We start from the raw sequence: 72,089 nt of genomic DNA on the forward strand, positions 1-72,089 counted from the left end.
GGGTGGATGGATAGGTAGATAGATTGATACATGATAGACAGACAGATAGATAGAGAGACGGATGGATGGAGGGAGGGATGGATGAATGCATGATAGATAGGTAGGTAGGTAGGTGTGTAGATAGATAGATAAATGGAAGGATAGGTAGGTCGATTGATAGATGATAGACAGACAGATAGATAGATAGATAGATAGATGGATAGATGATAGATTGGTAGATAGATAGATAGATAGATAGATAGATAGATAGATAGATAGATAGATAGATAGATAGATAGATAGATAGATAGATAGATAGATAGATAGATAGATAGATAGATAGATGGGTGGATGGATGGATGGATGGATGGATGGATGGATGGATGGATGGATAGATGGATGATGGATGGATTGATGGAAGGATAGGTAGGTAGATAGATGATAGACAGACAGATAGATGGATGGATGGATATATGATAGATAGGTAGGTATGTAGATCGATAGTTAGATAGATGGATGGATAGGGAGATAGATGAATTCATAGGTGGGTGGATGGATGGTTGGATGGATGGATGGCTAGGTAGATAGATGGATAGATAGATAGATAGATAGATAGATAGATAGATAGATAGATAGATAGATAGATAGATAGATAGATAGATAGATAGATAGATAGATAGATAGATAGATAGATAGATTGGTGGATAGGTAGATAGATGGATTGATAGATAGGTAGATGGATGGATGGATGGATAGGTTGATAGATGGATGGAGAGGTAGATGGATGGATGGATGGAGGTAGATTGATAGATTGATAGATGATAGACAGACAGATAGATGGATAGCTCCATAGATGGATGAATAGATGGATGGATGGATGGATGGATAGGTTGATAGATGGATGGAGAGGTAGATGGATGGATGGATGGAGGTAGATTGATAGATTGATAGATGATAGACAGACAGATGGATGGATAGCTGCATAGATGGATGAATAGATGGATGGATGGATGGATGGATAGGTAGATAGATGGATAGATAGATAGATGGATGGATGGATAGATGGATGGATGGATGGATGGATGGATGGGTGGATGGATGGATGGATAGATGGATGGATGGATGGATGGATGGATGGATAGATGGATAGGAAGGTAGGTACTGTAGGTCGGTCGGTGGATGGTTAGATATCTTTTTCAACCGTGGAGGGAATTTAAAGTTCCAGTTAAAATGCATTTTAAATCAGAGACTGTACACACACACACACACACACACACACACACACACACACACCTATGTGCTTACACACACACACACACACACACACACACACACACACACACACAGACTCACACACACACTGTGTGTGTGTGTGTGTGTGTGTGTGTGTGTGTGTGTGTTCGGTGATGGTAGATAACCTTTGACTCCACTTGGACCCAAACAAGATAATAACAATGTTTTCGGGACAGAGTCATGACGCTTCTGGCTCTTTTCAAGCTCGGGGTTTGGTTTTGCAGTAAATCAGTTTAAATTCCATCGGTGGAGTTTGAAAACCGAATAAATGCTTTTGGTTAAATCGGGAAACCATGTGGTCCTGCGAAGCCCTGGACAAATAAGACAAAGTACACGGCGCGGCGGTAAACAGGAGGGCGGGCCGGATGGAGGAGTGTCCCTGCCCCTGATTGGACCAGAGCCACCTTTAAATACCCCCAAAAATGGCAAAAGTTGAGAAAGTTTGAGTTTGCAGCGAAACAACCACCCACCGAGAAGATGAGCGGATGCCCGTTCTTTGAGAAGAGGCACTTGTAGGTTCCCCCAGATCCTCCGCCTCACGGGGCCACGTCCTGCCCCGCGGGGGCTGCCTCCTGCTGTTTATTGTTGTTTGTGGCGGTTCATTGTTGTTTTGATGCTTTCCGTCTCCTCAGGTTGTTCAAAAACAAGCCTCCGCAGCCGGACGACGGGGAGGAGGACGCGCAGAGCGGCGTCAACAATGCCGCCAAGGGAGGAATCCTCTACGGAGAATACCTGCAGGTACGGAACCTGCAGCGCTCTCCACTCTGGACCCTTCTCCACACTTTTTTCCATTTCATTTACACAAACCGCCGACACCAGCTGCCACACTGACGCTTAGGCCCAGATATCTGCTTCAACATAATGAGAAGCACATTGATTATATTAATTTGGCTATTTCTTTAAAAAAAAAAATAATAATTGATTGCCTTTTGGGTTCTTTTGTTTTTACAAAATCAGGCAAATCGGCTCCATTTTTTTCTCAGGCCTCTTCTTTTAGTACCATTTTTTTTTTGCTTATTATCAGTCCAGTACAATATAACTATTTAGCACTTTTTCTCCAAAGAAAAAATAAATACATTTCCGTTTTTAGGGCTTGTTCTGTTTTTTCTAATGATGTGTATTATTTGCAGCTGGACAAAGTGGTGTCGGCACAGGTTCTGCAGAGCCAAGTGAAAGGAAACAAGATCCACGATGAGCACCTCTTCATCGTCACCCACCAAGGTAAAAATTGTTTTTTAATATTCAAATTTTCAATTTGTCTTTCTCCTTTTTTTATTTGGTCTTGACATTTTGTTACAAGAATTAAATCAAATCAAATCAAATCAATGTTATAATAGAGGAAAACAGGGCAGGAACAAACGACAAAAGAATAGAAAGAAACCAGATGAGCAGATTGTAAATACAAAACAGAAATATAAGAAACACATTTGAAAACAGATTAGTAAAATAATAAAAATAATAATAATAACAATAAATACATGACTGTGCTGAGTGAGACCGATTTTGTTATTACTTGATTTAATAGGAAAAACAATTGGATACAACAGGTGTCTTATTACTTATTCATTTATTAACCTGAACCCTTATACTGACCAAGGAAAACATTAACTTTTTTTTTACGATAACCAGTGAAGCACGTCTCCGTCTTTTTCAGCGTACGAGCTGTGGTTCAAGCAGATCCTCTGGGAGCTGGATTCTGTGCGACAGATCTTCATCAGTGGACACGTAAGTTGTGTTTCAAAAAGCCATGGTGTGTAAAATTACATTTTTTCATAAACCACCATCCAGAAAACATGGATTCACTTTTAGGGATGGAGGGAACAATGTATTGGGGTCATGATATATATAACATCAGGGTGGTGTATTTAAAACTCAATTCGCTTTCATGGAAATGAAAATTATTAATAATAATAATAATAATAATAATAATAATAATAAGAAGAAGAAGAAGAAGAAGAAGAAGAATAAGAAAAAAATACATATATATATATATATATATATATATATATATATATATATATATATATATATATATATATATATATATATATGTACGTGTGTGTGTGTGTGTGTGTGTGTGTGCATATATATATATATATATATATATATATATATATATGTATATGTGTATTTTTTTCTATATATATACACATTATTATAGTCATTTTAGTCACATATTATAGTAATATACTAATGATATTATTCATCCCAATCACATCTGGACCAAGGTGACCATGAGCTGACTACGTGTCACTGCTTTTAATGTTACATTAAACCCTTTTCAAACCATTTGTTCGATAAAACCTGGGCATAATCAGAGTTTCAGTTGATATGTTAGGCGGCTCCTGATTGGCTGCTGCGGCCCCTCCGCCTCCTCCGCCTCCAGGGAGGATGTCATCATTGTTTACCAACTGAAACGTTGTTTTTGTTCATCAAAACATAAAAAACAGCCGAAGCCAAGCAAGGCCAAGGTTTTTGACCCCGGGTTCGGGTCTTCACCAACACTGACTGGATATCTAATGTTATTTTACACATTTAAACTCATAAAAAAAGTGATGTAAGTGAAAGGCTTATCTTAGTTCATACACAACAACACAATCTCCTCAAATGTATCATATAAGACGTCAGAAAAATAGCAGCAGATGATATCAGTTATTAGTGTCATCCCTTATATAAAAATCACCAAAGTGACGTTCCCCAATTTTCTTTTCTTTCTTCTTGAGGACTCTTAATTTAGTCATAGTTTGTTTACTTGCTTGTTATCAAGCTGATGAACATAACTCTTTGAAATAAAACATTCAAACAAATAACGATTAAAAAAACAAGATCTTAAGGAGAAGTTTAAGAAAATATCAACGAGTCAGTGGATTTATTATAGAATTTATGGATTTTCTTTGAACTATTTCATATTTTTTCTATTGGCCTCCCTGCTTCAATGCGTTGATTCCACAGTCATCACTGTACCTGACATATCCACTGTATACATAACGAATAGTTATATATAATGAGTTCAATAATATTTATATAATTATTAACACAAATATGATTGTAATTATTATAATTTTATCTATTCTATGATTTATTATATTATTATTATTTTATAAATAATTAATTAAACTAAATTATTTTATATATTTTTTAACAATTATATTATTATTATTTTTTATGTCACAAATAATTTTTCAATTTTTTCATCTTCTCCAGGTCCGTGATGAACGCAACATGCTCAAAGTCAACACTCGCATCCACAGAATCGTCATGATCTTCAGGCTGTTGGTCGACCAGTTTGCCGTCCTGGAGACCATGACGGCCTTGGACTTCTTCGACTTCAGGTCAGATGCTCCGAGAGACCTTTAGATTTGGGCGTTGGAACCGTCAGATATACTTTCGCCGCCGCTGGTGAGTGAGCGGCCCCCCATCGTGATCGGGCCCTGACCGGTTGTTTTCTGGCTGTAATTGGACCATGCAGAGAGTACCTGGCCCCGGCCTCTGGGTTCCAGAGCCTCCAGTTCCGCCTCCTGGAGAACAAGATCGGCGTTCCGGACAACATGCGGGTTCCCTACAACAGACACCACTACAGGGACCACTTCAGAGGTCACGAGAGCGAGAGTCTGCTGGCCACCGAGCAGGAGCCCACCCTGCTCAAGCTGGTGGAGGTATGTCAGATTTCATGGGAAAATACAGGTTTTGAAGCGGTGGCCACTGGGGGTGGGGGGGGGGGGGATAGTGGATCGGTCCGAACACGACGTAAGTTTGTGGTGTACGTAGATAATGATTTTTTCCACTTTTTTCACTTTTCAATCAGAAAACAGAGGAAAATAATTGAGATGTGTGGAAGAAATTCTACCGCAATGATCGCTGCAAGAAAACAACACTGAGAATATTCAAGATTATTTATTCTGCAGAATAAAGAGAAAGGTTCAGTACTGCTCCAAAGCAGTGTTCAGACCAGTCTGATCAAGAGGCTTTATACAACAACAGAGGGTGTGGCTTGGGTCGGAGGTCCCTTACAAGTCTGCGTCCCCCCCAACTGTTTCCTTGGGTGCCACCCTCAGACACTGAAATTCACAGGTACTTGCAAACTTGACCTGGCAGACGCGGATTGCACGACAATGCACCTCTAGGCCCCCCTGTTGAGTTTCTTCATCTCCATAGAAGGTCAACAGAGCCCAATGTGCTCCGATCCTTTCAAGTTAGAATTGACGTTGTCGGGAACAAAAACATTTCTCTTTACATAAACTCTGGGGGGTTCCTGGGGAAACAGAGACAAATGTTTTAACCCCCCCCCCCCTCTGGAGGTAGAGGCCTTTGTCCTCATAACTAAGTCGTTGATCGTATGCAATTTTCAACATGCAACATAACAGTTTATTGTGGAGTGGACAGATGGAACAAGCCGGGAGCAGATGTCTTATGTCATGTGTGTGTGTGTGTGTGTGTGTGTGTGTGTGTGGGGATGGGTGATTTACCTGTTGCTCGTCGATTGCTTTGACGAGCAACAGGCGTGCAGCCACCCTGATCCCCGCCCAATTACCTAGACCCAAGACAGGTGTGGCTGCTGAAACCACACTCTTTTTACCTCTTTTGAGGGGGTCCAAGTCTTAATTAAGAGGTTCAGACTCCAGTAATTCGAACCAGGATTTTTGACTGTTAGACACCGTTGATTAGATCCTTGTGCTTTAGAATTCAGTTTGCTGAAGCAGCGAAATCAGAACAAAATACCGGTTGCACCGTTCTTTTGCTATAAGTTTAGGTGGGAAAATATGCTAAAGGGTTTTAGAAAATGGGACTTAAGTGCTAACAGTGCTAACAGGTTAGCGTGTTCTCCTCAGGAATGGCTGGAGAGGACACCCGGCTTGGAGGAGAAGGGCTTCAACTTCTGGGAGAAGCTGGAATTCAGCATATTCGACGGTTTGACAGTCGAGAAGGAAAAAATAGAGGTATCTGATGTGATCCGGCATCCAATATTTACTGATCAATTGATCGACCTCTTTTAATGATTTGTTGGTGTGTTTATTTGTTTGCTGAAGGAAATGGCAGATTCTGAGGAGAAGGAGGAGATGATGACGGAGCTGGTCAAACAAAAGGAGCATTTCACTTCCCTGTTCGATGAAAAACGCCATGACCATCTCCTCAGCAAAGGTGAGTTCTATCCTCTGTCTTCTACCCGGTGATCCAGCTCATCCGTCGTGTTCACCAGGACATCGAGCTTCTGCGTCTGCCCCCCCGACCCCTTACCACAGGATGACACCAAATTGAAATCAACCCGGAAATAAGTCAATGAATTTACTTCCTTTTTCCTCTCCTGCCCAGGTGAAAGAAGACTGTCCTACAGGGCTCTTCAGGGAGCTCTGATGATCAACTTCTACAGGTACCTCGGCCTTTTTCCGTCCTTCCTGTCCTTGTTACCTCTCGGAACCTGTTTCGTGTTACTTCACCCTAGAGGCTGGAACTGTCCAGGCACTGTCCAGTGTTGTGCTGCTCTTCAGCAGCTGTATTGGAACCTGAACCGGAGGTTAAAATGCCTTGCCCAATGGCAATTTTGTTAAGGAAGTCGAGTGAAATTACTCCCTCACACTCGCCGTGCCCAGATTTTCAGAGTGCGTTGCGCTTTACCCACATACAACCTCTGAGCAGTGATTGAAGTGGGCCGGTACGCAGCACCGGCACTTCTACCTTTTACCCTGTGGCGTACCGGGACTTTTTCTTGAGCACCAGCACATCTCACAAGCTGCTGATACTTTGTTCTGCCTTTTAATGGACAAATATAGTGGACATATGGTAAAATATTTCATATTTTCATGAGTTGAAGCGCTTTTTTTGATTATAATTACTCATGGCAACCCCAAGCTCGGCACAGGGTTGCCCTGACGTCTTTGACCATAAATCGACATGGACGGGGAATAAGATCATTGGCATCCATTTTCCCGCGTTCTTATTCCCACCTTTTTGGTGGATACAGCTGGTTTCACTCATTATCTGTTCGACCGGGTTTGTTCCATCGTTGGTAACGGCTGCTGCCCACACTCTGGTTCAGGAGCATTAGCAACTCCAACTTTGTATCAGGTCGAGAGGCAGCAGGAAGTGATGTTGTGATGTTGTGACGTTCAATGGGAGCTCGGAAATCCGTCATTTGAGTCGGTGGTCCCCGTGTTAACATAACATCAAATCTGCAGAGTAGTTCAAAACGACGTTATACGTGTTCAAATAAATAATCTATACAGAGGGAACGCTGTTCACCGTTACAGGTGTGTGCCACCACCTTGCAGTGGCGTCAGGTCTGTTATCTCGGTAAACATCGATGAGCCCTGAAATTCCAACTTAAATGCCCCCGTAACATGTGAATAAAAGTGCATAATTACAGTTAGTAAGTAAGTAATAAGAGTACTGGCAAAAAAAAATTTCCACTTCAAGCACTGCCTATGAGTCACAAGCAGACTTGTTGAACCTTCACATTTGCGAACTTTGATAAATGTCCCTGTCACTCATCTAAAATAAACACGACATTTGGTCGACAAGCAACTCCAGCGGGGCGTGGTTGAGTTTAGCAGGCTTTAAAGTGCTTTTCAGCCAATCCCAAGCTTCCTCTCATCCTGGAACCTCTTTGTTGTTCCACAGGGAGGAGCCCAGGTTCCAGGTCCCCTTCCAGCTGCTCACCTCCCTCATGGACATCGACACCCTCATGACCAAGTGGAGATGTAAGTTTCTGCCGTGGCCGTCGAACGTCTCAAAGCTGTTCGTTATTTCTAATGCTGTTCCTCAGTAAACAGTTCGTAGCACGTTTAGATTTGTGAACGTGCACTTACCTGCTCAAATGTCACCACATTGTCCAAATTGACGTCCCACTTCCTGTAAAGACTCTAGTGTATCCATCATCAAAGCTGATTTGACAGCTGGTTTAATCCTAATCAATTGGCACAGCAGCATCAACGGCATCCACACCAGAACATCTGCAGGTTTTAGGCATAGCAGACAGCTTTGAGGGTTTTGAGCTTTACAATATTACCACCACAGAAGAGGAAAAGATAGAACGGGTCTTGGGGGTTTCCATTGAACTAAAGTTTCTGCACAGCCAAAGGAGTTCTTCTCAGCTCTGCTCCGTCTGTCAGTAGATCCGGCAGCTCAATTCCCACAAAATCGTTTTTTTTTTTTTCCGATAGCCCTCAGTTCTATCTTTTATTCATGGAAGCCTGAATGGCAGGGCACAAAAATTGGGCTCAAAAGTTGGTTTTATGTTTCATGTGTTACAATCCTTATATCTCCTTGTTTTTTTTTTATCTTCTATGTAGACAACCATGTGTGCATGGTGCACCGTATGATCGGCAGCAAAGCCGGGACCGGCGGGTCGTCTGGATACCATTACCTGCGCTCCACCGTCAGGTAGCCTGGCTCAGGGATCACTCACACACAGCGTCTTTCCACCACGGAAAACACTTCCATTGTAGGGGCTGAGTAGGTTTGATGAAAAGCAACGGGCAACATTTCTTCATGGTTCCCTTGGCTTCTGTATTCGTCCGCCTAATCCGTGCATAGCAAAAAAACATGATTTAAGGCAAGAAAATCGCACTGATGTAATAAGTCTGGGGAAAAATGTACATTTGTGTAAACTGACTCCTAATAATATGCACATTCACCTATTTACATCGATAAAATCTGAGATAGATTTCAAATTTATTTCAACGTTTTACACAACCCTTTTTACACATTTTCAAATATGTTTGCACCTTTAAAAATCTATGGACAGATGAAATACATAGAAAGCTGTCTGCTAGGCATATCTGCAACAGCACAGCACATGTTCAGGGTCATCACGCTGTCAGTTGTAAACCTAATAGAGCTTTATCCTGCAGAGCCTGCCTAAGCAAAGAAGGTGACAGAGCAGGAAACTAAAAACAAATACAAATCCAGAGGCAATGGCATGAAAGAAGATTTTTTTTAATTGGAAAATCTAGGTCTTAAAGTCAGATTTTCATTGCCTTGACATCCTCCAATCCTCCACATTTCTAAGCGATCAATGCATTTATTTATCCGTCTCCCTCCCCCGCAGCGATCGCTACAAGGTGTTTGTGGATCTGTTCAACCTGGCAAACTTCCTGATCCCCCGCCACTGGATTCCCAAGCTCAACCCCACCATGCACACCTTCCTGTACACGGCCGAGTGCTGCGACAGCTCCTACTGCAGCAGCGAGGACTCAGATGCATGAAAAATAATTAGAACGATGGTGAACAGGGTAACAGAAGCTGCTAGAGTATAAACTAAATATATACACAAAGAAAATAGTAGATGCATGAATAACTTTAACAAACAGATTGAATGAAGGATAAACAAAGATGATAACTGACTTCAGAACAGATGATCCTACTGTTTCACGTAATAGTCTTATTGTACACACCTTGTTGTTGAAAATGTAAACTGCTGGAACTACAGGTGGAGGTAGATGATGATAGAGGATCAGTGTTGATTGCTTTCAAACACCCATGTGCTACACCATTATGTTGCATATACTGATAAAGGGTATATATTGTATAAACACACAAGTGAAAGTGAGCCTCCCTGGATCTCGACAATATCGAAATGGGATGACCTGCCAAGCAACCACCATGTAAATACTGTTAATATAATGTACTATCTTCTATTATTTGTATAGTATTCTATATAGTGTTAAGTGTGAAATAGGCTAATTAATTATATTCTGTATTTATGGAGTGATTAACGTGATCTTGTACAGGAAGATTAATTAGGTATAGTTTGTTGTGATCTTATCTTGTGTATTTACTGAGAAGTACTGTGTAATGGACGTTTTTATTCTCAATGGTTATGGGATTTACAGTGTGTGTGTTTGTGTGTGTGAGTGTGTATATATGTGTGTGTGCGCGTGCGCGTGTGTGTGTGTGTGTGCACACGAGAAAGAGGATAGCTGTTCAACACATTCAAGTTTTGACATTTACATGGAAGCTGAATTATATTATCACCACAATAAAAAAAAAAATGTCTAAATGAAGTATGTTCATTAAAATATACTTTGAGTGTAATTTCATACATTAATAATCACAAACATTTTGGAATCTGGAATGATGAAGGGGAGATAAAGGGAGCGAGGGAGGGAGAGAGAAAGAAACCAATTTAGTTAGAAAGAGAGACAAGTAGAGAGAGACAGGTAGCTGGTGTCTGGTCATCCTGTGGGGGCCGCTGCCGAGTGCTTTCCATTTTCTCTGGGTGGGGGGTAGGTGGGTGTGGGTCATGCTGCAGGGTGCGACCATAGGCCATACTCACATTTTTTTTGTGCTGAGGGCTCCAGTAGCTAGGGGTGGTTCAAAGTTCAAAGTTCAAAGTGTACTTTATTGTCAATCGTACCATGCAACACGTAATTACACAGAGGATCAAAATTGCGTTTCCCCATACTCCAAATGTGCAAGTAATATTTGTAACACACAACATATGACATGAAAGTGCAAAAAGACAACAACAATAGACACAACAACACAACAAGACTAAGGTTAGTCTTAATATACTCAAGAAGTCAAATGAGGTATGTTATTAAGGTAATAAGGTGCAGTACAAAGCTAGCAGCAAGAGGATACATATGTATACCAAGGGGATACATATGTATTGTCAAAATGTAAATATTGTGCAGTCAGTTGGTCTTTGTGGGTGTCGTGTTCATGTCGTGTTTGGTGAGTTTAGCAGTCTGATGGCCTTTGGAAAAAAAGCTGGTATTGCACCGCATGCTGCGGTAGCGCTTGCCAGAAGGTAGGAGGGTGAACAGTTTGTGTGCTGGGTGGGTGTGGTCCTTGATGATATTAGTGGCTCCCTTGCGGCAGCGAGACGGGTACAGGTCCTGGATGGATGGTTGTGCTGTTTTGGTGAGTTTCTCTGTTGTCCTCACCACTCTTTGTAGGGCTTTCTGGTCAGCTGCAGAGCAGCTGCCATACCAGACTGAGAGGCTGCTGGTGAGAATGCTCTCAATAGCTCCCCTGTAGAAGGTGGGGAGGGCAGAAGGGGGGAGGTCAGCTCTCCTCATCCAGCGAAGGAAGGAGAGGCGTTGCTGTGCCTTCTTTACTAGGAAGGTGGTGTTGATTGACCATGTCGGGTCGTCTGTGATGTGCACCCCCAGAAACTTGGTGCTCTTCACAGACTCCACTGCACTGCTATTGATGGTGAGTGGGACGTGTGGTGTGTGTTTCTTTCTGAAGTCCACAGTTATTTATTTTGTCTTGTTTGCATTGAGATGTAGATTATTGTTGTCACACCAGTTGATGAGTTGATGTACCTCCTCTTTGTAGGCTGAGTCGTTGTCATCACTGATGAGGCCCACAACTGTTGTGTCATCTGCAAACTTAATGAAGTGGTTCGAGTTGTATCTGGCACAACAGTCATGTGTCGCCAGTGTGAACAGCAGAGGGGACAACACACATCCTTGGGGGACTACAGTGTTCACAGTGATGGTCTCTGAGGAGTTTTTGCCAACTCTTACTGTCTGTGGTCTATCAGTAAGGAAGTCCAGTAGCCAGTTGCAGAGTGGGGTGCTGATGCCTATTTCGCTGAGTTTATTTACCAGGTGTCGGGGGATGACTGTGTTGAAGGCGGAATTGAAGTCAATGAACAGTATCCGCACGTAACTGTTTTTGTTTTCCAGATGAGCCAGGCATAGGTGGAGTGCTGTTGCTACGGCATCATCAGTGGAGCGATTGGGACGGTATGCAAACTGGAATGGATCAAGTGTAGTGGGGAGACTGGATGTTATGTGGGCCTTGACCAAGGCACTTCATCATGATGGGCGTGAGTGCTATGGGTGGGTAGTCGTTCAGTGTTGAGGCTGGGGATTTCTTGGGTAGCGGTATGATGGTGGTGGGTTTGAAGCATGCTGGTAAAATGGCTTGGCTCAGAGAGGTGTTGTAGATATCCGTGAGAACATCAAAGACAAGGTGGGTCATGGTGGTGTTGCCTGTCTGTCCACCCAGGGGCAGTGGTTGGGGCTCTGTCGTGGGGTGCCGGGGGGGTTTTCTGTCAGAATCACCTATGAGGGGTGCATTTGGTTTGTGTAGGTCCATGCTCGGTGCTTAGTGCTTGTGGCTGGGCCTTGCTGGCTGCAGCATGTCAGGCCTCGTCTTTGCATGGGCCTTGGGGTTGTGGGGCCCGGCTCCAGAGGCCCTGTGGTCTATGGTCTCTGTGCTTTGCTCCGGGGTTGGGGACTCATATTTGGGCATTGGGGGACTGCTTTGCACATCTTGGGGATACTTGGCTTCTTGCGTGTTCGTGGCTGTTCTGCAGCTGCGGTGCTTTGGGCTCTGAATGTTCTTGCAACTGTTGGGTATCATGGGTGGCTGTGGCTTGTTCTGCTGCTGGTCAGACACTATGATAAGTGTCTGACCTCATACTGCAGAATCAACAATCCCATGCACATGTTGGACACACACACACACACACACACACACACACTGCTAGTATCTGCTACACACACGCCCTTGAACACCCTCCCAATTACATCTTTCTCTGTTCTACGCCTTTCTTGCTATAACTGTCAAAGGAAGAGACCGCATGCCATAACTATTTTTCCCATTGTCACTTTAAAAGTGTTCTGTCAAATACTTTGTTTGTTTCTATTTTTCACTTCCTCTTGGAGAAGTAATGAATAGTGGTTTAATTCATCAAAAACAGATTGGCTTTGCAGGTTGAGAATATCCACGCCACTTGCAGATCAACTCTGTCTCGGATCAAATGGCATCAAATACCATATGTTGCATTCTCTGCCTACTGACAGCACAGGTTTGTGAGAGGGAAAGGGAGAGAGAGAATCAGTTCTGGGTAGAAAGAGAGAGAGAGAGACAGACAGACACAGACAGATAGACCCATGTCCTGTTGCCTCGTGGGACTGTGAAGGTAAACAGATTATGTAACGTGACGTTCCTCGTGGAGTTAACTCCGTCCAGGGGGAATATCACCTACAACACACTTCAATTATTTACACCCAAAAGCACTTGTGGGCAAAGATTTGTTACATAACAGTACAAACAGCCACAATATTACAACCACCAACAGGTGAAGCAAATAACATTAATCATCTGGTTCCAATGGCACCTGTCAAGGGGTGGGATATATTAGAGAGAAAAGTAGCAGAAAGTGAACAGTCAGTTGTTCAAGTTCAAGTTCAAGTTCAAGTTCAAGAGATTATTTGTCACATACATACACATACGGTCCTACATATGCAGTGAAATGTCAAGACGCCCGGTGATTACGCACAAGCTCTATAAGCTCGAAAAATTCTCAAATGTGTGTAATCGAAGTTGTTGAAGTGTTGTGTAGCAGGAAAAATGGGCAAGCGTAAGGATCCGAGTGACTTTAACAAGGGCCAAATAGTGATGGCTAGACGACTGGGTCAGAGCATCTCCAAACGTCAGGTCTTGTGGGGGTGTTCCCGGTATGCAGTGGTTAGTACCTACCAAAAGTGGACACAAGGAAGGACAACCGAAGGACCGGCGACAGGGTCATGGGGCTCAAGGCTCATTGATGCACGTGGGGAGTGAAGTCCAGCCTGTCTGGTTCAATCCCACAGAAGAACTACTGCAGCACAAAGTGTTGAAACAGTGAATGTTGCTATGATAGAAAGGTGTAGAACACACAGTGCAGGGCAGCTTGCTGCGTATGGGAGCGCTCACAGTGTCCATGTTGACCCCTGTCCACCCCTGAAAGCACCTACAATGGACACGTGAGCGTCACAACTGGACCATGGAGCAATGGAAGAAGGTGGCCTGGTCTGATGAATCACATGTTCTTCTACATGGTGTGGATGGGTGGGGTTAGGGTCTGATCCGATGGAGCATCTGTGGGATGTGCTGGAACAACAAACCCGATCCATGGGGGCCCCACCTCCAACTTCCAGGACTTAAAGGATCTGCTGCTAAAGTCTTGGTGCCAGATACCACAGGACACCTTCAGAGTCTGGTGGAGTCCATGCCTCCACGGGTCACAGCTGTTTTGGTGGCAAGAGGGGGAGCAACACAATATTAGTGGTTATTGGTGTTGGATTTAATGTTGTGGCTGATCAGTGTATATTAGGGATGGAGTGATACCACTTTTTATTTTCCGAACTGGTACAACAAATATAATATCTGCTCATTGTGATTTAATACTTGTTTTGTCTTAAACAACTACTAAGCTGTTAATATGTCAATAAATAAATAAATATATATATATATATATATTCATTCAAGATGCAAGATGTTTATTTGTCACATATTCCTACAATCATACATACAGTATGCAGTGAAATGTCATTGCAATGCATTACCCGCATTATGCACAGTAAGTACTAAACTGAACACAATAGCTGATTCCTAAAATGTAATGCAGTTAGTAAATAGAATAAAATAAAATAAAATTGAATTAGGTAGGGAATAGATTATTATGTATATGGAATCGGCTATAGATATGTGCAGTAAAGTGGCAAGTGAATAAAGTGAGGTAGTGTGTGTTGAGATTTACAGTACAGTATACCACAATTACGACACAACAATACAGTTACACTGAACAGAACAGCAATAAAGTACAGTATGCAGTAACCCAGTGCAATGATCCCTTATGCAGTACAGTATGCAACATGCGTTACAGTAAGGCAGTGGGACCTATGTGTGTGTCTCAGTGAGGGCCCCTGGTGAGGTCAGCGTTGACAGTTCTTATGGCTTCAGGAAGAAACTCCGTCTCAGTCTCTGTTCTCGCTGTGTGTATGTGGAGGCTCTTGCAGCTGAAACAGTCCGTTGTTGGGGTGGTGAGGATCCTTCATGATCCTGCAGCTCTGCTACTACACCTCCTGGTGTATAAGTCCTCTAGGGAGGGGAGGGTAGTTTCAGTGGTCGTTGGGCTGAACGCACCACCCTCTGCAGGGCCTGTCCTGAGTAGTACAGTTCCCAAACCAGGCAATGATGTTGCCTCTCAGGATGCTCTCCACTGCTCCAGAGTAGAACGACTTGAAGCTCCTCACGAGACCCTGAATTTCTTCAGCTGCCTGAGGTGGTAAAGACGCTGCCTCACCTTTCCCACCAGAGTGTTTGTTTGTATAGTCCAGGTTAAGTCCTCTGTGATGTGGACTCCCAGGTACTTGACGCTGCTCACCCTGTCGACAGAAGTCCCATTACTCATCAACGGCGCGTGCGTCCTCAGTTGTAATCCTCTCCTAAAGTCCACAATCAGCTCCTTAGTTTTGCTGATGTTCAGGAGGAGGTTGTTGTCCTGTAACCAGAGTGACAGCTCAGTCACCTCCTCGTGGTAGGCCTTCTCATCGTCTTCGGTGATCAGGCCAACCACGACGGTGTCGTCAGCAAGCTTGATGATGGTGTTGGAGCTGGACCTGGCCACACAGTCATGTGTGTAAAGGGAGTACAGTAGGGGGCTGAGGACGCAGCCCTGGGGGGATCCTGTGTTAGGGTGGCGGAGCTGGACATCCCTAACCTCCCCACCCTAACCACCTGGGGCCTGGCTGTGAGGAAGTCCAGGATCCAGGCACACAGCAGGTTGTTCAGTCCTAGCTCCAGCAGCTTGACAGCCAGTCTGGTGGGGACTATGGTATTGAAAGCTGAACTGTAGTCAATGAACATAGGCCCCCTTCCGGCCATCCAGGTGCGTGAGTGTGGTGTGCATTACTGGGAGACCGCGTCGTCTATGGACCTTTTCGGCCGGTATGCAAAATGCAGCGGATCCAAGTTGTGGGGGAGGGAGGCGCAGATGTAATCCTTAATCAGCCTCTCGAAGCACTCCATGACCACCGGGGTGAGGGCCACCAGATCACGGTTGTCATTCAAGCAGGCAGAAGAGGCGTTCTTCAGAACAAGGATGACGGTGGACCTCTTGAAGCAAGAGGGGACCACAGACTTAGCCAGGGAGGCGTTGAATATCCTAGTGAGCATCGGGGCTAGCTGGTTAGTACAGGTCTTCAGTACTTGTCTGGATATGTTATCTGGGCCCCCGGCTTTCCTGGTGTTCACACGCATCAGAGCCCTCCTGACGTCATTCTCAGACACAGAGTGCGCGCTCATCCCCAGCGGTGTAACTCCAATTAGCCGGCAAGCTAGCGGTGTTGTTGCCAGACTAAAACCTTGCATAAAAGAAAGTCAGTTCGTTGGCGAGGAAGGCGTCCACACTTGTGGCTGGGGAGGGGCTGCTCTTGGAGTTAGTAATAGTCTGTTGCCCCTGCCACAAGCGTCTGGTGTCCCGTTGCTCCATCTGTAGCTCCTCTGTGTCTGTCTCTGTATGTCAGTTTAAAATCATTCACCACTATATTTACATATATATATATATGAGAGAGTGTTAATATGAAACGCACACATATATTGTCTACTGTTACACACACACACACACACACACACACACACACACACACACACATATATACTGTATGTGTGTGTATATATGAAATGAGATGATTATATTGTTAGGGAAAAATAATGATATTACTGTATGCAAGATAATACTGTATGTTTGGTATAAGCTGCATATTAGTCACTTTAACTATTTCTCTTGCACTCTTTACTTACTTTAATAGGTGAAATGTGTCTCAGCCGTTAAGGCAGATAAACAAAGCAGCTGCTGAGTAATGAGCAGTTAGTGAAACTAAACACTCCCAGCCGCTGGGACGCTCTGCTTCATCATTTTGTAAACTAATGCTTTTCTACTTACTTGTTAGGATGTTTATCTTTGATAATCTCACCACAGCTTGTGTTATTTTAATATTTAGGCAATTGCACTGCATTCAATATTTATGATATATTCACAATAAGAAAAAAGAAGGAAAATTAATATTTAAATACACATGAAAACATAAAATATTAAAAGTCATTGGCCCGACATTGGATTCAACATTTTATTTTTACGTATGATCTGCAAAGAAAACAGAGTGCATAATGAATATAACCTGAAATGATAAAGATGTGTCATGTTATATTAGTAGAAATATGTAGCAATTAATCATAATATATATATATATATTTTTTTTTTTTAAGTTTACATTTAACTACGGTGGCCCAGAATTAACATAAAAAAGGTTTAATTTGCAGAAATATCGCTTAACAGAGCATTAAATACATAGCAGTAGTGTTGGAATTAAAAGTACAATATTTGCTTTGTTATAGAGTGGAGTAAAGACACAAAGTCCCCCAAAAATTGGAATTACCGAGGTAAAGTTAAAACAAGGCAAGTTTATTATTTTAGCACATTTAAACAACAAGGCAATTCAAAGTACTTTACAAAAAACATCAAAAGCATGAAGACAAAGTGCAAAAGGAACACAATATTACAGGATTTTATTAAACGGTTCAAATTGAAACACACTTGATAAAAATTTGATAAAGTCTGGGGACGTAAAGCAGACCTGCCCCAAACCACCTCTAGACGCCTCATAACGAAGCAGAAGATCACAAATGTATTTTGGTCCTAAACCATTCAGTGCTTTATAAACCAGCAGTAGTATTTTGAAATAAGTTCTGGAGTGATATCAGAGAACTGGAGTGATGTGATCTAAATCCTTGGCCGGAGCAGCAGCGTTCTCAATCAGCTGCAGCAGTCTGATGGGTCTTCTAGGGAGACCAGACTAGAGTCGTCTGGTCTCCTAAAGATGAATGCATGGACATGTTTTTACAAATTCTGCTGAGACATAAGTCCTATAATCCTTGATATATTCTTGAGGTGATAGCTGGCTGACTTTGTAATTGTTTTAATGTGGCTGTTGAAATTTAGGTCCAACTCCATGACTACACCAAGATTTCTGGCTGGTGCTTTTAAACATTACCGGTTGAACCTGAGCGCTGACTTTCAGTCGTTCTTCCCTGGCTCCAAAAACAATTCCTTCAATTTTGTCTTTGTTTAATTGGAGAAAATTCAATGCACATGCTCAGTGGTTGTATTGCTCCATAGTCCCCTGGTGATATGGTTATGTAAATTTGTGTGTCATCGTGTAATTATGGTAACATATTTTGTTGTTGTCTGAGCCCGTGGGAGCCTGCTCTGTAGATGTTAAACAGCAGAGGGCCCAGAATGGAGCCTTGGGGAACTCTGCATGTCATTTTTGTCCGCTCAGATGTGTAATTGCCTATAGACACAGAGTAGTCCCTGTCCTTTAAATAGAATCTAAACCAGTAAGATTAGTTAGAGTTTACTGTGCCAGAAGGTCCCACACAGTTTTCCAGTCTGTCTAGTAGTATGTTGTGGTCAACCGTGTCAAATGCAGCTCTGACATCCAGTAATATTAAGACTGAGATTCTGCCACTGTCTGTGTTTAGATGGATGTCATTGAAGACTTTATCAAGAGCAGTCCCAGTGCTGTGGCGTCGTCCAAATCCTGACTGGAAGACGTCAAAACAGTTGTGTCGTGCCAAGAAATTCTTCAGCTGTTGGAAAACAGCTTTTTCAATAATTTTACTTAAAAACAGGAGGTTTGATATGGGCCTATAAGTGTTCATTAGTGAAGTGTCTAGATTGTTCTTTTTTTACGAGCTGCTTGATGACGGCTGTTTTCAGGGCCTGGGGGAAGAAACCTGAGAGAAGAGACGTGTCGTCAATTTGTAGAAGATCTGAGGCCGTGCAGTTTGAAACATTTTTCTAAAAGCCTGTTGGCAGAATGTCAAGGCAGCAGGAGGAGGATTTAACATGTTGGGTAATGTCCTCCAAGTTTTTTTTATGGTTGATCGGATCAAATTGTGTTTTGGTATTTGAATAGATTTTTAGTGGACACAGGGACAGCACACTGTACCTGATTTGGCGGCACTGACTGCGGGTCAGTTTTCTGAATTTTGTCGGTGAAAAAGGAGGTGAATGCGTTGCAGGTCCTGGTGGATGTCAGTTCAGACGCTACTGACACTGGAGGGTTTGTTAGCCTGTCGACAGCAGCGAACAAGGCACATGCATTATTATTGTTTTTGGCGATGATGTCAGAGAAGAAGGATCGCCTTGCATTTCTCAGTTCCAAACTGTAAATGCCAAATCTCTCTTTATAGACGTCATAAAGAACGTGGAGATTCGTTTTTTGCCTCTCTTTTTCCTATTCTCACCGGCGTGGCATTTTTCCATGGCGACTTTTTCTTACCAGGGACCACCTACCCCTTAGCGGGTGCAATGGCGTCAATAACATGGGTCATTTGAGACCCAAGAGAGGGCGGGTGTGGAAGAGAAAGCCTGAATAAATATTTCAGTGTTTTCAGCGACCGACCGTTTTGTGATGACCTCCGTTTGAACATGTGTGTGCATGGAGATAGTGCTCTCAAAGAAAACACAGGAATGATCAGCGAGAGCAACGTCAGTCATCGCCACCTCAGAAATGTTCTGACGCATGGGGATGATTAAGTCCAGGGTGTTCGCCCTCGTTGTGTGTGGGCTCGGTCACATGCTGAGTCAGTCCATAGTTATCAAGAACGCAACACAGTTCTTTGGTCTCCTTGTCCTGGGGGTCGTCAGCATGGACGTTAAAATCAGCCACAATAACTACACAGTCAAAGTCAATACAGATTACAGACAGCAGTTCAGCAAGGTCACCAAAAAAGCTTGGGCAGTATTTAAATGGCCTGTAAATATTTAGGAACATCGCTCGAGAGGAGGAATTCTACTACTCGAAAGAAGCAACATTTCCCTGCTTTCCTTTGAGGGAATCATTAAACAGAACAGCCACTCCGCCTCCTTTCTGATGCACTATAGCTTCACCCGTTAAACTGAAGTGGAGAGGGGTCGACTCGATACGAACAGCTGCACCATCGTCCAGAGTCCGAATTATACCATGACAACCAGGGGTGACTGACTGAGAAAGGGTCTCCATTACGCACGGTTACACGCAGCACACTTTTTGTTTTATTCAATTCCAAAGTAAAACAAATAAATGTACAACCAAAACACAGTTTTTTATTTGCTTTGTGTGGATAGGAGATAGCGCTGATCTGTGCTGCGGACTGCGCCCTCCTCTATGGAGCTGATCCAGCTTGCCTGGGTCCACCGCCAAGCGCCATGCTCAGCGTAACGGTGCTGTCGACTTGGTCTGAAATCATCTTCCAAGATTCTTCCAGGCATAAATATGGGAAATATATCGTAATGTCTACGATAACAGGTAATTAAGATATATACATGAAAATCTTTCAACTTTTGTTTTGGCCTCTTTTGGGGGGGTCCAAGTCTGAATTAGTGGGGTCAGACCCCCCACCCCACCCCACATAATCCTGTTATTTGTGCTATGCCGTTTTCTTGGTCTAACCTAGTTTCAATTAAAAACGTTGGATAAAGACTGCGATTTATCATAATATTGTTGATTAAAAATGTTTTTCCTGCAAAAGACCCTAACGTTTGATAAAGCTAGATTTAGTGTGTTAGAAGCATTAACTTCCCAGTTGGTGGGGAGGGGCTGTGGCGGACGAAGAATGGATGCTAAGGTTGATAGATTTGCTGAAGGGGTTGGGGGCTACTTGTACCTTAGCAGATTCACCATTCATTTTCTATGACTTATCAAGGCAGGAATAGAGGACGCTGCCGTCACACAGAGCCCCGCCTTGTTCTGGGAAGAGTCATGATGCCATCGACCTTGCAGCCTGGACCCAGTGGATATCAGTGAGGGCATCCTGTGTTTTGGACGCAAATAACTGGACGTGCTGTGTTTTGATCAAGGCTGGGGAGACGGAGGACGACTCCGGCGGCTTCGTAACTGTGACGTAGGGGGTCAGAACTGAACCACAGACTCAAAGCCGAGGGCGGAGGTGGACGCCGAGGGGGGTTTAGCGGAAGAAAAGTGGGAGTAGGGCAGAGGGTAGGTTTGGTCCCAGCAGTAACCAGCTCTTTCATCTGGTCAGTGAACTTCAATGGGGGCGGGGGGGATTTGGGGATAACCTGGATGGGGTTTAGGGGCGAGGGGGGCGATGAAGGTGGAGTATTCGCCACAGGCGGTTATGTGCCAGTGGGGGTGGAGACTCCTCTTCCTCTTGGCTCTGATAACTCTCGTGCTAAGCTCTCTTCAGGCGGGCGGGCCTGAGGTTGCTCTCTTTCCAGGTTTCCACGTTGCGTTAAGTCTTCTTGTGCTGATTCCTCTCGTCCCTTGTCCTTGGTAGAGGGAACAGATGGGTGATGTGGGAACTTAAATAAGTTTTAGATTGTTACTCCTGGTTTGTAATGGTAACGTCCATCTGCTTTGAAAAGATGTCTGCGCTCCTGGACATAGTTGAAAGTGGCAATAAATTACACCGAATGGGCGACACATTCACTAACAATCTGCTGATTCTCTCAACTCCTCTTCTGACCGGTGGTAGAGGGCATCCGGAGCTTAAGTTCAAACACCGTACCTCCAAACTGAAGTAGTGGACTCAAGTACAGTACTTCAGTAAAAGTATTCAGTTACTTCCAGCCCTGATTACATGAGGACATTGGGGTGAACCTCATTGGAAGGTGGTGTTTACAGAAAGGTCCACTTCAGGTCAATGTGGTGTCAGATAAATATAAATTCTCTCCAGATTGATGGTCTGTGAACCAAAAACAAAGTCGATCGTACCCTGGGGGGTCGGCTCTTTACCACGGAGTCAATTTTTGCTTTCTGTGATGATTCTCAGATCCGTGGTCGGGGACTTAACTCATGTCCAAAAGTTGTCATGTAGAACTGTTTGTTCCAGTGACTCAACCGGGGCAGTTCAATGCCCAGCCAAGGTTTGGAGTTGCCTCAATGACCCTTTACTTAACGGTGGAATGGTGCTGCTTCTGAAACCGAGACATATCGACTAGTGGTGAAAAGTTCTGCTATTTTTGGGGATTCGGCTCTTTACGAGTGACTCGTCAAAAGGATTTGTTCCAGTTTCTGGTTCTTCGTTCGTTCCATTCGGTCGTGTAACAAGTCGGTTTGGTCGGCTCTGAGTTGTGAATGGAATTTCTCACAAGAATCGTTCCATTCTGCCAAAATTATTTATTTTGGTGTAAATCTGTCACATTCAGTATGAAGTATGCCAAACACCTTCACCTTTATTTCACATTAATTTAATACCCAGTCCTTATTTTATGTTGGCAAGTAGAAGATTTACTCCCAAGGAGTGAGTCATTTAAAACATTTGTTCTCTATGAACGAATGGTTTGCCAATCTGGCATCACTAATTTGGATATAAGCATGGCACCCAACTGCGAGATTTAGAGTCAGAGAGATTCCATATTGTTCAAAAGATGCACAAAGAGCTGTATTGATATCTTCATTTGCAGTAAGTTGCTGAGTCCTCTGTGCGGTTGCATTTCAATTTAACTTTCAGAACTTGAAGCAAACCAGTTCTTCATCAAACCGACGCCTGGGCTCAGGCGACCCCGTGACAACCCCGTGTAAACCCACCGCCAAACCCCGCCAGCAGCTCCCAGGCAGCCTGGGCAGAGTCCGAACCGCCCAGAGCCGGGGACGCACGTGAGCCAGGGCGAGTCGCTGTTGTGTCGAACGGCAAATAATGTGAATTTATTTGATTTAGCCGGGGTCAAGGTAGCCCCGTGTCGCCAGCCGCGCTTCCATTCAACCGTCATGTTGACTCCACAAACACGCCGCCAGTGACAAAGTTTGAAGCGACCCCGAGCCGACCAATCGCAGGCCATCCTCGCTTCTAAAAACATCAAATTCTGCTGTTTGCTCAGGTACGCTTTCTACATTTTTTGCATTTATTCCCTCAGAGTACAGCCTGTATGAATGACTTTATACCGGATTAAAAGTCATACAGAGCAACAAAGTCCTTCACAGCAGCGTCACCGTGTGGCGGGGAGTGGAAATGGAACACCTTTTACCTTCATTAGGACGTGCCACTTCATTTCAATGCTTTTTCAAATGTTCATTTTTACTCGAAGAAGGAATAAATTGCTTTATTTAATTTGATGAAAATAACAATTTAGCAAGCAATCAGAAGAGGAATTTCCCTCGGTTGGCTGAATTGCAAATTGCATATTGACTATTAGGTTACGATAAGATAACATAAGATAAGATAATAATGATTTAATCTCCAGAGGGAAATTCTCGCATTACAACAGAAAAAAAAACGTGCAGTCGAGAAAGAGATAGAAATTTAAATCAGATAAGTTTTATATATATATATATTTTTTTTTTCTTTTTTCTTTTTTTTTTCTTTTTAATTTGTATCTCTGAGGCTGAGACTGAGGATTAAATTAATGTGAAATAAAGGTGAAGGTGTTTGGCATAATTCATATTGAATGTGACAGATTTACGCCAAAATAAATAATTTGGGCAGAATTAAATGATTCTTGGGAGAAATTCCATTCACAACTCAGAGCCGACCAAACTGACTCGTTACACGACTGAATCCATAGAACGAGGAACCTGAAAATGGAACAAATCCTTTTGATGAGTCACTCGCACACACACCCTATTGTGTGTATACACAATATTATAATAAATATAAAATAATATAATAAGTCACAGAGAACACATGTCACTGTTCATGTTTTATCTAACGCTGTTCTTAAAGTGAGAGAGACTTTTCAACCTTTAATGGCGGCACCCCCACAAGGGGCGTCGGCCGTGGCCCGTAGCTTCCTGACGCGCGCGTAAATGTGAAAGAAGCTTTGGAAGAAGAAGAAGTTTTGGAAACCCTGCACCCTGGAAGGAATTTTCCAACAGCCTTGTTTCCAGTTCCTAAAAGGCTGTTTTCCTGTAAGCGGGGCCAAAACGACAAAAAAATACAAAAAAATATATAAAAAGGTTTTCTGAAATATCGGTCTACATGTGGATGGGGCCTCAGTAAGCCGCTGCACGTAGGCCTATCAGCCTAATGCCTTCAAGATACGACTGATGACTTTATTGTGGTAAAATATGAACTGCTGCACAGGAAGCGATGCGATTTATGGAGGTGATAAGAGGAGACAACATGGCCAACTTATCTCTCCTGAGGAAAGGTAAATGTGTCGTAAAGTGTTTGTCTGATGTAATGCACTCCCATGGGTCGTGTGCCGCACCCGGAGCAAGGCCTGGGCGTCGGTGAATCATTTTGATTGTTCAAGTCTTGAAGAGAGTTAAAATTGGAGCGCACGCTGAGAGTTCTGCCACCGCAAAGGAAATGCAAACTTCCGGTTAAAAGTTAAAAAACCAAATACAACATATAGGAACATAGTGGATGAGAGCCGATAGTAACCAGTACTGCTTTTGACCGATAGAAGATAAAAAACATGGTTGTAGACAGATGCTGACATTGGTCAGGTGTTTGGTGCTTTGATTGTTGGAGTCTGAGCTGAACAGGGAGCGGTCAGATCTGATACCACAAACTAACCATACAAGCAAATTTCTTCAAGCAAAAGGACTTCCAGCTTTACAAAATAAAAGTCCTACGCCTATTGGCACCTCAGAACCTACTGGCCCCTACAGATCTTCCTCCCTCTACAGATATACTGAGTCCTTGAGAGCTACAGTACTGGTCAATACAGATCAACCGGCTTATCCTGACCTTCTACCCCCAACTGATGTACCGGCTCCTTCAGACCTATTGACCCCTACAGGCCTACTGGCTCCTCCAAACATAATGGCCACTACCTATTTGTACCTACTGGCTCCTACAGACCTACTGGCTCCTACAGACCTACTGGCTCCTACAGACCTACTGGCTCCTAAAGACCTACTGGCTCCTACAGACCTATAGGTTCCTAAAGACCTACCGCATCCTGGAGACCTATTGGTCCTTACAGACCACCTGGCCCCTACTGACGTAATGGCTTCTACAGACCTATACGTTCCCAAAGACCTATTGCCTTCCTACAGATCTACTGCTCCCTAAAGACCTACTTAGGGGGCAGCAGAACAACTGGCTTCTACAGACCAACTGGCCCCTACAGACATACTGGCCCCTACAGACCTATTTGGATTAAATACCTCTGACCGTTTCCCTTTGTTTAATGCTAATTTCACTTTAACCACCCCATCCCTGTGTATAATTGATAATTTTCACTTTGTCCATTCTGTCCTTTGCTATTATTTCCATGTAGGTCCACCCGCTCAGCACATATTTTACCTCCTGTCTGTCCTGGGAAGTGGATCCAGGCTCTTTCATGTCCACTCTTAAGGTTCCTTCCTTTTCTCTTGAGTTCTTCCTCTTAGATGTCTCAGGGCTTTGGGTCAAAAGAGGTTGTCAAAACGTCCTTTTTATGTCGACGCTTTGATAGTGTGATAAAGGGCTCCGCTGTACCAGATATGACACACAGGTCTGTCGGTCTGTCCACCTGGCTCTCCACTGTCCTAGCCGCTGATATAACAAAGGTGAGGTGGCTAGAAAGTAGAAAGATAAGACAAAGATAAAGGTACTTTATTAATCCCCAAAGCGAAATTCCAGAAAAACCATTACCCATCTTAACAGTGTACCTATGTACCGCACAAGGTTCCAATGCAATGAAATAGTTGAGTGTGGGTAAGATGTGCCATACTAAGACTATTAGTTATTTTAAAAACACCAAGTTTTTTTGTGGTTTTGGGCAAGGGGAATCATTCAAACCAAATCAAATTAACTGTAAATATTGAAGTTCCCATCTTTGCTCACCCGAGAGACAGCTTATCATGCTGACAACCTGATTGATGGGGATTACGTCATGTTTAAATAACAGTTTTTAAAGCTAAGACACCGAGGACTGTGCAGTGAAGTGATTTTACCAAAGTAGCAGAGCAGACAATATGAATAAATACACAAGTATGATTAGAATTATATTGTTGTAAAATGTTCAAACAAAAGTACGGATAAGAAATACTTGTTTGCATTAGTGTTAAGGCCTATCAAACAAAAAAAATCCCTGTGTTTCGAGAATAAACTCAGAATTACGAGTTTAAAGTTGAAATTTCCACAATTAAGTCGAAATCTCAACTTTAAAGTCGGATTTCAACGTATTATTTACATTTTCAAAATACATATTGCAAATTATTTTGTTTACAAATCATTTTTTTGTATTTGTAGAAGGTGTTTTATATTTACAGATTACACTTTTACACATGGATTGTCGATCTGTTCACACAAATCATTTTGAGACTCCCTTCCCTCTGCTGACGGAGTCAGGACAGAACCCCCGTCCTGCACGGTGCATGCTGTCGGAGATGGCACCCGGACTTCATTGCGCTACGTCCCCAGACCCCACCCTCAGGTCCTATGCAGGTCCTGCTCCGGAGTGCTGAGCAGCATGAGCACCTGTCTCCGTAACTACTGCACATCTCAGCTCCTCGTTTTTGCACCCGAGCGAGATGCTCTTAAACTGGTCTGAGAATTTAAAAATGAACAGGGGAACCTCTGATATCTGCACCCCGGTCGAGGGCAGCGCCAGCGGTGACACCTACACAAACAGGCCGTCCAGCGAGAGGCCGCTCTCCACCAGTCGGGCCATGTAGCGCTCCTCATTGAGGAGGACACGTTCTGGGGCCCGACCTCCTGGGCCACGGCCTCCAGAACCAGCTCCACGCTCACGCCGGGTCCGACAGCACCCGCACTCCGTGGACAGCAGACGGAGTGTACTGTACAATTATAACCATTAAAAAAAACAAAAATAATCAGAAAATGTTTCACACAGAAACATCCTGCCCCCTGCTGGCCATGACTGAAATGCAACAAACCTCTTCATTTCACACAGTAGTAGTAGTAGTAGTAGAGTAATAAATAAATAAATAAAAGAATAATAATAATAATCATAGTAATACATAACATTTCTGTTTCAGTTATAAATGTTTTATCGCCTCTGAGGCTGCAGTAGACTGGCTGTTTTATTTTAGCAGTGCATTCCATTGCAAGGCCTTCCAGCAGTCGGGCCGGACAGAGGGGACATCTGATCCGCTCTCCATTCCCCCCCCGACGCTGTGCTGGGACGGAGGCAGGCGTCAGATATGTCGGATCCCACGGAGGAGCCCCCCGTCCGGCCCTTTGCCGTGCGACTGTCCAACGTCTACCTCAGCATCCTGGTGCTCTTCTCCTTCAAGCTCTTCGTCAAGATCTCCCTCAACCTGCTGGCCCACTTCTACATCGTGAGGGGGAACCGCAAGGAGGCGGCTCGCATCTCCAAGCAGTTCTACGACCACAGGCCGCAGGGTGAGTCCGGGCTTCCTGCGGGAACAATCAACAGTTGTTCTATGAAGAAAACGGTCTAAGAAACTACCCTAAAATGACACCCGCTACACAAGTAGGTGGTGAATCCATTGAAAGGACTTCAATCTGAATTTAACTATCGGGAGGAGTAACAATTATTGAAAATCGTTCACCTCGGCATGATCGTGATCCTTAATTTCCTAAATTGATTACCCAAATCTGAAAATGAAATATAATATTTATCCATTTCTTAATTAAATGCATTTGACTTGCTTTTTAATTATCATTATTTGATTAGCTTCTATTCATGTAAAGCACTTGATGTAGTAAGGTTTACGATAATTGTTGTTATTATTATTATTATTATATTGTTATTTTTTGATTATTATTAGTAGTAGTAATAGTATTATTATTAGTATTATCATTGCCATTATTATATTGCTATTATTGTTATTATTATTATAATTGTAGTTATTATTATTATTATTATGATTATTATTATGATGATGATTATTATTATTATTATTATTATTATATTGTATTATTTTATATAATTTATATATTTTATTTTAATATTATTTGGTATTGTTTATTATGATTATTCATTATTAAAGATAATCTTAATTAATTAATTAATCTTAATTTTAATATCATTATCATTTTAATTACAACACCCATCCTAATTACACCCATTTTTGAAGTCCTATTGCCCTCTCACCATCATTAATCACACTCATGCTTGGGTTCCGCTCCCATTTGGATATGTGTGTGTTTCTGTTCTATTGAACAGCACAGCTGACATTGAACCCAGACGCTGCAGACTGACTGTGTTATGTTTCCCTCTCATGTATTAATAGAACAGAGTCACACCCTGTCCCACTTTCCACCCCACACGCTGAAGGAGGAAAAAATAAAAATAAAAAGCCGCCTCGGAGCTTTGGAGACACAGTAACGACAACGTAATCGGAGGCTTTGCATTTTAAGGGGAATGTTGTTCAGTTCAAAGTGGAATATGAATAATCCCGGCTGGGGGGGAGGGGGGGGGGTGTCACGGGGAGCCAGACGCTGTGCCCTGGATGTGGCCCTCTGTGCTCCCTCTCACAGCCTTTTAAGTCTGTTGGCACTCAAACCTCAGGGTGATTTTTATAAAGAGCCTGACACTCCACTCCAGGTTGTTATGATGGAGGGAGAGAGGAAGAGAGAGAGGGAGGGAGGAGAGAGAGAGAGGGAGGGAGGAGAGAGAGAGAGAGGGAGGGAGGGAGGAGGGAGGGAGGGAGGAGAGGAAGGAGAGAGAGGGTGGGATTGGTGTGAAATCCATCAACAGCTACAATAGGAAAGCTGATTAACGTTTATTTATTGATACAGGCTCCCAATGTAGGCCCTGGGACATTAACATTAAATATTTAATATCATAATGAAATTACACCGTAATAACATTGTAATGACTTAGTAATAATTTATATCTGTTATACATAAACCTATAATTGATCCTGTGCATAGAATCGTACTTTGTATATTCTGTATATTTCCATAAAATATATCCATATAATAACAGAAAAAATATTTGTGTTATAAATTTTCCGTTCTTTATCTTTGGCTTTTTTATATAATTGTCAATTTTTGTTATTTTTTTACAGACTGTTCAGCTGTTTTTATCCTAATTGTCTGTAGGGAAATTCACCAATCCTCACCAAATTCACGTGAATAATTTGCATGTGTAGACTTGCACGAGAATTTGAACCGGTTTTCTGCTATAAAATGGACCAGGCGATAAACAGTCAACCAAGAAGAAGAAACATAAAAGTAAATATAGATTGAACAGACTATTTATCCTGCAGCGCTATTAAGAAACTGTTAAACAATAATAAAATAAAACTTACAGTCAAGTTACACTGGGGCTGTAACAGAGGCGTGTAGAGTTGTAGTAAAGTTGGAACGTAATCTTTGAAGGAATTTTTTTTCCAATGTAAATCTTTAGACACAATTTGTATAAATAGTTAAAGTGGCAATTGAAGATTTCTGTTTCGTCGCTTTTAGCGGCACCTGTGGCGAGAAGCGGTAATTGCAGGTTTGTTTTTGGAAGTGAGTCAAAGAGCGATTGGCTCCGCCCACCCTCTCTGGACCAACCACCACAGACATTTATTTCAATGAAAATCTCGGCACTTTAACGCGCGAATACGGCAAACGCAAAAGCGCGGTGAGGAGCAGCGCGGTGAGGAGCAGCAGGGTGAGGAGCAGCCGGGTGAGGAGCAGCAGGGTGAGGAGCAGCAGGGTGAGGAGCAGCCGGGTGAGGAGCAGCAGGGTGAGGAGCAGCCGGGTGAGGAGCAGCAGGGTGAGGAGCAGCCGGGTGAGGAGCAGCAGGGTGAGGAGCAGCCGGGTGAGGAGCAGCCGGGTGAAGCGGTTCGTGTTGATTTCCTTTGTTCTTCTGTTTCAGCAGCTTCTTGGGCGGATCGGTCTCCTCTGCACGACGCCGCGGCGCAGGGACTTCTGCTGGTTGTGAAGAACCTCATCTCCCTGGTGAGACTCCACCACAACACACCTCCCTCTGTTACCCAGCATGGAAGGGGCCTTAAATCTAGAGAGACAGGGGAGGAGAGAGGGAGGAGAGAGGTGAGGAGAGGGGAGGAGGAGAGAGGGAGGTGAGGTAAGGAGAAGAGAGGTGAGGAGAGAAGGAGAGGGGAGGAGGAGAGAGGTGAGGAGAGGGTAGGTGGAGGGAGGGAGGAGAGAGGAGGAGAGAGGGAGAGGGGAGGAGAGGTGAGAGGGAGGAGAGGGGCGGTGAGAGGAGGAGGGTGGTGCATTGCAGTGGGGTAGTCTCCATGATACACAGGTTGTCCGTCGTAGACCTGCTAAGAAAGCTGCAGGATTTTGGGATCGTTTTGTGTTTTGTTTCGTGTTTTGTATTTTGCCTTGTTTTGTGTTTTGTGGCACAACTTTCGCTTCAGTGATTTTGTTTCGTAAACTCTTCATTTGTTTCTCCACGACTGGATCCGACGCCTCCACTCCGCCTGCAACTCACGTCAACCCCCCGCCCCCCGCTGTGTCCAGGGCCACAACGTCAACGCTCTGACCGTGGAGCACGTGTCCCCGCTGCACGAGGCGTGTCGGGGGCAGCACCACGCCTGCGCCCGGGTCCTGATCCAGGCCGGAGCAAACGTAAGCCGCTCGCCGCTCCGACCCTTTCTCCGCCCCTTTTTTGAAAAAAGAAAAAGGAAAATAAATTCGGTACAATTCCAAACGCCGCAAGGCCCGGAGGGGCGGAGCCGCTTCGAGGCGTTTGGGCGTGTCGACGCGGCATCTCCGGCCCTGTGGTCGCATGATCAATGTCTTGGCTTTTACGGCTCCACGGCTTTTCAAAAGGCGGGAAAACTCAATTATTTCTACATGAAAATCATTGATTAAATGTTTCTGAATATTTTATATTTTGACTTTATGAATGAAAACAACTAAAAGTAAAACAAACAGCAGCAGCATATCATGCAAGAACCATGAGAAACAAGTTATGTTTGATTGTGTCTGTGCTGGGTTTGGAATCCAATGCAAGGCTCCTTTTCCCAAACTGTGCGGGAAACGCTTTTGGTTAATTATACGCGCGTATAATTAACAGCTGGAGTTACAGTCTCCACCAGCAGGCGGCGGTGCCGAGCCGGCCGTTTTGAAACTTTCAAAACATTTGACATTCAAAACAATTGTTTTTCATTTGTTTGATGATGTAAACTACTGGACTAAAACTCTCTCTCTGACTCTGTTTCATTACAATTTTTTTGTCGTCTTCCTCGTGCCAATGTCACTTTTACCCCGAGTTAAGAAGCTAAAATGATGAAAGTAAAGCGGACACGCCCGCAGGTGAACGCGGCGGGCGTGGACGGCGTCACCCCGCTGTTCAGCTCGTGCACGGTGGGCAGCGTCTCGTGCACGGAGCTGCTGTTGGAGAGCGGAGCCAGGCCGCAGGGCGCCGCCTTCCAGCCCTCCGCCGTGCACCAGGCCGCCAGCAGAGGTACGGTGACCACACCCTCAAGCCGGCTTCACACCGACACCTAATGACCAGAGTTCATCGGAGGGTGGGACTCCACGCGCCAAAAGTCTCTAATGCGACGGGTTTGAGTCCGACGCGTTTTTTTAAATGGAATGGAGTTTAAAAAAATATGTAAATACGCCGCGCATATAAAATAATCACGTTATTGACGTTGAATGTCACCGTATTCACTGTCAATAAATCTCTGTTATAGAAGCGAGTTGTATTTTGTGACGTGAAACCCAGACGCCGTTCACTAGGTGGCCTCTAGGGGCAGAGTCCCGCAGTCAGATTCTCTTTCTGTTGTTCGGTTCGATGCCCGCCCCAACATCATCACGGTCACGTCACAATGTGTTTATTTGGCAGAATTTAAACAAAAATATAGAGAATCTACATAAATCAGTTCTATGTCCATTCTATGCCAATTTTGATAAATTGAGAAATAGACAATTTTATTTTTTATTGTTATTTTAGCGTTTATATTTATGCGTATTGTATATTGTATTATTTGTATTGTTAAAAGTGTCTGTCTGTTTGTCTGCCCAATCCGTCCGTTTGTCTGTCGGTCTGTCTGTCTGTCTGTTTGTCTGTCTGTCTGTCTGTGTTTCTGTCTGTCTGTCTGTCCGTCTGTTAAAAGGCAGTAGCTGGAGCTCAGTGGCAGTATGGTTGCTCATATTGGCTGTGGGTATAGAATATAAATATAGATGGATATACTTTACAGGATACATGAATATATACAAAAATATAGTGATGGATAACAATGAAAGAGTTGGTAAAATTATGACTAAATAATGATGGTGTCGACAGTGTTATTACAGTTATTGCACAATCCCCAAAACTAAGTTAACTTTGAAAAAAGTTCCTTTACTCCTCGGCTGGACCCGGAGGTCATTTTAAAGTGGCTTTCTCATCATATCCAGTGCCATAATATTAACTCTGTAATGGTCTATAATAACGTCTATAATATAATAGCCATAATAAAAACATTAAAGAGTTTATAATAGTTCAATTACTACTGCGGCTTTTTTTCTGCAGACTGTGCAGATACTGATTATAATTTATAATCAAATCATTAACGAGCAGTTTGATGGATCCATCACATGATTCTTGTTTGCGGCTTGTTTCTGATGAATACAAATACAATTACAGATTGAAAAAATGATATTTGGAGTGGATGTACCTGAGTAAGCACAGATACAGTACAGCAAACTAAGTTCTTTGTTGCTTGGTTACTTTCCTCCGCTGCTGCTCACTGGCGCCCCCTGCGGCGCAGTGACGGTACTGCGCCCCCCGCAGGTCATGCTGGTTGCGTGGAGGCTCTGCTGACGTGGGGCGTGGACGTGGACGTGGACGCCCCGCACCTGGGCACCGCCCTGTACACGGCGTGCATGTGCCAGGAGCTGCAGTGTGCACGGACGCTGCTGAGAGAAGGTAATATAATAATAATAACAATAACAATAACAACAATAATAATAATCATCATAACAATAACAATAACAATAACAACAATAATAATCATAATAATAACAATAATAATAATAATAATAAAATAACAACAACAATAATTATAAAAAAATAATAATATAATAACACTACTAATAATAATTATAATAAAAATAATATAATAATAATAATAATAACAATAAACATTTTTTATAATAATAATAATAATAATAATAATAAATATAATAATATTAATAGAAATAGTAATAGAAATAATAATAATAATAATAATAATAATAATAATAATAATAATAATAATAAAATAACAATAACAATAATTATTAAAAAAAATATATAATAACACTACTAATAATAATTATAATAAAAATAATATTATAAAGAAATAATAATAATAATAACAATAAACATTTTTTTAATAATAATAATAATAATAATAAATATAATAATATTAATAGAAATAGTAATAGAAATAATAATAATAATAATAATAATAATAATAATAATAATAATAATAATAATAATAAAATAACAATCACAATAATTATAAAAAAAATATATAATAACACTACTAATAATAATTATAATAAAAATAATATTATAAATAAATAATAATAATAACAAGAAACACATTTTTTTATAATAATAATAATAATAAAAATAATAATAATAATAATAAAAATAATAATAGAAATAATAATAATAATAATAATCATAAGAATAATAATAATAAAAATAATAATAACAATAATAATAACAATAATAATAAGAATCATAATAATAATCACAATAGTAATAACAATAATAATAACAATAACAATAATAAAAATAATAATCATAATCATAATAATAATAATAATAATAATAAAATAACAACAACAATAATTATAAAAAAAATAATAATATAATAACACTACTAATAATAATTATAATAAAAATAATATTATAAAGAAATAATAATAATAACAATAAATACATTTTTATAATAATAATAATAATAATAAATATAATAATATTAATAGAAATAATAATAATAATAATAATAATAATAATAATAATAATAATAATAATAATAATAAAATAACAATAACAATAATTACATAAAAAAAATAACACTACTAATAATAATTATAATAAAAATAATATTATAAATAAATAATAATAATAACAAGAAACACATTTTTTTATAATAATAATAATAATAATAATAAATATAATAATAATAATATAAATAATAATATAAATAATAATAATAATAATAATAATAATAATAATAATAATAATAATAATAATAATAATAATAATAATAATTAATTGTAATTAATCGAAAAATCAAAAATGCTTAGCAAATGTTCATAGGAACACAGATTACAATGGTCGGGTTACTTTATACATTATATATTCAGGAGCCAACGTGCAGAAGGGCCGGTCCCTGCAGTCCCCGCTCCACGCCGCCGCCCAGAGCGGCTGCAGGGCCCTGGTCCAGCTGCTGCTCGACTTCGGTGCCGACGTCAACGCCCGGAACGGAGACTTCCAGAGGCCGGTGGAGGTGGCGCCCCCCGGCAGCGCCGCAGAGCACTGCCTCCTGCTTTACGAAGGTACCAGTGGAACTACCAAATGTCATTCGAATGTAAATAATAATAGTAATAAGAATGAGAATAATAATAATAAGGTCATTTGGCCGTTTTCTGGATGGTGTCTTCTACATTGTTCTCAGTGTTTCTTCTTTATTTTGTGCAATCGTTGGTCGCAGAGGTACAAGTTAAATCAGTGCAGACGAAAATAATTACTTCCTTATAAAACAAAGTTGTCGTCTTGTCTTTTCAAAGCACTCATTAGAAACAGTACTTTTTACTTCTACTTGAGTATATAGTATTTTTACAGGAAGTAACACGCATTTTAATCACGGTCGGCCCGACGCACAAGTCACCCGAGCTCCTGCTTCGGGCCCCCAAGAGCGCTCGAAATGTCCCAGAGGGGCCGATCTCCGCTCCACGTACCCGTTCCCCGTTTCTCCAAACAAAGCAAATGAAAACAGTGTTTTTTAAACTGAGATGTATTTATTCTCCTCCGTTTCCTATTTGAACGAGACAAAAAAGCCAGTGCGTCCCGCTCCGCGTCACAAGCTCCCTGGTCAACATGCAAAGGCTTGGGCCGGAACTGCTTTTTACACACACACACACACACACACACACACACACACACACACACACACACACACACACACACACACACACACACACACACACACACACACACACACACACACACACACAAACACACACGTTTGGTTGAAGAGTTCCATTAGAAAGTGTCTGCAGTGTTTTTTTTGTATTTGTGTGTGTGTGTGTGTGTGTGTGTGTGTGTGTGTGTGTACCATTTGAAGAACGCATGTGATCTATTTCTAATGAGCTTGATGTACTTCCTGTTTCTGACGTGTCCCCTTCTCTAACAACCTGGTTCTGCTCTGCACAAAGAAAGCCGACTTTAAACTTGTACGTCCAGTTCATTTTTAAGGAGCAGCTGCTCGTTCCGACCCCTGAGGCCGTCGAGTTCTGTTTGGTGCGTTGGCGAACCAGCGCCCCCTGCGGGTGGCATCATATCATTTCTCCATTTGCCGACGTGTTGTGATGTCACGTGTCAGTCGCAGCCCTGTGCAGCGGCTTCCAGCCGTCGTCCTGCCTCCACGCAGACGAGAAAATAATAATGCAATGAAATAATAATCCCACTTCCTGTGAACCACGAACACCGTCAAACACAACTACAACTACAACTGTGACTATTATTATTATTACTATAATTACTGATAGTTAATGATGCACGACTCACAGCCGATTCGTTCTTTGTAAGAACTGTTAAAGGGAAAGAGTGAATCCTCGACTCCCAAACTGAACATGAGGAACTTTCCTTCGTGGTTCAGGAAGTTACCGCAGCCTTGCAGTTTAGATCTTGCGACGCAAAAGCAAGTTTCCGCTATTTATTTTGTTTTCGAAGTAGAATTTGAGATATGAGAATTTGAGATATGTTCCACGACGCCGCGCCACAGGCGATGGGATCACGCGTCACCACGGCAACTCATCCTGATTCTTCTCTGTGTCGCAGCGACGCCGCGGCCGCTGAGCCGCTTGTGTCGCCAGAGGATTCGAACCTGCGTCGGGCGGGACGGACTCCGCCTCCTCTCCCGCCTTCCTCTCCCCGTTGTCCTGAGGGACTTCCTGCTGTACCGATGACACGCCCCGGATCTCCCAAAATCACGATTCAAACCTTGAGGCCAAAGGTCACTATTTAATTGTTATGTACCGAGCCTTTCTTCATTCTGTTGTTGTTAAGATATGGATGGATGGATATCCGTAGGTAGATACATAGATGTAAATAGATCAACAAATTGGCAATAACAACAAACAATAGAAATATAAAACTATGATGGCAGGATAATTGAACTTTGCATTTTCAAACAGTAAAACAAAATGTTGAGAATCAACCTAAATCACCCAAATGAACAGTCAACACACACCTCTGTTTTAACAAATTCACATGGCAGGTTGTTGAACACGTTCTTGTTTTTTTATTGAATTAAAAGTCAAGAAAATGCACAGAAACCCACAGTTTTTTTATTGTTTTTTTTTCTTTAATCAGGAATGAATAAAAATTTGGAATTTGTTTTTGTACCAGGCTGAAGCAATCGGAAATGTGCGATCAGCCACAACATTAAAACCAGTGACAGGTGAAGTGAATAACAAGGGGTGGGATATATATATATATATTTATACTGTTATATATTATTATTGTATATATACTGTTATATTGTATTATTATATATATTCTGTTATATATTATTATATATACTGTTTTATATTATTATTATATATACTGTTATATTGTATTATATATATATATATATATATTTATATATTTATATATATATATATATATATATATATATATATATATATATACTGTTATATATTATTATTATATATATATACTGTTATATATTATTATTATATATATATACTGTTATATATTATTATATATATATATATACTGTTATATAGTATTATTGTATATATACTGTTATTTTTATAATATATATACTGTTATATATTAGTATTATATATATATATACTGTTATATATTACTATTTTATATATAGTGTTATATTTTATATATATATATATGATGCAGCAAGTGAAGAGTCAGTTGTTGAAGTTGATGTGTTGAAGCAGCGTAAGGATCTGAGCCACTTTGACAAGGAGCACATTGTGATGCTGGACGACTGGGTCAGAGCATCTCCACAACTTTCATGTCACTCTCTAGAACACGGGGAGTTCATCCATTTGTGGACGGGTCGCTTGAAAAAAGATTTTTGAGCAAAGATTAAGAACATCCCCAGTTCTCCAGGCAGGTGTTCATGAATCCATCAACATCTTCATTTCAGACCGTGGAGCCGCTCCCTGTGAGTCAGTCGTTTGATATTCAGTGTTTATTGCTTATAAGAGCATGTTTGGAACCTGTAGAGAATCATTCGCGGTGTCAGGCCGAGACGTGACGCATCGCCTGCTCACGAGCACCAGCTCCGTGCATTGTGCATCACATCCAAATGGGAAGCTCGCAGTGGCCTGTGATTGGCTGCTGGGAGACCTGTCCTCAAATCTCACCGAGAGGCGGCTTCTCGCACAAAATCTAACGCCGCAAGAGTCCTGCCGATTCCCGTGGGATTTGTAAATGGTCACGTTGATCAGGTGCTCTGCACTTGGTTGCCGTTGTAGTTTCTTGATGAATTTGATGTGTTGATGAAGAGGGAGTGACGGCTGACGCTGACTTGAGTAAAATAATAGGTTTATTACAAAAGAACAGCATCAGACCGGACTTGCCTAGGACGTCCAGGAGAGAACCGAGCCGGATGGATTCTCTGTTGAATGAAACTCGGGCAGGTGCTTGTATGCTTGACCAGAGACAACGTTGAGCATCTGATTCCCCTACATGGGTCACCGTTCACATTTTCACCTCCCTTATCACCGGGACCCCTTACAATGGGCTCTCTCTCTCTCTCTCTCTCTCTCTCTCTCGACCCCTGGCATCGTCTGTTAATAATTATCTTATACAATGGCTACTGTCTTGGGACGCCACATATACCAAGACACCTCACCGTGATGTCGGGTCTGTTATCACCGAGGGAACTCGGGCCCAGAGCCGTCTGCCCGGAAAATTTCAACTTAAGAGGCCATTCCTTTGCACTTTTCCAAGTAGGAGTTGGAATCAGATTTTTTCGACTTCCGACAGCACTGCCATGCATCATCAGTCTCTGGGCAGAAGATGACAAAGAAACGTGTCTCAAGGTTTTTATTTTTTTATTTTTGGAAAATGGGAAAAAAAACCCATTCTTCTCTGTCCACTGTGGTTTATTAAATGTGACACTGCTTCCCGGTGGACACATTTGGTACAAGTATGAAAGCAAACAGCCACGCCAGTGTCTTCGAACCACGCACATGCACATAAAAACAATTCAAAATAATAACATAAAATAAACAGAATAGAAATCGACAAAAAATATAAAAAAACGAAATGGTAATATACAAAACACCTAAGAATAAGCTGGAAAGAAATGGCAATATACCTCAAAATTCACAAGGGTTAAAAAATGTACAAAATATGGCAAAAGACAATGATAATGATGATGACCTAATGATAAATAATAAATATAAACCTAAAAATGAACAAAATAAATGATAAATGATAACAATTTTGAAATATACAATAATCCTAAACACTAAATTACAGGATAGAGTTTGTCATTAAAAATCTAACAATAAACCCGAAAAATTAAAGATAATCAACAAATAGTAAAAAAAAAAAAAAGGTCACGGAGAATAAACCTCATCATGAACATTAAATTCAGACCTAAAAATGGACACGAAAAATGCCTCAAACAATGTCTGTTTCACTCTCATTCCTCCACAGTGATGTGATATTTAGAAATGAGGGCAGGATATGTTGTTACGGGTATAAATTATGACTGTTAATTATATTTACTATTTTATGACAGTAGTTCTTAATGTGTATAAAATATGTCCACAATGAACAAATCATTGTATTTTTCAGTGAAGCATTCTCCACAGTGTGAAGGTGGAGGCTGTTGGAGTTGCAGTGCACGGTCGCTGTGTGATACGTATGTTGACCACCAGGGGGCAGCAGAGTCCCACATTTAAAGCTGAGACCGAGTGGGTGAAAATTAGTCACGAGTGGGACGTGAGAGAAATCACACGCATCTGAAAATCAACACAAAGAGAAAGGATTGTTTACGTGGCGCACACACACACATAACTGTGACTTTTTATTATGAATTTGAAGCCAATTAAGAAAAAAGTGAATTATAAACAAGAGATTTGAATTGAATGAAAAATGCAAAATGATTTTTTTTTTTATCTTCGTACTGGGTGAAATAATGAAGAAAAAAAGCTTTTATGAAATGTAAATGTTGGGAGTGAAAAACAGACAATTAGTAGTTACGAAAGTTAGTAACGGGTTCTTCAAGGACGAGGCTAACAGTTGGGGCCCACTCCCTCAAGCATCAGCAACAGCGTCCTCCCAACAGCAGGGATCAGGTCCTCAACCGCCTCATGCCACGGCGTGGACTCTAACGAGGAAGCCAGGGATAACGGAGCACTTGGTGGACTTTGTTCAGAAGATCTTTCCCAGCCTGAACCGGCGCCAAGGCTGTCAACGGGGAGCACTGGTATCTACCAAGCTTTGGAGTCTACCGCGTCTGGCTCAGTCCTGAAGGCAACCAGGACGTAACTACCTGATCTAGTTACGATCATGGCTGAGGTTCAGCAAATGTTCCACAGCTTCCTGGTCAGGGAGGATCACCGCGACAACCTTAGCTTCCTGCGGTTTCACGAGCGCCCCTCCCCAGCCGGGGCCATTCCCTGGCCTGTTACAGCGGCGACAGCGGTAGTCCATGCCAGGCCTTTGACATCCATTTCCACCGACCCGGGGAACCCAACCACTCACCCCAGCTGCTCTGCTTCCCCAGAAGGTTGCAGCAGCCCCGCCGCCCCCAGGCCAGTTCAGGTGAGAGGGACCTCTTCTATCGCCAAGGGTGACAAGAGAACGCTCTAGGACTCGTCACGAGGGTTTTTCCCAGCGACAACGGGAAGGTGAGGAAGATGGAGGCAGAGATGAGCGAGGGCGGTGCAGCGACGCTGTTGCTATGGCCCATTTCGGAGGTTGTCCTTCTTCTGCCCAGTGGCTCCCAAGGCAGAGAGGACTGTGACGCGCCGCTCCCCAACGTCAAGGATCCTGGTGGTTTGAAATCTCACAGATGCCAGGCAGGGTGTGTTCCGCTCCCAGTATGTATTGTGACATCATAGCATTGTGATGGTAGTATGACATCAGGTCTTAGCTGTATAAGATAGCCAGACGGAAACACACCCAGTCAATCTGATCAAGCCTCAGACCCAGAATATCAGCTCCTTCCATCAGCATCGTCAGTGTCCTTGAGGAAGCCCAATCTGTGAGTTCATTCATGTTATTCGTGGAAACATACAGTTTAGCAGCTATGACAACGTATTAACAGGTTGTTTACAGGTTATTTATAGGTATTTACTTTCTGCATATTTCTATGCTGTTGCACAGTTTTACACCAATTCTATTAAAGATACCAAACGTGAGCTCCTGTCTCCGGGTACTTTTTGTGAGTGTTTAGCTGGCTGTGTTTGGCTGCAGGTGGTGAAGGTAGAAGACGGTGTGAAGCCGTGTAGTCGTCCTCTATCTGGTCACTGTGGCCGCATGGCGCTGATGTTTAACATTTCAGCCGTACGACCAATTAGTCACCTTTTAAAATGTATTAGTACTTATATTTTTAGTTACAAGTTGGGGTCGACCATCCCAAGTATTTGGGCTCGGCCATCCAAAGCAGCGGAGAGAGTGGGAGAGAGGTGAAGAAGAGAGTACAGGCAGGGTGGAGTGGGTGGAGAAGAGTGTTCGGAGTGATCTGTGACAGAAGGGCTCCAGCAAGAGTGAAGGGGAAGGTGTACAGGACGGTAGTGAGAGCAGCCATGTTGTACGGTTAAGAGGCGGTGGCACCGACAAAAAGGCAGGTGGCTGAACTGGAGGCGGCAGAGTTGAGGATGTTGAGGTTTTCATTGGGAGCGACGAGGACGAACAGGATTAAGAAGGAGGACATTAGAGGGACAGCTCAGGTCGGACAGTTTGGTGGAAAAGTGAGAGAGGCCAGACTGAGATGGTTTGGACACGTGTGCAGGAGAGATGAGAGTTACATTGGGAGAAGGAGGCTGAGGGTGGAGCTGCCAGGCAAGAGGAAAAGATGAAGCCAAAGAGAAGCTTTAAGGAGGTGCTGAGGGAGGACATGCAGGCGGTTGGTGTAAGGGAGGAGGACGCGCAGAACACAAGGTGTTGGAGGCAGATGATCCGCTGTGGCCACCCCTGACGGGAGCAGCCCAAAGAAGAAGTTGCTATTCGAAAGGATACTTGGAACTATTTTAGTTTTACAGGTCAAAATGTATTCACTACTAGTGCTTATTTATTAGATACTAGTAACTATGGGGGGGCTGGTATCTCAGGAGGTAGAGCTGGTGGTCTAGTGATCTAAAGGTTGCTGGTTGGATCCCAGGCTCCTCCTGCTAGCATGCTGTAGTGTCCTTGAGCAAGACACTTAACCCCTCATTGCTCCTGATGGCTGCGTCCGTCGGTGTTTGAATAATTCTAAGTCGCTTTGGATAAAAGCGTTTGATAAATGAAATGTAATGTAATGTAACTAGTTAGACTAGTAAAAATCTATTCCTATTGGCACTACAATATGTTCCCATTGTACTAGTCACTATTCAATGAGTACCTTAGTAAATTTGTAAATTAAATTAGTAAACTAGTAATTAGTATTAGTAGCCTTTTCCTGTTGTAACTAGTAACATTTATTTTTTTATTTTTTTCAGTTACCATGAGAAATTACTCGACAAAACATGTTTTTCATAGTTAATAATAATTTAAAATGTTACATGTAACAACGGGAAAAGGCGCAAGTCACTAATGAATGTAGTAATTGTGTGTGAGTAAAATTGGATTAGATACCAGTAACCATGGGAATAGATACTAGTAACAACGGGAATAGATACTTGTAGCAATGGAAATAGATACTAGGAACAATGGGAATATATACTTGTAACAATGGGAATAGATACTAATAACGGAAATAGATACTTTTTTGATGGAAATATATACTAGTAGCAATGGAAATAGATACTAGTAACAAAAAGAATAGACACTTGTAACAATGGAAATATATACTAGTAACAATGGAAATAGATACTAGTCACAAAACGAATAGATACTAGTAACAAAAGGAATAGATACTTGTAACAATGGGAATATATACTTGTAACAATGGGAATAGATACTTGTAACAACGGAAATATATACTTGTAACAATGGAAATATATACTAGTAACAATGGGAATAAATCTTTTTAACAATGGGAATAGATTCTTGTAACAATGGGAATAGATACTTGTCTGAGACCCATAGGATTGGATGACTAAATTGTCTAAATTGTTACTACAAACATTACAATAGTTACTAGTAAGAATTGGAACATTTTATAGTGAGGGGTGAGTTTGAGTGAGTATTATGAAAAACTCACTTTTTCACCGCTTGTGCACATACATTTGTGTCTCTGATGGAACTACTAACACACACAATGTGATGAAATACACCCCAGTCAGTTTTTTGTGAGCTGTCTATTTCAGAAAAACATGTGCTTCAACAAGCCGTTCAGATTTGCCACCCCTTCCTACATCACATGGGGCCTCATTACAATAACAAACACCCTCCATCTGAGTAACTCCACCCACGGCTGGAGAATACTGTAACAAAGAAGTTCCCCTGGGAACTGCTCTGTTAGCTGCAGAGACCAGCACAAATATTTTAAAATAAAGAGGAATTAATACCAACTCTGTAAGTGTTGGTAGAAATGTAAGTATTTAAAAAACAATTCTGCCGTGTAAAAAAGTATGCGGTAGATTGTGTTTCTCCAACCAAAGCAATAAAAACTGTTTTTATTGTCGGTGTATTTATTATATTTTATTTTCCGACGTTTACTAATTGAATGAAAGGGAAAAAAAGCCCTGTGCGGTGTCCCCCACAAGCTGGAAGCACGGCCAAGATCTGCAACGCAAGTGAAAAGAAAGTTTTAAAAAGGCCTTGTAGATCTGATATGAGTGAAGATTCAGCAACTGCATTCATTATTTCTCCCTTCAAATTTGTTCAGAAACAGATTTTGGTGAGCTGATAAGGTGAAATCAGTGAAAGTTTACAGACTAAATACGACATAACACTACCACTCTTGCTCAAACCCCATTGGCTCACAGAAGTAGGGGCCTCGGGAGGGAAGCGCCACCCACTGAAACAGCGCGTCAGGAACATGACGGTTATGTTAGGACATGTTAGAATGGCTAGAATGCATAATCTGAGTTGTATTTGCTGAGATTTTTTTTTTCAAAAACACGTTGCAGGAACCTTTTATTAACCTGTGTAAAAAGTCAGCAGCAATAAAAGCAAAGCAAACAAGAAAAATACATTTAATACCAATGGGCTGAATAATAAAGAGTAAAATATTTTAATGAACTAAAACCAGTGAAAGTGAATCAATGAATAAATAAACCTGAACCATTCAGAAAAATGCTGAAAGAAAATCTTTTAATTTTTAATTTTTCGATCCAACATCTGTTTTAATATGTTCTCACCTGCGGGTTTTGTGTTTTAAAAAACCTATCTGTCTGTCTGTCTGTCCTTCTGTCCTTCTGTCTGTCTGTCTGTCTGTCTGTCTGTCTGTCTGTCTGTCTGTCCTTCTGTCCTTCTGTCCGTCTGTCTGTCTGTCTGTCTGTCTGTCTGTCTATTTGTCGGTCTATTTGTCTGTCTAGCTGTCTGTCTATCTTGTCCATCTGTCTGTCTATCCATCTATGTATTTGTCTGTCTGTCTGTCTGTCTGTCTGTCTGTCGGATTTAACTAGCGTGTACATGGGCTCAACATGTCCCAAAACACACTGATCAAATTGATTGTGATTTCATTTGATCAACCATTCCACCATTGATTCAGTGGAACCAAGGATGTTAAGAATCCAAAGGATTTATTTCTATTTTTTCTGTGATCTTGAGCGTTCTCCGGCCGACCGCCATGCGCTCGCTGTCGGCCGTCATTCTTTGCGGCGTGGATGAGTCACACATTTCTGTCGGACGCGCCGGCCATTTCTAAATAGATTTTCTCCAAGGCGGCGGGAAGCTTGTTGCCATGGAGAGATGAACCGGTGAAGTAACTCTCACCGCTGAAGCTTCCTCTGCTCCGTGATGCTGTGAACGCCGACTCGCTTCAATCCTTTGATTCACGGCAGCTTGACCGGCCGTGGACACATCGGCGCTTAGTTCCCGAAGCTCGGCAGAACTCCAGATGTGGCAGCGGGGCTCGTGTTGTCGACGGGAACGCGTCGCTAATCCATGAAAATTCATCGTTAACGGCAACAAGAAGTTGCCTTTTTAACTTGTTGCAGGACAACGACATCTGTTTCACGCCGTGACATGGAAACTGTGTTTGGCTCGAAATGAAGCTTAAAGTGGAAATCCGTCAGATTGTCTGCGCTGGTGGTGGATTACTATTACATTTGCCACAATCCCATTCGAGACTCAATGCCCAGGTTTTATCTAGGCCCACTTTTGCCACGACCCCGAATCCGACAAACGTCAACAACAACAAACCCGAAGTCCATTCATTCCTTTGAGAGTCGATTCCGCACGAGAACAGCTGTGACGCTCTGCGATAAGATCCGCCCCCTCTGAGATAAGCCCCGCCTCCTCTGCGGTCACGGTGGGTCACGTTTTTATTGGAACTGGGCTTAAAACTAAATAAATAAGTCACGCTTATAAAAATAATGATGTTATTGATGTAAACGTTGAACGTCACCATATTCATCTGTTTTTATATCAGTGAATTGTGTATATATTTTATATTTTGCTTTGCTAACTCCATATAAAGGGAGCTTTAAACTTTTATTCATGGAACACGGTGAATGTCCAGCTGAGTAAAGGACTTCCTGTTCTGGAGAAAACAAGCTCTCCCATTTTCCCGTTTGACATTATTTTGTGTTGTGAGACTCTGTCATCACCCAAACCCTCCGACGGCCACGAGGGGACGATCCGCCTGTCGGATGCGGAAACGCATTCGGTGTGAAGTCGTTTTGAGACGCTGCTTTATATTCTCTCAAAGATTTCCCTCTTGTGATCGATTGATTTGATTTTTCAGTTTTTCTTGAGAACTTGCGTCAGGATGTTCTTTTATTTTTTGTTAATATTCCTCCATATCCACAGTTGAGACCACAACTAGCCACGCTTTAGCTTCATGTAATTGATGCCTTCTCGCCGGGGGAAGGCGGACCCCGCCACCAACGGTGCAAGCAGCACATAGAGGAGCATGTGCAGAATACAAATACAGTGAATGTCGATTTCTTGTTAAGTTCCAACGGAAGAAATGATCTAAAAATCGAATTTGGGATTTTTTTTTACCTAATAATATTATAAATTTAAACTTTATAAAAGCATTACACATGTTATTTATAAACATTTTAGATGTGATGACTGTGATCTCACGCTGGATGAAAGCCTCTGATGGCTGATGACATGGAAGTCAGATGCAGGAATCAGGTGTTTATATTTTTATTCCGTACCCTTCTGACTCTCCTTTTTGCACCGAAATGTGCCTCTCGGTTGCCATGGAAACAAGCGGGCCCATAGCGGGGCTGCGCTGTGAGCACAGGAATTAATTATCCCCGAAAACCGGTGAGACCTCTCACCATATCCATTCAGACCACAGTATTCATAATCAATTCAAAATGTTCGACACGATGTCAACAATGATTAAAAGCACCAGTGAAGTTGGAAAGCAGTTCACACAGAATTCGACTTTAGCTTCAAGTCCTAAAGACATCCTTCAAAATGTGAGTAATTGATGTTAAACATTTAGAATTGTTCCTGTTACGCTTTTCTGTACCAAATGGAAACAAATATCAGCAGTATAAAAACTGTTCAGAAGAGATGATCAAAGAATATAGACAGACAGACAGACAGACAGACAGTACCTCATTCATCCCGGGAGGGTAATTGTAGTGATAATTAAGGATATGATCATTAAGACTTGAATTAAGACTTGAAATGTCATCAGGTGACCCTTAAGAAATGTTTCTAATCAATAATATTCAATAATCAAATGATCAATTTTGACATATTTTTCTACATTTGGTCACATGACAGATTGGTCAAAAAGTAACTGTAATCAATAGATTAAAAGGTAAAAAAGTTCAATTAGGGGAGACTTGAAGAGGAATGTGTACAAACAATAAAAATCAATAATTAAATGTTGTTTTGTTTTTTTTGGTCACATTACAGATTCGTTGTAAATAGTAACTAATCAATTAAAAAGTAAAAGTTATAACTAATAAATATTTGAAACAATCAGGTAACTCCTAAAAAAAAAAGTAAAAAAATTAACAAGATCAAATTAACCCAAATGTAAAAAAATGATCAAAATAATTTTTTTTAATCCGGACGCATTCTGACCAATCAGAACGGTTCAGTAGAACAGGATTAATGAGTTCAGTCGAGTGCATCACTTCCTTTACGGGAGCAGGAAAATACACTCAGGCCCTAATCAAACTGTTACCATAACCACAATCCTTAATGTTTGCACAACCACCAGAATTTGAAATTGTTAATACACAAAATGTATGTTTAACAGCGGGATTTTGGGGTTTCTAGGCTTATTGCCAACATGACTCTGTTTACAGTTTAGGGCCTATTATATTTAATGTCATGTTTATTATCACTATTTACGAAAGGGGACCAATTATGCTTCTTTTCAACAAGTTCATAGAAATCTCTGAGGTCCCCAGAACATGTTTTCAAAGTCTTTCTGCTGAAAATGCCACTCCGATGCATTCCAGCCATTGTGACGTGCCTCTAATCCATCCTGTTCCAGGACGCTCTGTTGAGTGGGTGGAGCCACCCTCCCGAGGCCCCCAGTTCTGGGCCAATGGGGTTTGAGCACAAGTTCCGGGTTCTGTGAAAAGAATAAGTAAATAATCCACTTGTGGAATCTTCATTCGTATTAGACCAACAAAGCCTCATTTTAAAGTTTGTTTCCACTTTCGCTGCCGCGCTCCAAGCTTGGGATGGAGCAGACGACCATATAAGGAAATCCGTGCCCAGCTGACGTCAGCTCGTGCAGAGTAGAAAAAACATTTGCAAACGGTGCGTTCAGAGCGGAATCCTGAGCATTTTGTTCACAGCAATTACTTTGTCATTAGGTTACCTCAATATTTGACATTTTGACCCCGCTTAATATGAACATCCCATAATGTAACATTATATATATGACAGAAAATAAGGAAAAGCATAATATGTGCGATTTAGGTTCATATCGTGTGTGCGTGTGCGTGCGTGATAACATGGAATTGATGAAGCTTGAAGCTTTTGAGGATTGTTCTACTCTCGTCACTACTTCTCTGTTTGTTGTACTGGACTGGATATTTTAATTTTGGACATTTTTATTTATTATTGTTTATTTATAGTTATTATACTTATTTTCCTGTTGCTTTTAGGTTATATCTTTTGTTGTTGTTGTTGCTGTTGTGTACAGTGCAGTCAAGGGTTAGTTTTATTGTGCATTTTCCAATTTGTGTTGTCACTGTCATTGTATCCATCCCATATTAATATTAGATTCATATCTCACTCGCTTCTCCAACATAATAATTGGCCCTGGAACCCATCATCTCGTCTAAAAGCCCCTACTGACCGCCCCGCCATCTGCTGTCCCCCCCGGTCATGTGCACCCAGTGTGAAATGGGAGCTGTGGGAGCTTGTTGGGGCTGTGGGGGAGGAGGAGCTGTGGGGGAGGAGGGTGGGAGGTTAAAACCTTATGGGAAGCACAGGCAGGAACGTGGCCTTCCATCGGGGGCTTTGTAAGGACTCCCTCCCCCCGATGCACGACACAAAAAAAGTCGCCCATCCCGGGCGGCGTTAACAAAGCAGCCTCAGATCAGCCATGTTGGGTGGGCCGAGGGTGGGGCGCTCTGTGTGTGTGTGTGTGTGTGTGTGTGTGTGAGAGAGAACATGGATTTACTGACGCTTGATGCTTTTGAGGATCGTTCTACTTTGTCATCCACTATGTTATTACGAATACTATTATTAAATAAAAAAAATCTGTGTTGACTACATTGACAACTGATTTTTAATTAATTACATTTTTTTTTAATCTAATTTTTGTCAAATAAAATAGTTTTTTAATTTGGATTAAAAAAATGAAATGGAGCAGGAAGTGAACACTTATTTTCTGCAATCATCCTAATTAAATTCCACTAAAAACTGCAATTACGTTCATTTTAATAACATGCTAAATAGTGTGCACGTGCTTTGTTACTCATACTGTTTTATTTAGTTCAGCTTTATTTAACCAGCGTCGCCGCATTGGGTTGGATTGGATTGTGTCTAAACATCAAAATACCCACGACAGCAGCATCTGGAAACAGGTCGCTTCTGTGTTTAACACGTGGAAGGCAGAGCCCGCCGACCGTAATCTGCAGCTCTTCCTGGAATCCACTTGGAGAACGATGCAAATCAACGTGCGCTTGGTGTTTTCCCTCACGGTTTATACAAAGAATACCTTCAATCACAAACACTGGAGCAGACTCATTGAGCCCTGCAGGGGATTTTTACATGACACCCCGGGCTTTGTATGAATTAATAGTGAACCTCAGTTATAATTTTTTTTTAGAAATGAAAAATGTCGCTGTTAATTAGTTATGGCTGGTTAATAACTGGCCACCTACTGAGAGTTGAATGGTGTTTAATGTGTTTTACAGCGTGTGTCTGAGTGTGTCTCCCCTTGTGCTCCCCTGTCCTCCACAGAAGTTAAGCCATTATCCATGATCCACTATCCATATCCACGATCCATTATTCATTAAGCCCTTATCCATTATCCGTCATCGATTAAGTCATTATCCATCGTTGATTAAGCCATTTTCCATTATCGATTAAGCCATTACCCGTGATCCATTATTCATTATCCATGATCCATTAAGCCTTTATCCATTAGCCATTATTTATTATCCATTATCCATTATCCATGATCTATGATCCATTATCCATTATTCATTATTCATTATTCATTATCCATTAAGCCATGATCCATGATCCATGATCCATTATTCATTATCCATTAAGCCATTATCCATAATCATTATCCTTGATCTTTTATCCATTATCCATTAAACCATTATTCATTATCCATCAAGCCATTATTCATTATCCCTTATCGATTAAGCCATTATCCATTATCCATGATCATTTATCCATTATCCATCAAGCCATTATTCATTATCCATTATCCATTATCCATTAAGCCATTATTCATTATCCATCCTTTACATCTGTTTGTGGTGTTGTAAAACTGACTTTCAGCCCTATTTTACTAATCACCCGAGACCAATCACCTGATAGCAGCTCACTTTCTTTGTTTTTTTTGTAGTTTGTGACTTTTGGCCGTTTTATTGAATTTATTTAACCGAAAAGCACCATCACCGTGTTGTGTAAACATATCTGACACGGATAATCTCTGGTTGTGAGCTACATGTGTGAAAGGGAAACTCCAGACAATGTCCGGATAATCAGGTCTGGACATTATTCGGACATTATCTGGAGTGCATGTTTGAAAGCAGCTTAAAACATGACTAAGTCTGACCACAGACAGAAAGGTCATTAAAAGGTCGAACACTCTGATCGTTTAGAGCAGTGTTGCCCAATACGTCGATCGCGATCGACCGGTAGATCTAAATAATGTTGGTTTTTTTTTAACCGATCCGACCGACATGTTGAATGAGCTCAATTTAGAGCTGCGAGGAAAAGACTAAAGCGTGGTCGACATGATCAGTTCAGTTCATGCTTTCAAACGAAAAATGCAACTTCTGCCCTCAAAGCTGCGGCGCCATGATTTGGGGAACTTTCTAAACCCGGCATCAGAGCTGGAGACCCCAGGGAAGGCGTGTGCGCAAACTGTCCGTCAGACTTTGACAAACACTTTCAAGCCAGTCGCTACATTTATGTGCTTCCCATTTAGGGAAGATGTTGAGGCTGATTCACTGGCATCAAAAGTTGCATCCCTCTTTCACCTGAACTGCTCTGCAGTGGAGGATGAGAGTCAGCCTTTTCCCACATGAAGATTATTAAGTGCAAGTACTGTTCCACCGTGACGGATGATCATTTGGAAGCCTGCCTGAGGCTGGCTACCAGCAGCTACTGTCCGGACTATGCAACCCTGACGACTCCATTCGGTGCAAGTCATCAGCGTAAGGTAGTGACCATAAATGTATTTAATTGTATTGTGCTGTAATGGTTCATGCAGTGATGCAAGGTAAGCCAACACATATTGTATATATAAAGTGCACTCTGTTTTATCATAATAAAACCATAAATAAATAAATAAATAAATAAATAAATAAATAAATAATTTTAGCGTTTTTTAATGCAGGTAGAACATTTTGACCTGGTCATTTTAAAAGTACCTTGCGAGCCGAAAAAGTGTGGGCACCCCTGGTTTAGAGTCATAAAGATCTTTATTAAGGTAATAGTTTAACTCTGTCTTCTCCGGTGATGTGATATTTTTCTTGTTTCATCATTGTCATATAATAAAGGTTTCGGAGTTACCATCATCATCATCATCTTCAACCAGATTTGTGCCCGTAATGTTCTTCTACCTGCGATGTACACGTTTTGTTTTTTTTCTAAAACCATTGACAAAGACGTTAAAAGTAAATTAAAGGGAGATTCCACCTGGGGTCCATCCTCCTTTCAACCAGCTTTCTACAACTAGAGTGCCCGATAATTACCTTAATATACGTATGTAATAACCGTTGTTGTAAAGCCAACTTCAAAGCAAAGGAATGAAGTGGTCCACGAGATCAAGAGATAGAATACAATAGACATGGATCATAAAAGTAAAAATAAATGCAATTATGAGGAAAAAAATCCTCATACTGATATTGAGAGTAGATGCACAGGCATAAACGCAGAGCAGTATTTTAATTTTGAGGATCTAATGAGGTGGTTGGGCAACGGTTGCTGCAGTCCTTGTTGGAACGCTGTCATTCAGTCCTGAAGGGTGTGTACTGGGATGATGCGTCCAGTGCTTGGAGTGACTGGTACTGACCGTTACACAGCACCGGTTCTTTGTTCTGCCCTCTAGTGGACAAATCACGTGGACATATGATAAAAATATATCATGAGCGCACTATTTTATTTTATTATCATAAGGGACAAGTTCAGAGCTCTGCCTCAGTTGGGGGTTGCCGTGACGGCACTTACCGTGTACAGATGTGGGCGGGGGATCTCTTTAGATCGTGGGCGTCCGTCGTTTGCGCTTTTCATTTCGCACCTTTTTGGTGGAGACTGGCCTCGTAGTCCTTTACCGTCGTATAGTTATTGAGCTCGGCTCCTAACGTTGCGGATCCCCCACAAATGTTGGAACAAAGAAGTCTGAAAAGGATGCTCCTGGTTGAAGCTGCCCTGTGATTTTTCCCCAAAGATAATCGTGTCCAAATTTAGGGAATAGGTTCCAAGATGGTTCATCAGAACTCGATGCCTATTTCCGTTGCTCAGGGTACAAGTGTTGCGCTGCTTGTATCAGATCCTAAGTCTTTGAATTTACTGTATTAATAGTAATACGTCTTTGTACTTCCAATGGCAGCCCTGTTGTAAATTCCAGCTTTGCGAAGCGCACAACACGTCGTTGTGGCAGTTTCACCACACACGCCACCCAAGTGCTGTTTTCAGGGCCCTCCAGCACAGAGAAACAAGACGGGGGTTGTAAACACCAGTTTATTGTAGAAAGTGGGCGGTGGATTAGCCAGGAGCAGATAGAACATGTCATGACAGGGCTCCTCTATCCTGAGTGAGTGTGGGGATGGGGGTTTTACCTGTTGCTCGTTAGACCAACCAACCAGCAACAGGGGTGCAGCCACCCTGACCCAGGTCCCTAATTACCTAGATCCAGGTCAGGTGTGGCTGCTCAACCAACCCATCCCCACGCTACAGTCGTTTTCTTGTCAAAACTGGACCGCCCATGCACTGATCCAATCCTGTGCTCAATCTCTGAGGGTGTACTTATATGGCTTCCTGTATCCCTGCATTCCTTGACTGTAGTGTACTTTATGTATTTACATGTTCTTTACTTTCTCTTTGGGTCTCGTACAGCGGTTAGAAAAAGCCATCTAGGAATGGGTGTTAAGCCATATCTGTCCCTATGCAAATATCCCATTAATAAGTGAATAGATAAACCCATTTTTGAGGCTGTTCTCCTGAACACATTAAATAATTCAGCAGTTTTTTCTGACGGCTGCACCTGCCTTTCAGTCGCTGGTTATTGGCTCACGCTGCTTTGGAAACTCTTGTATCAAAGATGTAATTGTCAGTCGTCATCGACTTCCCACGCAATATGTAAAGTGGATCACCATTATGGATAAAAGCTGTTAGGAGGGAGGGCCACGCCCACATTTTCCCTTTGGAGGAAATAATGAGGGGGAAAGCAGGAAGTGGATTTGGCTGAGGAGCCATTTTCAGTTACGCCTTAATCTGTTAAATGGATTAATTGCTGCTCCGCAAGATGTGAAAGAGCTTTTTCAAATGATACAACATGACATCCTTCATGTTCTTATCTGGCTTCTGTCTCGTCATTCCTTTTTAATTATCTGTGCTCATTTCCACTTTTGATATTTATTGCCTTTTACGAGCAGACCATAATATTGGATCAGAACGTAATCGGAACATAAGGACATAAGAATCCATTGTTCTCCATTGACTTTTGCAGTGGAAACATTTCGTCTGACTCTTTTTTTTTTTTATCAGCGCACACAATATTTTTTGCTAAAAATGAATGAACCTGAACTGTTTTTCAGTGTGTTTCAGTTTAATTTGATAAAGTTTATTTCACAGAGAGAAATGCATTTGCATCATCTCAAAGAAAAACAATGGACACAGCAAACATGCCATCCAGAATGAATGGGGATACGGCATGTTAAGTCTATATATACAGTAAATACAAAACTGATTTTAAAAACATGCAAAATACTGGAAATATTAATCTGTCTATATAAATACATGCATACATCTAAGTATACACTGTATATATTCACACATCTCTGAATTTCACTTGATAAAGTATCCCTTACACATATGTATGTTTGGGCTTTTTTCTGACTCATAATCAGCAAAAAATAAATTCAGATAAAGTGTAAGATAATATTAAAAGGGAGGTTATGGGAGAATAACAAATCGGTGCCGTTAAATAAGTATTGATGAGAAGTGATGTGGACGGTGATGTGCACCGCGGCGGCTCCACGCTCCTGTCACAGCGTTTTGTGATGGTACTGTATAATTGTATCCGTGTGACTAACGAGATGAAAGGAATCCCAATCGGCCCACCCCCACCCCACCCGCACCCCGCCCCACCCCCCAGCCCCAGAATCATCCGCCCACAGGGTCACTCCGCCCGACGCCCGGGGCATGTGAGCGGGGACTCCCAGCACTTTGCATCTTATTTGGTTTAAATATTTCCCACAAACCAGACGTCCCCGACATGGACCTGTCGTCACCGACTCCGCCCTCGTGTTTTCTACCTGAATGTTGTTGTAAAATCCCTCATCCAGCGTCTTTAAGGACACATTCATTCACCCTCCTCCCCCTCTCTCCCCCCTCTCTCTCTCTCCCTCTACCCTCCTCTCTCTCTCTCCTTCTCTTTCTCTGCCCACAAACCCTTCCTTTCTCTTTCTCCCCCCCTCCCCCCCCCCCTCTCCCCTCCCTCTCTCTCCCCCCCCTCTCTATCAACCCCCTCTCTCTCCCTCTACTCTCTAGCTCTCTTTCTCTCTCTACCCTCCTCTCTCTCTCTTTCCTTCTCTTTCTCTGCCCACAAACCCTTCCTCTCTCTTTCTCTCCCCCCTCCCTTGCCCCGCTCTCTCCCCGCTCTCTCACCCCCCCCTTTCTATCTCCCCCCTCTCCCTCCTCTCTCTCTCTCTCTCTCTCGCTCTCTCTCGCTCTCTCTCCCCCCCTCACCTTCTCTTTCTCTCTCTCCCTCTACCCTCCTCTCTCTCTACTCCCTCTTTCTCTGCCCACAAACCCTTCCTCTCTCTTTCTCTCCCCCCTCCCTTGCCCCCTCTCTCTCCTCACCCCTCTCTCTCCCCGCTCTCTCCCCCCTCCCCCCCTTTCTATCTCCCCCCTCCCTCACCTTCTCTTTCTCTCTCTCCCTCTACCCCCTCTTTCTCTGCCCCCAAACCTCTCCTCTCTCTTTCTCTCCCCCCTCCCTCTCTCTCTCCCTCTACCCCTCTCTGTCTCTACCACTCTCTCGCTCTCTCCCTCCTCTCTCTCTCTCCCTCTACCCCCGCTCTCCCTCTCTTTCTTTCTCTCTCTCTCTCTGTCTCTCCTTTTCCCTTTCTCTCCCTTACCCCCCCTCTCCCTCTGCCCCATTTATCTCACTCTCTCTCCCCCTCCCCAGGCCCTCCCCTTCTCTTCCTCCCCTCTCCCCCCTCTCTTTCCCCTCTCTCCCTCCACCCCTCCCGCTCTCTCTTTCTCTCCCTCCACCCCTCCCTCACCCCTCTCTCTCCCCGCTCCCTCCCCCCTCCCCCCCTTTCTATCTCCCCCCTCCCTCACCTTCTTCTCTTTCTCTCTCTCCCTCTACCCCCTCTTTCTCTGCCCCCAAACCTCTCCTCTCTCTTTCTCTCCCCCCTCCCTCTCTCTCTCCCTCTACCCCTCTCTGTCTCTACCACTCTCTCGCTCTCTCCCTCCTCCTCTCTCTCTCTCCCTCTACCCCCGCTCTCCCTCTCTTTCTTTCTCTCTCTCTCTGTCTCTCCTTTTCCCTTTCTCTCCCTTACCCCCCCTCTCCCTCTGCCCCATTTATCTCACTCTCTCTCCCCCTCCCCAGGCCCTCCCCTTCTCTTTCTCCCCTCTCCCCCCTCTCTTTCCCCTCTCTCCCTCCACCCCTCCCGCTCTCTCTTTCTCTCCCTCCACCCCTCCCTCTCTCCCTCTCTCTCTCTCTCTCTCCCTCTCTCTCTCTCTCTCTCTCTCCCTCCAACCCCCCCCCCCCCTCCCTCCAGTCTAGGAGCTTTCTCGTCACAGCGTCTAGAGATGGAAAGCACGGCGGAGGCTCAGTGATCCGCTCAGCGCCCGGCGGTTTGACACCAATCGCAGCCGACAGGCAGCCCGAGCACAGGTCCGCAGACCCCTCCAGATCCACAGACCCCTCCAGATCCACAGACCCCTCCAGAGCGGGAAAGGAGACCAGAGCAGAGGGAGCTGGGAAGAGGCACAAAGGAGAGCTTTGTGGACTACATCCATCAGTCAGTCGCCAGAAGAAAAGCCCTTTCCCTTCTCTCTCTCTTCTGAACACTGACACAACAGCTGCGTGAACCAGCACCATGGAAGAAGACATGGATGAGGGACAAACCCAGAAAGGTAAAACAAAAACAAACCCCTGCGATGGGAGCCCGGGGCTCCTCGGTCTGCCTGTGCCACTGCAATTTAAATGTCAGTCCCCGTTAGCGGGGGAGCAGCTGTCGATGGTAATTCCTTTGTCCGTGGGGGTGTCAGCTCTCCGGCGGAGAGCGGCGGGGTCTGCTGCGGGCCCCCCGCGCACTATCTGCTCTTTGTTCGCACGACGTGGGCTTTCCTGCCCCTGTCTCGAGGGCCGAGGGAGGCGAGGAAATGCCCCAAAACAAGCCGGCAGCCATTACGTCCCAACCGGCTGGGGTCTGCAGCGGGGGGCTTTGTGTTGACGGTGCAGCTCACCCAGGATTTGGTGCAGGGGCTTGAGGGTGGAGGGGGGGAGGTTTGGGGAGGTTTGGGGGGTTTGGGAGGGGGGTTCTGTACTTGTTTTGCGCGGAGCTGGGTTGACTTTCTACCCCCACCGACCCACCCACCCACCTCCTCTTGACATGAATGATTCAGTGCACGCGCTCAGTCGAACCGGACCAGGTCTCTGTTCGCCGGGAGACGCGTCCAGCTGTGCGGCGCTGAAGGGATCTGGGCGCATATGAGGTGTTTTCACCCCCCCCCCCCCCCCATCGCTATCCAGGTTCATCCCGTATCTCTTGATCTCTACACCTCTGCCCTGCTCTCTCTCTCTCTCTGATAACCGTTGCCATGGCGCTGAATAAGCGCAGCCTTGAGCCACTCGCTGCACTTTGACTCTGTTGTTCCCTGCGATGGAGGCTCTGAGATGCAGACGCAGAGATATGTATTCATCCTCGCTCTATGGCTTCCAATGCCATCGATCCGAGGAGATCGTAGCATTATGAAAATACGTTTTTACATTGATTTATGAAGCTGTTGGGATCCTTTTGCAAGGCGGCTCGTGTAAATGATGAATTGCAACCTATGGGACTGCAGCTCCTGCAAGCCTGGCAGCAGCGGGCCTCGGCGGAAGAGCCCTCGGTCGCCATTACTGGGTCCTGTGCCCCCGAGCGCTGGAAGCCTCCACTTCTAGCACACATACCCAGTGAAGTGAAAGAGGCCACGAGGCTTCTCCACGCCACACACATCGCATTCATTAATAACTACTCAGCTAAGAACGCATGGGCTGCTGGCCCGGAAACGACCTGCTGACAAGTCGTTCCTCCGTAATAGTGTTTGGCCGACAAAACGCGACAAAGTGCAGCGGTTCTCCAGGAAATCAGGATTAATGTGAGGCTTCACGGCCGCTCCGCCAGGAATCAACATCCTGAACGTTCAAGCCGCTTGGGGGCAACGCGTCCATGAAATTGTGTTTTTTTTTTCTGCTTTTTATTCCGTTTGCAGATGATGTTATTTTTGGTGTCATCCATGGAGCTTTTGAAGATGGTTGATAATAATGATCGAGATTTACAAACCAACCTTGGGGGGGGGGGCACTTCAACAGGGCATACACATAGCTGGTAAAAAACACAGAAACGTGACTTTTTGCCAATACGTGTGCACTTTGTGATGACCCAAATCCTATGAATCTATTATATAACCAGCAGCTGTAACATTTCCCACACATCTCAAGTGATTGTCGTTATGCACTCATCGCACTGCATTATACAACCAGAATAGTTCAGCGATCTAACCTGGTGACCTGGTGCCTGTCAAACATGACCCGGTTCCCTGAAGCTTCGTCCACAGCACGTGAGCTGAAGCCTCGTCCACAGCACGTGACACTTCCTGCTTTCTTTGGCTCCGCCGTCGTGACCCCAATCGTGACCCGGTCGATTGGGGGTGTAGAGACACATTTCAGTCTCTCACTCACACACACATATCGATGACGGCTACAATTCTCCAGCGCGACTACTCTGGACCACCCTGGACCACCCTGGACCACCCTCGACCACTCGGGATCACCCTGGACCACTCTGGACCCCCATGGACTACTTTGGACTACACTGGACCACCCTGGACCACTCTGGACCACCCTAGACTACCTTGGACAACACTGGACCACCCTGGACCACCCTGGACCACTCTGGACCACCCTGGACCACCCTGGACTAACTGGGACTACCTTGGACTACACTGGACTCCACCCGATCTAAAATCGTTGCCAAATGGTCCTTGAAAATCACATAACTTGGCCCAAGCTTGAGGGTCTTTTTCACCTTATTTTGACCCAAAACGCTGACACATCTGTGTTGAATCAGACGTTTTGAATGATGAACGTGTCGGTCGTAAGCAGCAAATCGAAATCGCACCTCCACCTCCATGTCTCTGCCGGTCAACCTTCAACCCTGCAACCTGAAATGTCAATCTCAGTGTAAAACGCACAAGAAAAGGATTCAATTGAGTGAATTATTTAGGCGTATGGCTTTCACCGTTTGTATACCATAATGTCATCAGTCAGAAGTAATGACCCACAGTGTTCTGTTCTACCATGTGGACGTGATGTTGCACAGGGTTAAAAGCGTTTCAACACCACAACATGTTCCCTGTCAGGCTGGTTGACAACTGGAAACGCTGGAACCATAACCTCATGGATGGGTGGATGGATGGGCAGATGGATGGATGGATGGATGGATGGTTGGATGGATGGATGGATGGTTGGATGGATGGATGAATGGATGTATGGATGGGCGGATGGATGGATGGGCGGATGGATGGATGGATGGATGGATGGACGGATGGGTGGATGGTTGGATGGATGGATGGATGAATGGATGGATGAATGAATGGGTGGGTGGATGGATGGATGGATGGATGGATGGGTGGATGGATTGGTGGGTGGGTGGATGGGTGGATGGATGGATGAATGGGTGGATGAATGGGTGGATGGATTGGTGGGTGGGTGGGTGGATGGGTGCATGGATGAATGGATGGATGGATAAATGGATGGATGGTGGGTGAGTGGGTGGGTGGATGGATGGATGGATGGATGGATTGGTGGGTGGATGGATGGATGGATTGGTGGGTGGATGGATGGATGGATGGATTGGTGGGTGGGTGGATGGATGGATGGATGGATGGATGGATGGATGGATCACTGAAACTGGTATGGATCACTTTTGGTAGAACTGCAAACAGTAAAAAAGTAAAAGTTCAAGTGACCAAACAACCAGGTGAGCTGACTCACTGTCAACCTACTTAACTTATTTTCTACTTAAATACTTAAGTAAATACTGATTACTTAAATAAAATAAATTTCTCCAACATCTCCATATGAATCACAGTTTAACAAGTCAGATTCCGTCCAAATGGATTATTTATTTTCCAACCCCCCCGCCCCAAAAAAAGAAAAAACCCCAACAGTTCATTCTGTACAATCACTTCGAACAGTAACAGTGACTCCAGTGACGAGCTGATTGGCCCATCCAGGCTGAGGGTCCGGCCAATCAGGACGCCTCTCTGTGGCCTCCAGCAGACAATAAGAGCTGCATAAAAATAAAACAAACCCGTTAAAAATGCAACAGCCCATAAATGTCACACACCGGGGCATTCCTCTGAAGAAGCGTCCCGCTGCACCGTGGCACGCTCCTCAGTCCACCTCAGAATCCCAGTATAACTTTAAATGTTTAAAATTGGGGTTGCGTGGAGACACTTTTGCACCTTTTTTTTTTTTTTTTTGTAATTTTGACTAAAACACAATTTCTCATTCCTCCGCTGGTTGGCCGCACCACGGGTGTCCACGGGCCATGGAGCCGCGGGTTGGCCACCACTCTCTACAATATGATCTTTTATGAGACTGAAATATCCATAATTCGGCGAATTTCACGCTGAAGTAAAAAAAGAATCAAGAACTAAGAACAACCTTATTCATTTGACGGATCAGGTGGAGGATTACATCACTAAACAATACACTGGTGTGTGTGTGTGTGTGTGTGTGTGTGTGTGTGTGTGTGTGTGTGTGTGTGTGTGTGTGTGTGTGTGTGTGTGTGTGTGTGTGTGTGTGTGTGTGTGTGTGTGTGTGTGTGTGTGTGTGTGTGTGTGTGTGTGTGTGTGTGTGTGTGTCCAACACACTAGAAGATGTTTTTGGAGCTGTAGACTGTATCTACGTTCTCTCATGAAACACATCCATCCAGCTCTTAATATTCATGTTTCTTTACAAACGTGATTAAATCGGCGTTGCAGAGAGCGGGTGTGACTCAGCGCCACCCACAGGTTGAAGTCAGCACAAGGCGGGCAGGGAGTATGCTGACGTAGATTATTACCGTCGGTGGCTCTTGTTTTTTTTTTTGTTTTTTTTAGTGGTAGTGGTGACTGTCTTGGGACTGTGAAGCCATTTTCAATATTTCAGGAGCTGAGACACGCCCACCGAGAGGCGCCCACCTCCTCACCCCTCGAGCCTTTTCCTAAACTGTGCCGTAGGAGGAGCGACGCTCAAACCTTCGCATTCCACCCATCCTGACCATTTGGGAGCCGCGGGCGGCCGCGAACAGGGCACCCGGGAACCAACTCCAGTCGCAAAGCCGGTGCCTCGCTCAAGGGCATCGGCAGTGACGACCGTGCACGTCCGTAGACACTCCGGCTGCGGGACCCGAATAATCTACCACAACATCGGCACGCGTCACCATCTGGAAAGATCTTTCAACTGCTCTCATCGACTAAATGCATCACAGATAATGATCCATGTTTTTAGAGGCTACTTTTCATAATTCCCCTCGGAGGGTATTTTAACGGTCAGGAATAAAGCCGCATTTCTTTTAAACATTTTTTCTCGTGGTAGCCGCAGCAGAAGAAGTCAACGTCTCGAGGGTCTTTTGAAGACGTAGGATTTTCTCCGCGTTTTGGCGTCCCGTCCACACGGAAACAGTGTTTTAGCAAGTGGAAACTAAGCTTTTGGAAAAAAGACAACTGTTTTCCGTGGAGGAAGTAAAATGGGGCTTCTTGAAATCACAGACGTCCGGACCTCAACCCCCATCAGGACCCTGCGGGTGATGGCCAACACCCGTTTTCTTTTTTTATGGACGTGGAAATGCGTTTTCAGAAATATCCATAAACGTTTGGACAAGGCCTTATACTCTCATCATGATATATAAAATCAGGATATCTAAATCACATCACTTCCTGTGCAGCAATCTTCAACTTCCTACCACTGCACTATCCAGTACACTGACACTCAGAATCAGCAAATTCACTGTCTTCCCTTTGTCGTCTTCTGTAGATGTTTGACGGTTCTGTTTGGTGCCTGGTTGCAATAATTCCAACACTAATGACGTGTAGCTCGTGGAGCTAGTTTAGATCTGTCAGACAACTTGACGGCGCCACACACTACCACGCCCTTATATGGGCCCGCATTTTTAATTAGTCCCTCCTGCCTCGTCCCTCGCTCGTTATGTTTCCAGCTCACTAAGTGCCTGCAGTATGTTCACTGCACGCCTTCGCTGCTTAAAGGAATGGGTGGTCTGTCAGAACCAATAAATCACAACTCATTATTTTCCAATGCAATTTTAAGGCTTAGTGGAAAATGTGAGGAAGCCGCAGCCGGTGGTGTTTCCTGAGCCGTCAGGATGCTCCGCATGGCGTCGACCGTCCGTCTGATCATGGTGTTAATAAGGCAGCCTGAGAAGGACAAAACCCGCGGAGAGTTCAGCGGGCATGAGCGGGACTCCCTTTTCCACCAGTTGAGGCACAAAACAACATCACACAGTCGTGGTTGAGTGTTTCACGTCAAAGAACCATGAGGAAGCGTCCAGCTCCTCCTTATCTCTCTGCACACAGAGAAATATTTCAGAATCAATCATGAGCAACCAGATTAGAACACCTCGACCGGTCTGTAGATTTCAGAAGACTGCCTTACATTACTGTAATTTAATGTAAAACAGAGAACATTTAGGCTCTAGCTCTAGGTACAGGAGGGAGGGAGTCCTGCAGGGCTGGTTCTGTCTGGCATGAACGGCTCCAGACATTTAAACCCTAAGCAGGGAATTTGACTTAATTTGAATATTTATATATAAGTCAATATAAATAATATATATATATATATATATATTTATTTATTTATAAATAATTTGACTTTTAAGTCTTAAAACTTCAAGCATAAAACACATCAACACAAACTTATTATGTTATTATTTACAGTATTACAGTATAACTCAACTCAACTCAACTCAACTCAAGTCAACTCATCAAAATTGACATTACTGATAGTACGTGTGTCACAGTACACAGTGTGCAGGGAGGATAATTGTTGACTGTTGTTGTTGAATAGAAGAGCGTTTGCAACAAACTGCAAAACCGCGCCCATTTACAAACTTTCCTGAATCCAGCCATGCCCCCTCCCCACACAACTTCTTGGCATTTTCCTAAATAGTGCAGTGGAGGTGAAATCTCTTTAGTGGGGTTCCGACAAATCATACACTTTCAAGGGGGCATTTCCCGGAAATTGTTGGGATTGCAATAAATTCTCATTGTGATGAGTTCTTAAGTATGAATTCATTATCATCTGTTTAAAAGACGATGTCATCATACTTTTGAGGCTCCAGTATAGTCAGGGTGAAACACAACCTTTCAAAGTTAAAACACGCTTTGGGAACAGGAGGTTTAAGCGCAAACTAAGTTCTCAGAGCCTCCTCCCTTTTTTGCGAGTCGCCTAAACAGCTCATGGTTTGTTGTGTCACCGTTGAAGAAGTTAAGAACACTGACTGACAGTATTCTATAACATATAATATACAACACACCAGTCATTATACTGAAGCTTCTTATCTCAGTGCTCTGACCAGGAAGCAGATTAATCCACTTAATCGACACCAAAAATGATAATTTGGTGGTGCAGTGGCTCAGAAGGTAGAGCGGGTCATCTAGTAATGGGAAAATTGCCTGTTCGATCCCCCGCTCCTCCTGGTAGCGTGCTGATGTGTCCTTGAGCAAGGCACTTAACCCATTAACCTCCCCGGGCACCGCGCCCACTGCTCCTAGATACAGATTTTACAGATGTAAAATCCAGAGAAATGCATTTCGTTGCCTCAGTACTTGTACTCTGTACAATGACAATTATTTGAATCTCATCTAATACGATTGTGTTGAAGATGATAAATAATGGCTTTATTTATCCTGAATACATCTCAAATCTTGGAAATGATCTGGATAAGCATACGCATTGTGTTTACTTGGTCTGTGTCACCTGCAGAGCTTTGAGTTTTGGTGGCAGCCGTGTTGGATCCAACTTCCCGGTTGGCTTCCAAACTGACGTCACCTCTAATAACTGCATGGGCCCTTCGGGGCCAAGCTCACGCTGCCAGCTACAGCGGCACAAAGACACGGATACTTCACACACGGAACTGAGCAGCGGGAACAGAGACGTGGAATCTGATCTTTTTGGGAAGAAACGGCCTCAGTGTGAACAGACACGCCAGTATCCACACAACGTTTACCCTGCATGCAAATAATTACCTAGCATAATGATGATAATAATAATAATAATAATAATAATAATAATCACCATTATTTTTCCAATTCAAATTGTGTTTTGGTTTAATTTTATTTATTATCAACCTTCTTCAAAGCTCCACAGTTGACAGAAATTACATAATCTGCAAACACAAAAAAACACAATTTTCAGAGATCTTGTCCTCTGGATGATCTATCTGTCTATCTGTCTATCTGTCTGTCTGTCTGTCTGTCTGTCTTATCTGTCTGTGTCTCTGTGCCGGAGGGCCCTGAACCTGCCTCAATGATGTGTATACATTTAACTGTACACAATAAAAATATGGTAATAATCACTAAATAATCACTAATAACTAATGAAATAAACCTGACAGTGAACTAGAAAGATGAACCACAATACAAATGTAATGATAAGCATTAAAGGGAACCTGCTATGCTCCTTTTCAACAAGTTAATATAGGTCTTTGAGGTCCCCAAATGATATTTTCAAATTTCTTTGTTAAAAAGTTAAACACTTCTAGCCATTGTGACATGCCTCTAAACCTGGACTGTTCTGTTCCCGTTACAGTGTTTCAGTGTGTATAGCTTTAGTTGTCAATGAGCAGCCAAGCTCTGAGTACTGAGCCAATGGGGTTTGAGCTTTACTCCGGGCTCCGTTTTATTTACCTACGTAACTTTCATTTCACCTTATCAATCCACCAAAATCTGTTTCTGAACAGATTTGAGGTGAGAAATAATCAATCCAGCTTTGGAATCTTTACTCATATTAGATCTACAAGACCTAATTTAAAAGTTTCATGTAAATGTGGGATAAAAAAATGTAATTAAATGAATTAAATAAATACATACACAATAAAAATGCAATTTTTGTTGGTTTTGTTTGGAGAGAGGCACAGCAGGTGGGATGGAGCAGATGACCATACAAAGAAATCCGTGACCCCCGACGTCAGCTCGTGCAGGGTAACATGATAACATCCCGCACTTTAACACTTATATACGACAGAAAATAAGGAAAAGCATAATTTGTCCCATTTAAATATAAGCCCAGAGAAATCTGACCGAAAAAAAACAACCTTTTTTAAACGGTAAAGAGAATAACGAATCTCAACATTTTTGCGATTTGGTGCTGGAGCTGCGCAGCGAGCGCAACCTCGAGCCACAACAGTTTGATTCCGTTTGTCGAGTCTCGCCCCCGAAATCAGCGGCGTCAGCGGCGTCAGAGCAGGCTCTGTTTGGACCTCCCGGCCCGTGGGACCCGGGGTGAGGACGAACGGGGGAGGGCCTGTGTAACGTGTCCCTCGCTCGCTTTTGTCCCAGTGAATTTGTTGATATCCAGTAAAGTGGGTCACGGCTCCGAAAGGCCTCGCCTATTCCCTGATTTTGCGCTGCGGTTGACATGGCAACCATACTGGCTGATTAAACACGGAGAAGGAGGAGGGGGGGGGATATAGGAGGGCTGTGAATCATGAATCCAGGCGCCTCTCGCCTTTGTTGTCAGTACAGTCGGCTTTGTAGAATCTGTAGGTCCAGCGCATGTTTACGTCTCTTATCGCTGTCTTTCTCCATCTGTCTCTCTATCCGTCTGTCTCTCTCTCCATCTGTCGTCTGTCTGTCTGTCTGTCTATCTGTCTGTCTATCTATCTATCTATCTATCTATCTATCTATCTATCTGCTCAGCATTGCAAAATGGCAGCAGTCATCCTTTGTGTCATTTTTCATTACGCCAGAGAAAGAAAAAATTGTGTGTGTGTGTGTGTGTGTGTGTGTGTGTGTGTGTGTGTGTGTGTGTGTGTGTGTGTGTGTGTGTGTGTGTGTGTGTTGTGTGTGTTCTGACAGATGGAGGAGTGGTGGGGGGCTCCTCTCGCTCTTTGCGTTGGAGAAACACCTTCTGTTTATTGGACCCGAGTGTTTGGGGTCAGTGAGAGAGAAAGGGAGAGGAGAGAGAGACAGTGGAAGAGTGAGAGAGGGAGGTTCAGCTTTCACCCTCATTCATTTCATTCTATTGTTAGATCTAATACATTTGTGGATTTAGTCATTTTCACCAATTAAATGAACGGTTTAATAAATGAACGGATCAGCGGTAAATATGGGGATGAATAAAGTGTCTATTTGTGCCCCTCCACGCGAGGGTGCCGGCGGTCGTGGAGGGGCCCCATATCTGGTTGTCTGCGTGCGATGGCGGCGCTCAGTCCGCCCCAGGTGGGTCGATGTTGGGTTACCCCGCTCTGTGCGCACTCGGCTACGTGGGCAATCGCTTAAGGTTTGTGGTCGGGTTGGGGCATCTGGCCAGTTGCGGTATGGCTGGCCTCGCCTTTGCGCAGGGTGTTGGTGGCCGTGGCAGCCCTGGTCCTGGCCGGGTGCCAGTTTGTTGCCCTTGGGGCCCGGCTCTGTGCCTGGGTGCTGTGCCTGGCGCCCGCAGCCCGGGTGCTGCGCTTGCGGTGTGCGTCTCGTTCCTGCACATGGGGTGGGTTGTATGTGTGCGCCTCAGGGGTGCAGGGTTATGCTCCTGGGGGCCGGACGTGGGCGTTGCTCCGCGGGCTCCCGGCTTGTGGGGGGGTCTTCTGTGGCTGCAGGGCGGGGTCCTTTGGGCTTTCTTGAGGTCATGGGGCGTCTGTACGGCTGGACTCAGGGTTGGCTGTGGGGGATTTTCCGCTGCTCGGAGGCTGGCCCTTGGTGTACACCAGAACTAATTGGGACCCGTGCATTTACCGGGGGACGCACGCACAGCACCACACCAGCATCTGCCTCGAACACGCCCCCGAACAGCCTCCTGATGACATCCTTCTCCCTTTCTCTCCTTTACTGCCATAGCTACAGTGTCACAGAAACAGGCCACGCACCGTCATTGCCGTTCCAATTTTTGTTGACTTAATTATTACGTGTTTTTATGTTTCTGCGTCTCACCCGTGGTGATTCCCCCTCTCCTGGGTTCGGGGTTAGTTGTTTGAAAACCAAGACATGGTGAGATGGTTCTCCAAAGCGAGGGATTGGTGGTGGTCTTGCTGAACTAAAACCTGGGCTCTGGTCGTCCACAGGAGTTGGCTCATGGTTGACCCGATCGAAAGCCTTTTGAGCGTCTATGAACACCATGTGACCCGTAAAAAGGTGGTGCAGCTTTGAGGTGTGTGGAGCCATGTCCTTCATGTTGTCGTGAGGAACACCACCTCTGGTATCGGACCGTCCGCCCCTTCTCCAGTCAAGCTTTGTAATTCCACTGAACAGGTTTATTAGAAGCGAGCTCCATCAGCGTGCCAGATCAATTTAGGAATCCCAGGAAGACTTCACTGAGCGTCTTTCATCCTGATTGTTAGCAGCGTTAAAACCAACGCGCAGAGCATCAATAATGGATGTGGCAGCTCCGTGCCGCTGCTAAATTATGGATCAGGCATCACATCGCTCTCTCTCTCCCCCTCTCCTTCCCCCTCTCTCTCTCTCTCTCTCCCCCTCTCCTTCCCCCCCTCTCTCTCTCTCTCTCCCCCTCTCCTTCCCCCTCTCTCTCTCTCTCTCTCTCCCCCTCTCCTTCCCCCTCTCTCTCTCTCTCTCTCTTAAATCTAAATCTAGAGGAAGAAATAAAACTAAAATAGAAAAATACCTCCTAAAGTAATACACTTGATGACATTTCTCAAAACAAAAAAACATCTTGACATCATAGCGAGGTTATGCTGCTTGAAATTCAGGGTCTAAAAAGTAAAAAAAAAAAAACAACACAATTTATTTTTTAAATACTTCGATAAAAAAAAGTCATATAATAACTTAATAATATTAAATCAACTACAATAAACTTAAATATCAAACTTTCAATATAAGGAAGTTTTAGTACACAAACTAAGTTATATGATAACTTCATAATATATGCATTGTATGTATGCATGTAAATGATGGAATGAAGTTTGAGTCTGTGGAGAACAGCAGCAGATTCCTGAGCGTGCGGGTTTCTCCAGGACCTTTGAAACGCTCTGATGTTGAAATATTTCAGATTTACATAAAAAGCCTTAAAACAAGAACAAATCTCAACACCTTAGTGACATTAAACAATAACTTAATAATATTCAAACAAACTAAAATTAACTTCATTATCGAACTTTAAATATTCAAAAGACAAACTGTCGTAGAATAACTTTAGAATATATGCATCTATGCATATGGGTTATGCAGTAACGTTATATAACAATGATCCACAAAATAAGTGAGGACGCCCTCCTGCTCCTCCTCCTCATCTCCTCACCTCCAGACCCTCACCTCCTCCTCCTCCTGCTCCTCCTCCTCCTCATCGCCTCACCTCCAGACCCTCACCTCCTCCTCCTCCTCCTCCTTACCTCCTCACCACCTCCTCCTCCTCCTCACCTCCTCCTCCTCACCTCCTCACCTCCTCCTCCACCTTCTCCTCACCTCCTCCTCACCTCCTCCTCCTCACCTCCTCCTCCTCACCACCTCCTCACCTCCTCCTCACCTCCTCCTTACCTCCTCCTCCTCACCTCCTCCTCCATACCTCCTCCTCCTCCACCTCCTCCTCCTCACCTCCACCTCCTCCTCCTCCTCCTCCTCCTCACCTCCTCACCTCCTCACCTCCTCCTCCACCTTCTCCTCCTCACCTCCTCCTCCACCTTCTCCTCACCTCCTCCTCACCTCCTCCTCCTCACCACCTCCTCACCTCCTCCTCACCTCCTCCTTACCTCCTCCTCCTCACCTCCTCCTCCAAACCTCCTCCTCCTCCTCCTCCTCCTCACCTCCTCCTCCTCCTCCTCACCTCCTCCTCTTCCTCACCTCCTCTCCCCAAACCCCCTGTTTGTATGGCCCACAGATGCTCCATCACGTTTCTGTCTCTTTTCTTTGTCCCAGAACGAGCGTCAGACTCTTTCACTTGTGTTGGACTCAACCTCCTCCTGCTCCTCCTCCTCATCTCCTCACCTCCAGACCCTCACCTCCTCCTCCTCCTGCTCCTCCTCCTCATCGCCTCACCTCCAGACCCTCACCTCCTCCTCCTCCTCCTCCTTACCTCCTCACCTCCTCCTCCTCACCTCCTCACCTCTTCACCTCCTCACCTCCTCCTCCACCTTCTCCTCACCTCCTCCTCACCTCCTCCTCCTCACCACCTCCTCACCTCCTCCTCACCTCCTCCTTACCTCCTCCTCCTCACCTCCTCCTCCAAACCTCCTCCTCTTCCTCCTCACCTCCTCCTCTTCCTCACCTCCTCTCCCCAAACCCCCTGTTTGCATGGCCCACAGATGCTCCATCACGTTTCTGTCTCTTTTCTTTGTCCCAGAACGAGTGTCAGACTCTTTCACTTGTGTTGGACTTGCAGGAGTTTTGTTTTTTTTGTTTGTTTGTTTGTTTGTTTGTTTGTTTGTTTGTTTGTTTGTGGGACGCTCCCGAGTCAGTGGTGGAAGAAGTACCCGGAGCTTTTACTTCAGTGAAAGTGCAAATACCCCGACAAACAAACACTGGAGTGGTGAAAGTACCGCATTGACATTTCTACCTCAAAATAAATACAAATATAAAAATGCATATAAATAAATATAAAAATAAATATTAGTACATGTAAAAATAGATTATATATCTACTCGCTGTTACATGTACTTATGAACTATTAAAATAAAGGTACTTGTCATATCCAGTGTCTTGAGATAGACCATAATACAACGCAAAGTACTACTGGACCTTTTTGTCTGCAGATAATGCTCATACAGATCCTGATTACAGTTTGGAAAACAACAACAATATAGGCTATAGTATATCGATGTATACAAATATAAACCATGATTGATTTTAAAAAAAGGAAACCAATGGTGTTGACAGTAAAAAATAGAGTTGTGGAAAGTAGAGTAAAAAGTATGGATAGTTCCTTTGAAATGTTATGGAATAAAAGTTTTACATCTCCCCACCTGAATATACAAAATGGATTTTCTTGCAGTAACAAAGAACTTGGCGTGAGTGGGTTTCCAGCGCTGCAGGACGGTGCAGGACGGTGCAGGACGGTGCAGGACGGTGTTCTAGTCAGCGTCAGTAAAGTCTCTGAGGAACGTCCACCGCCCTGAAACGCTTCCTGCCTCATGGAAGAATCGCATGAGTAATGAACCTTAATTGAGGTCGTGTCATGAAAGATTAATTTGGCGTCGTGTCGTCGTCCTCTCATGTAGAAAGCCCTGTGCGAACGTCCACGGAGCGCACGTTAAAACCGACACCGCGCCCGGAGCCCCGGGGTCCCGGGGTCCCGGAGTCGGGAGCTCGCTGGCCCCCTCACCAAAACGCTGCAAAACATGTTTGTTCAGTTCCAATATTTGTCCAAATATAAAAGTTTCCCTTCCTGCTCGGCTGAATGCAGCAAACAGAACAACATTTGCTCTAAACCGCTCCACGTGTTGCATGGAGCTCTGTGATTGGCTGCTGCGGGACCACGCTGCGTTAAAGGAGATAAATCATGATTTCTAGGTCAATCTGTGGGTCATGATTGTGAATATTTAACTGTTATTAGTGAGATAGTCGTTCAGCCAGCACCGTTCTCGTTCAGTTTTTCCACAACGTTGTTCCCTTTGAAGCCACATCTGATGCTCTGTGCTCACATTTTGATTTCATCGCTGCTGAATATGAGAAGCACATGGACGGTGCTGTCGCCTTCAGCGGTGACCCCGACGCTCACACTCTGGTTTGGGGCTCGGGTGTGGTTGTTTGGGGGTGAGCCGACCCATCGTTGGGTGGAGAATGCACTCGGCGCTGCTAAACTGGGGTTGACCTCTTCCTACGCCTTTCTCCTGTGTAATGAAATAAACCTAAAAAATGAAAAAGGAGAAGAGGACGCTATGGGGAGTGGAACAGGTTTTGTAGTTTGTTTGTTTGTTTGTTGATTCCCTTACAGTCTGATGTTCACACCACCTGGTGTAAGGGTTCCCTGCAGGGTGATCCGTCTGCCTTCTGCTCTTCTGTGGTAGAACATTGGATGTTGTATTGTAAAATAGAGAACCGCAATTGGGAATATCCCGTGGGTTATGGTTATGGTTGGTTAGGGAAGTGGAATGGATCGTCACGTAGCCATCACTTTCAGTGAAAATAGTATGGATCGAATCGATCGCTTTTATGACCAAAAGTGCAAAGTATTCTCCTCAGAAAGGAGCCCTGCACGGCCGTGACAGGACGTGAGAGTCAGAGACGGGGTCTGGTCGCTGTGCCGGAGCGTTTCCACGACTCTCTCCCCTCTGTGAATTCGACACGGTCTGCTGCCCGATCCCATTTGCATATGGGAGATAATGTGAGGAGGCATAATGTGAGGAGGCTGGAAGACGCGGCGCGGCACCCCGACGCTCCGACGCTCCGACGCTCCGACGCTCCGACGCTCCGACGCTCCGACGCTCCGACGCTCTGCCTCCGGTCGGTAACGAGCTCGGCAGCAGAACCAGGAGGAGAGACCGCGGGAGCAGCCCCACCGCTGCGGGGACGACGGCGGCGATGAATGAGCCAGTCTGTGCGGTGACCTGTCGCGTGGTTCCATGTCGCAGCCACAAACAGCCCTCGGACCATTTTGAGCAGAGTTTGAACGGCTCTTCCCACACATGAGGAAAAGGAATAGAGCAAAGGCCTCCACTGGAGAAAAAAAAATCCTCCTTTCCAAACGACGCCCTCCACAAAGAACCTTTCAGACCCCGGGTTATTATCTAATAACCAGACGTGGAGAATCCGGGGTTCAGAAAGTAGAATTGCACTCCAGATCGGTGCATCCGCCAGGGCCAAAACACGGCACACAGAGTTTTACTTTCTGAACCTGGAGTCTTCCACCTCTGCTGTCGCCTCAAATACGCATCGGGAAGACGGGACGGCCGCAAAAACCGTACGGGGTTTACGCCGAGAAGCATCCACTAAGTGAAGCAGTTGTTCAGTTGGCCACGAGAGAGCCGCACAGCATTTTAAAGAAGCGGAAGCTTAGATTTTTTTGGCTGCCGGAACAGCGACGCTGTCGTGATGTAGTGCAGGTGGGTACCACTTTCATTGTATCGACAGCCGAAGGAATTGCGAAACCTGGAATATCGAAGCTCTGCTGTCGTCTCCATGGCCGCTCTACGTCTCGCTCTACATCTCACCCGCTACTCATGTTTAACAAGTCCCTAGTTGAATTCAAGGCCCTTGATTTTCTCCTTTTGCTTCAGAAGTGTCGAATAGCGCGATAAGCGGCAGTAGGAAGACCAGGCTCGGGCAGAGACCTTCAGAGGGTGAGGTGCTCAAAGTAAAAAAAAAACAACAAAAAAACACATGGAACAAGATTTTAACATGCCAGCATGACGTGTTGAAATTTCGCAACCTATATAAATATAAATTGACTGGTGACGTGAGCGTCACCAGTCAATTGACACCACTTCCTCCACTAAAGCCTCCTTTGGTCTCGACCAATGAGGCGCTCAGGACGTGTACCTCATGAATATTCATATCTTGCCCAGGAAATGAATCCGCTCCCTGCTGCTCGTCTGGGCGTCTCCTTCTCCCTTTTCCTAAATAAAGTCATCAATTCTGGATGGTACAACTCATTAAAACGCTATAGTTGCCGTGTTATTCTCCTGCTGTGATCCTAACAAATAAAATGTTGGGAGAGGACTGATTGTCTTTTTCCACTCAAACCAGACAGTGGCGCCCGCTTAAATATGAATGTTATTTGGGCTTAAATTATTAAATTGTATCCAAATTGATAATTGATATCACGATTTTTTTTCTTTTCAAACGCTCCGCTCTGCCGTTGTGCGTCTCAAACAGTTGTTTTCAATGAAACCTCGACGCACATTCACGCAAAAAGTAAAATAAAACACAAAAAAAACCTAAAAAAAACACTCCTGATAAATAGGGCACCATGGCCATCAGGGGACAGAGGGGCAGATGCTCATGCCTCCCCCCGCCCCAGCGGGCCACGCCCTCTGCACCTGCCCTACGAGGACACGGCGGCAACGGAGAGCGGCCGATCGAGCCTCCGACCGCGACGCCTCCGCAGGAATTCTCCGGTTCCGCTGGCGTGTGCGTCTCATTAACTCCGTGCGCCACTGAATAGAGATAGAGAGAGGGGTGGGGGTGGGGTGGAGGCGCGTGCATGTTCGCAGACGCAGCGCTCCTTCCATTTCACCACGGCGCTCCATTCAAAATGGAATCGCCCTCAGTGAAGTGCAGTGCACGGTGAATAATCAGACGGTGCTGCTGCACAGTCTGCTTTTACTGGCGTGTGTGCTAACAAGGCATAAACAGTTATTACCGATGATGCTGTTTTATACACAGAGGACTGACTCACACACACACACACACACACACACATATACAAACACCGGGAGAAAAGAGAGAGAGAGAAAGAGAGAGAATACTATCAATCCAATAAAAGCAGGCGGCAAAACAATGAAAATGAAACACACACCAGCACACGCACACG

General features: G+C 43.7%; 3 protein-coding genes across 4 annotated transcripts in view; all 3 read left to right on the plus strand.

Annotated features, from left to right (window-relative positions):
- Positions 1 to 1,749: 1,749 nt before the first annotated feature.
- tdo2a (tryptophan 2,3-dioxygenase a) lies at positions 1,750 to 9,473 on the plus strand (the record flags this gene model as incomplete). The annotated part of the gene is made up of 12 exons (XM_080008263.1): positions 1,750 to 1,784; positions 1,905 to 2,010; positions 2,403 to 2,493; positions 2,927 to 2,997; positions 4,477 to 4,604; positions 4,742 to 4,928; positions 6,102 to 6,209; positions 6,300 to 6,411; positions 6,583 to 6,640; positions 7,888 to 7,967; positions 8,559 to 8,649; positions 9,317 to 9,473. 12 exons carry the CDS (start codon positions 1,750 to 1,752, stop codon positions 9,471 to 9,473), a joined length of 1,224 nt encoding a protein of 407 aa, XP_079864389.1.
- A 17,571-nt stretch (positions 9,474 to 27,044) lies between these two features.
- On the plus strand, positions 27,045 to 36,369 carry asb5a (ankyrin repeat and SOCS box containing 5a). 2 transcript variants are annotated; one of them, XM_080007613.1, is made up of 7 exons: positions 27,045 to 27,300; positions 29,732 to 29,814; positions 30,343 to 30,450; positions 31,141 to 31,291; positions 32,606 to 32,740; positions 34,177 to 34,368; positions 35,873 to 36,369. In XM_080007613.1, exons 1-7 carry the CDS (start codon positions 27,099 to 27,101, stop codon positions 35,998 to 36,000), a joined length of 999 nt encoding a protein of 332 aa, XP_079863739.1. In that variant the 5' UTR covers positions 27,045 to 27,098; the 3' UTR covers positions 36,001 to 36,369. The 2 variants fall into 2 exon arrangements, with proteins under 2 accessions (XP_079863739.1, XP_079863740.1); XM_080007614.1 differs by having other exon boundaries at positions 29,735 to 29,814.
- Positions 36,370 to 55,227: 18,858 nt separating this feature from the next.
- gpm6aa (glycoprotein M6Aa) overlaps positions 55,228 to 72,089 on the plus strand; it is a gene marked incomplete at its 3' end in the record, with an annotated part of 27,066 nt that continues 10,204 nt past the window's right edge. The window contains exon 1 of the mRNA XM_080008686.1: positions 55,228 to 55,324. Coding sequence (XP_079864812.1) covers positions 55,288 to 55,324 — 37 coding nt within the window. The 5' untranslated portion in view covers positions 55,228 to 55,287. The remainder of the gene's footprint in view (positions 55,325 to 72,089) is intronic.

The sequence above is a fragment of the Zeus faber genome, assembly GCF_960531495.2.
Source record: "Zeus faber genome assembly, chromosome: 10".
Classification (NCBI taxonomy): Eukaryota; Metazoa; Chordata; class Actinopteri; order Zeiformes; family Zeidae; genus Zeus; species Zeus faber.

Bases quoted from the DNA above. Each gene is read 5' to 3' on its own strand.
- asb5a (XM_080007613.1), top strand. From the start codon at position 27,099: ATGTCGGATCCCACGGAGGAGCCCCCCGTCCGGCCCTTTGCCGTGCGA. The intron at 30,451-31,140 runs GTAAGCCGCTCG...ACACGCCCGCAG, and splicing joins TGATCCAGGCCGGAGCAAAC to GTGAACGCGGCGGGCGTGGA. The intron at 31,292-32,605 runs GTACGGTGACCA...CGCCCCCCGCAG, and splicing joins GCACCAGGCCGCCAGCAGAG to GTCATGCTGGTTGCGTGGAG.